The sequence below is a fragment of the Hippocampus comes genome, unplaced genomic scaffold (assembly GCF_001891065.2).
Source record: "Hippocampus comes isolate QL1 unplaced genomic scaffold, H_comes_QL1_v1.1 scaffold151, whole genome shotgun sequence".
NCBI classification, from domain to species: Eukaryota; Metazoa; Chordata; class Actinopteri; order Syngnathiformes; family Syngnathidae; genus Hippocampus; species Hippocampus comes.
Genome location: NW_017805591.1, coordinates 56427 through 121935, shown reverse-complemented (window position 1 = coordinate 121935; position 65509 = coordinate 56427). Strand labels below are relative to the sequence as shown.

At 41.5% G+C, this 65509-nt stretch overlaps 1 protein-coding gene and 1 long non-coding RNA gene across 3 annotated transcripts; one reads left to right on the top strand and one right to left on the bottom strand.

The window, feature by feature from the left end:
* Window positions 1–4913: 4913 nt before the first annotated feature.
* Window positions 4914–8856, top strand: LOC109522031 (uncharacterized). Its single transcript, XR_002169488.1, has 3 exons — window positions 4914–5773; window positions 5865–6008; window positions 8814–8856. It is a non-coding gene; the product is annotated as an uncharacterized LOC109522031 (long non-coding RNA).
* Window positions 8857–14578: 5722 nt separating this feature from the next.
* arhgef18b (rho/rac guanine nucleotide exchange factor (GEF) 18b) lies at window positions 14579–62317 on the bottom strand. Of its 2 annotated transcripts, XM_019880209.1 has the most exons (33): window positions 62192–62317; window positions 60374–60539; window positions 56026–56213; window positions 52575–53083; window positions 51287–51449; window positions 50130–50256; window positions 49422–49476; window positions 47432–47476; window positions 46598–46672; window positions 45431–45539; window positions 43810–43984; window positions 36283–36350; window positions 36031–36076; window positions 35679–35886; window positions 35340–35446; window positions 34601–34741; window positions 34048–34298; window positions 33834–33959; window positions 33629–33746; window positions 33292–33546; window positions 33132–33208; window positions 32697–32875; window positions 32545–32618; window positions 31761–31946; window positions 31523–31666; window positions 31091–31206; window positions 30646–30714; window positions 30453–30500; window positions 29708–29989; window positions 29482–29631; window positions 19641–19992; window positions 17991–18134; window positions 14579–16763 (listed from the first exon to the last, which is right to left on the bottom strand). In XM_019880209.1, exons 1-33 carry the CDS (start codon window positions 62195–62197, stop codon window positions 16432–16434), a joined length of 5091 nt encoding a protein of 1696 aa, XP_019735768.1. In that variant the 5' UTR covers window positions 62198–62317; the 3' UTR covers window positions 14579–16431. The 2 variants fall into 2 exon arrangements, with proteins under 2 accessions (XP_019735768.1, XP_019735769.1); XM_019880210.1 differs by lacking the exon at window positions 47432–47476.
* Between the last annotated feature and the right edge of the window lie 3192 nt (window positions 62318–65509).

Genomic DNA, 65509 nt, shown 5'->3' with positions numbered 1-65509 from the left:
GGGGGGGGCTTAGTGCCCGTGGGACGCATCCACGGATCAATGTGCACCTTCTGGCCAAAGCTGATTGGGTGTCTGATGTCTTCTAACTTCGAGTCAATGGTGGAAGTCTGCTTGGCGGCAAGAGGGTCAAGCACAGTATGGAAATTCGGGTTGATGGTGCCCGGCTGTTCTCTCCGCTCTCTGACGCTGTGGGTGTGTCTGCAGAATGCATAAAACCATGACCCGCTAAACTGTCAACTGTCAATCAAATACCACTGCTGCAACCAAGACAGATGCTACTTTATCTTCGCTACTTTATGCCTACACATAGCTACCTGCACATTTCAACCATGTAAATAAAGTTTAAAGTCTAAGTGAAGTCTCTCGCTTAAAGTCTCCAGTGACTGGAATATATCCATTCGGGTCATCGTAAGACTTTTCCACGCAGTGACAATGAGGCGTTCTAAAAAAGCCATGCCAGAATGAAACTTCGGTTCACACACTGGCTGCCACATCACATTTATTTATTTTTTTTCCTCTCGCTCTTCCGTCTTCCTTTTGTCACACATGCGCACTGATGTCCAACAACAAGGCACTCTAAAGCAGCCACTTCAGCGGACGAGCCAAAGTGAAGATATATTTCCGAGTGTGGGCATAGTTAGCCAGCTAACTGCATGTCGTAAATGCGCCGGATAACTGCTGAAGGTCGAATACAGTGGGGGATGGGTGATGCCTCCCAGTGGGCTCAAGTGCGTCACGGCCCCCCCAAAAATTCTGAAAAACTGAACCGGTGAAAACAGTTTAAGGCTCTAGCTTCACAACCGAGGTCTACATCATTGTCAGTCTTTGCACATGCTGTTCAGAAGTTATCTGCCATATACTGTATGTATGCCATGTCCTTGTATTGTTGGGGTAAGAAGCTATGCGATGTTCAGGTTAGTCCTATTCCGAAGCATCATGCAGCATGTAATGGCCCAAAGAGGATCTTTTGGCGCTGTATGAGGCAAGCACGCATTTAATCATTTCTCCTTCGACAGAGGTGGGGGCAGTGGTGAGAAGTAACTAACATGAGGTCCCTACATTTTTAAAATACTGTAGATATCTGTAATGAAACAACATATCTGTGCTTTTTAGCTAGCACCATATCGAAACTACTTAGACAATATGACCAAAATCTGAACAGTAAAATCAAATGTGCGAGTGTTTTATTCAGAGCTACTGTATGTTGTACGGGATATTGTTCTTTTCAGTGTGCATTTAATCTTAATAAATTGATTTTCTGGATAGTTCCTTACAGTGGAAAAAGGTTAAACACAAGTTTTAAATCAACTACAGCCAATTCTGTGACTGTATCATGACATTTGTGGAACATGGTTTTTTTGTTGTTGTTTTTTATTTTTTGTGTAGGCCTGAAATGGACTTCGAGTGCATTATTAAAACCACATGGCCTGGGCACTTTTTTTGCCAAGAGCACAAGCACAGTATCGACTCAGCTTTACTTGCCTTAGTTTGTTGTGGTTGGTTTTCCATTTCAGGAAATTACAAAAAAAAAAACCACGCCGCACTAAACACATCAGTTGGAACGAGACTTAACAACATGAATTGAGGAGATCATGAGTCTCCAGAGGAGACAAGCTGCAGCAACAGGAGGCTGTGGAGTAAAATTGCCACGCCCAGATCACAAATCACGAATAGGGTTTGGTAGGAGGCCGCAGTATTTTACTAAAGAGTCTCCACGATGCTATACTCGATTGTACAATGATTCGTTTGTGACTAGAAGTTACCGTGAGAAGTCCTTTGATTGATTGACCGGCAACCGGCAGTTTCACACAACAACAGAAATGAAATGGTAAGAGTCCAAATGCCCATCCATCCATTTTCTACTGCTTATCCGGTCTCGGGTTGCAAGGTCAACAGCTTTCAAATTGATGGGAGCTAGAGCATCCATTTTCTACTGCTTATCCGGTCTCGGGTTGCGGGGTCAACAGCTTTCAAATTGATGGGAGCTAGAAATACCACTACATAGAATATCAAATTTTTCACAAGGCCCAATAATGTGTGCAAAGTTTGGTGACTTTTTGTTTATGTTTAGGCACTCAAAAATGTGAATTATTAAAGAGAATAACAATTAATCATTTCTACAGCAACAACGGGGACCTTGCAGCCATCATTGCTGGGTCACTCATTACATCTTGCGTATTTAAAACAACCACATGGCCACCATTATCTTAATGCTAACATACAATGGGCAACTCCCGAGGCACCCAAGCAAATAATTAGCATTTGTGCGGCACTGCAGTTACTCTTCAAGCAACGGATATCTGAACACATGGTGCAACATAACACGTGGAGAGACCATAAAACAATACATACGACAAATACAGAATTTTTATCTTCAGCGAAGAGATGCAGATATAACTGCATGCTGACAAGCCGAGACAGAAGCAGTATACGAGCCCGAGACAAGATCTGAACCTGCAACGTCAGAACCAGGAGGCAGACGTGATAACCACCGAGCCCAGCGTGCTGCTGACGTGGAACAATAATACTCTAAAAGTTCTGTTGAAAAACTGTAGTAACGCAAATCACATCTAACCAATCAATACCAGGTCAGTCAACTTATCATCTACCTGGGCAGAGATTATTTTGAAATATGAAAAAGCTTCATGGCAATCATCGCCTTCCTCATGACGCATTCAAACCAGAGGACTAATGAACTGTACTGCGAGATGCTTGCGAATGCACTGCAGGAGGATGTTTGGGAGCCAACATTTGCTCAAACACCCCCGCTGCCCCCATGCTGAGGTCTCCCAGTGAAGTCATGAGGAGCAAACAGACTGAGACAGACAGACTGTCAGCAGCATGACCAGTGGAGCGAAAGAAGACTTGTCTCGTGTCTGCTGTGTGTGTGTGTGTGCGTGCCACAAAGCCAGAGAGTGTGAAGAAAGGGTCCAATCGTGGGTTGATGTTGAAGTGTATCACTTGAGAATGTTTTTTTCTGCACTTTCGGTTCAAAACATGTCTCTTCGCTAGTCACATTGGAAACCACTCATAAAACCAAAAACGGAAGAGTAAAACCAAATGTAAAACCAAATGTGCATCATTTTATTCATATAGTGACTGTTGTACCGTATAATGTTCCTTCTCATCACACATTTAAGCATCTTAAAAGGATTTTTGTGGATAGTTTCCTACTAGAGTGGAACATCTAAGGATAAAAAAAGCAATCCATTCCAGGATGTGGTTTGACCTTCAATTTTTTGGGGATTTAATATTAGGTTTTTTTTCCATAACAAATATGCCATGACCAAGCACGGAACTCAAGTGAAATGTCAATCTGTTCCACCCCTGCAAATAAATGTTTTTTTCTCCATGATTTGTATCATTAAAATATAGCACCGTATAGAGACTACTGTACGTGTGAGTATAATTACTGGACGTACTGATATTAGTGTTAGGTGTGATTTAAAGAGGCGTGGCCTAATCAGTAAAAACGCTTATTGGCGGCACATCCCCACTTACTCAAGAATCTTTAGGCCTGAAGAAAACCGTCTTTTATTTAATCCAATTGAATGGCCGTCAATTATTTACGGATTTTTGCGATTTGCGAGCCGGCGCTGTCCCAATGCCCAGTGGTGGTCTATTCAGTTTTCCAGTCATACCCACATTGTTACTCACAGCTGGTGTTGTAATCTGAGAAAACACAAAAAAAATCATTTTTATTTATGTTATTGATATTTGTAGTTAAATTCTGTTTTCTTTTTAGCGTCAAGAAATTTTAATGAACAGGTCACTGGATTGATTTTTTAAAAAATTTACCGGTAGCTTGTTTATTCAATTTAAAATGATAAATGACCTGCTCATAACAAGTAACCCCCCACCCCCAACCCCCACAACAATGATAAATGACCTGCTCATAACAAGTAACCCCCCCCCAACCCCCACAACAACTGTTACTTTTATTACTTTTGAGTGTGACAAAACATCAATTTCCTAGCACAGCAGATTCATTCGCCAGCAACTGAAAGCGGGGAGGAGATGAGGGCTCTCTGGTGATTTGTGACTCAAATATGCAAATGCACATCCCAACTATTTTCACTATTTGCCTTCGGATTCAAATCCCACTGAGTGAAATCCCCGGTGTTGGAACAACGTGCAATTTCACGAATGTGGGGCATCCTTTTGTCTTCCCTCCTTGCAAACACAGGTGGGAGGACCGTTGCTGGATGAGAACAGGCAAGCGCACAAAAGCTCCCATCCATAGAAAACAGCTGATGAGCAACAAACGCGAGTCGGTGGGCATTCCCGGCGAGGCCGACATACTTTGATTCATGCGCTTTGTTCAAAAGACTCCATTCCTCTTGCACACAAAAGCCCTTTGTTGTGCTCGCACTTTGCTCGCTTAATCGACACTTCCGCTTATTCTCATTAATAAAACATACAGACATGCTCCCAGCTGGGGTGGAGGAGCGCCATAGTCGGGTTTGATATGTTGCCTGAGGCGTCGCGCGCACTTGCACGCATGCATTTTAATACACGCACACCCATCCTGTCAATCAAAGGGAGCCCGACTTTGCCACATTTGGAGTTAATAAAACGCGTCACAATGAGCTCGAGTGTGACACATGGGGAAAACCCCCTACTGAGACCAAACCGAATTTTCAAGATAACACAGTGTGTGTGTGAGCATGTGTCGTCAGTGTGTGTCATCATGTCCGGCTGACCACCTCAGATGAGATGTGACACAGAGGATGAATAATACAAAAGAGGGATACCCGGACGCGTCCGCAGCATCTGCTCCGGTCGGGGGGGGGGATGGAGGGGGCCGCTTGACATGTACCCCACCCAATCACCTCATTCAAAAACGAATGAAGCAGACACGTGCTGGATGACACACACAAACACACTTTGAGGCAAATGGCGCATACAACTTTTAGGTGTGTACAACCCTTCTGTCAACTTGCAATCAGAATAATGTTTTAAAATGAAAAGAATAAATGAAAAAAAATAATCCTCTATCCCCATTTTCTGACACATTGAGTGTTCGCATCATGAACAAAAACCGCAAGATAACCGCAACTCTCATCAAAGCCCCTAAACTGAACCAAAATGCCACCCAAAACCTGGACCAAAACAAAACCTAACAGTCACGTAACCAAAACCTTAACTCTAACCAAACCTCTCTTAAAGCCTTAGCCGAAGTCAATCCTGGCCAAACCCTCATAAAACATGCCAAACATCAACCGTCAGAAAAGTTCCACTTTGAGGCTCCAGATGCCCTCGTATTCTTGTGGAAGGTTTGCATCCTTCCTGGCCTGAAAACCAGTCGTGGCGGCAACGTGACTAAAACTGCTACACAACGTCCAAAAATGCACGCAGTATTTCCCTTTCATATTTTTACAAGAGCCTGAGCAATAATAATACACGGTCGCAGGCAAAAATGACAAATTTAATGGAGGTCTAAGACCTTCGGCGCAAGGCTTCCTCTGCTTTGGATATTCCAAACAAAAAAGAAAAAGATGAGGGCTCAGCTGAGGCTTGATCTAAACAATGAATGATTTATGTGCTGGAAAGCAGTCTGGGACCGTGGCAGAGGTTTGTTGCTATTTCTGATCTAGCCGCTGCCTCCGTTGTCTGTCTGAGTCTTGACAGACAGACAAAGGAATGATGAAAATGAGAAAAAAAAAAAAAGAAATCGAAAAGTATGAGGTGACAGACATAAAAACAAGACGGGTGTAGAAGGAAGAGGCGGCAGCCGGCGACAACGCACTGGTCTGGCTTCGTGGTGGAACAGGTTTTTTTTTTTTTTTCCTTACACCACAGTGCTTTTCATTGGACTTGGTGACACATAATTGTATTATTCTATTTAATCCACTTCCTCACAGTTGATGACACCTGAAAGCTGCGGAGGACGACAAATGAATCCAAACATGAGTCATCATTCATTTGGTTTTCCCTCTGAGCAGACCGACTAGATGTCATCAATAGCACCGACTCAACACTGCGAGCTCACTAACTACACTTATATAGTATGAATCACAGTTGAAGCGTGAATATAGAAATATAAGTGAATACCACTCTGACAGTGTATCGTGAATTAAAAAGGAACGTAGCACCCAAACTCAGTGTTCTGTTTGGGTAAAGGTGAAATTTTACGCTTAATTTGGCACTGTTGGAGCGTATTTGCACATCGCTCTACCATTTCAGGGAACATATTTCTTGTGATTTATGTGCCTTGTCTCAAAAAGTGATGAAAAAGAGAGCGTATTCAAGAAAATGCTGTGGAAATTTTGATCGTTATGATGGCTTCAAGGTTGATCAAATATTGGGCTGCCTCTTGACTCACTATATTGACATTTCTCTTCTCCTGTGAATTCAGTGTGATGTGTTTCAAAATACATTAAATGTGTTTGAAGATAATTGCTGGGAAAAGCCTGAGAACTGTGTAGTACTCACTTGTGGAATTAGAGCATGAGACATATTTTTGGAAGGCGTGGCTAAAATAGCACCCAGTGCCCCCCTTGGGCATACAGCATGAGTCGCCCTTCCTCCACTACATACCAACTGTAGCATGTAGCTAGCTAGCTAGCTAGCTATGGCTACACTCTGGAAAAAGTAACGTCTTTGGGCGGCACAATTTACACAAATGCACCACAAATTAAAATAGAGGACAGTTTATCGAGGCTGACACGGTGGTCAACTGGTTAGCACGTCCGCTACACAGCGCAGAGATGCAGGGTTTGATTCCCGCCCCGGTCTTCCTGTGTGGAATTTGCATGTTCTCCCCATGCCTGCGTAGGTTATTTCCGGGTCCTCCGGTTTCCTCCCACATTCCAAAAACATGCATGGCAGGTTAATGGAACACTCAAAATTTTCCCCGGGGGTGAGTGTGAGCGCGAATGGTTGTTCGTCTATGTGTGCCCTGCGATTGGCTGGCAACCAGTTCAGGATGTACCCCGCCTCCTGCCCGAAGTCAGCAGGGATAGGCTCCAGCACGCCTGCGACCCTCGTGACGATCGGCGGATTAGAAAATGGACGGATGGACAGTTTATCTAATTCAATTAGAGTTGTTAATTTCTCCATTGCGAGACTAATAAAGGTTTCTTATCTTATCTAACTGAACTCTTAGCAAACATTGACTTGCAGTCTTTTGACTGGTTACTACGACAAGTTCAACAAATTCTACAAAACAAGTGCGGCCTACACAGAAGTCAGTCGGACTTGAATTCAATGAATGGTTCGGCCTCGCCTGTCAGTCACGTTTCGACATGTGGAACATGGGTGGGTGCTATCCCATTCAGATGTAAATCACAGGAAATAAACACTGAAATGTTGCTCTCCTATTCATCCTTTGATGTCAAAACAAAACGTTTTCAGTCTACAAAAGGAGACGAATTGTCCTCCCCGTTCCAGTACATTTGTAAAGGAGTCTCACAGCTGGCCTGGGAACACCTCAGCAATGCCAAAGAAGTCTGGGCATCCCTGCTAAGACGGCTGCCCCATGACTTGGACTGACTGGACCTGGATGAGCGGATGATAATGGATGGGTGGATGGAAAAAATGCATACTGTACTGAAATGAACCGAACCTGATTGTTTGGTGGCAAGGGAGCTTTTAGCGCGCTTTATGTCCTTTGGTCGGGTCCTTCCTACTCCCCCTAATAAAGCAACAAGAGAGTCATTGAGCATTGCCAACCTTGCTCCTAAATCAGAGAGTGCGCTTTCAGCTTCCCCCGCTCCTGTAGAGACACACTACACTGGCTCCTCATCCACCGCGGCACAAAAGAAGGAAGTGCAGAGGAGGCCGTGCACAGTCACCGTTTGTCCGTTTACTGCTCAATTTGGATCTCGATGGTTTTTGGCGTCCGGTTTACACTCCTCTTTTCTCTCCCGCTTTAGCCAAGCCAATGCATAACAAAAAGGCAGCGCCGACGGGTTTCCACGTGAGCGCGCAAAACCCCAGCGAATTTCTGAAGACCCCGAAAGGTTTCACGCTGCAGAGAAAGTGCACCACCTGAGGCGTCACTCTTGCAAAAAGAGAAACGACTCCTCGCCAAGGGCGCTTTGGAGCATACCGAGCAACAAAAGTGCATCTGCTTCACTTTGCAGCGATGCCTCCAACCTCCCGAGAGTCAAACAACAGGTAGGTTGTGAACGTCCCTGTAAGCCTTTTCTACTCTTTTGCTCCACATGTACATGCGCATGCTTTTCTGCCAAAAACTGACACATGGATTCAAGGAAACGCTCTAAAACAACTGTGATAGTGGCAATAATGTGTGTGTGTGTGTGTGTGTGTGTGTGTATGAGAGAATGCCACAGAGACCTCCCACACTGCATGCTCAAACACAGATGGAAAATGCTTCAAATTGCGGACAGCTGCCTTCACCGTCCAACACGGTGGTTGCGCTAATTGTTTTAAAACTTTGACATTAGTCAACAGTTACTTGCGGGAATTGTACTTGATCGCGAGGGAGCTCATTTAGAAATTGGGAAAGAAGACATCTGCAATTTTCTTCTAAAGTGGCGGGTCTTGGGGTAGGGTTGGGTAACCTGATGGATTTTGGTTCAGTGCTGGACAAAGTCTGTAAAGACTAGTGTTGTCACCAAGACATTTTTGAGGGTGTCCGCTTGTATTCTTTTCTGTGACTCCTCCGTTCACTTTCCTCGGAGAACATCCTGTTTGAAATCTCGTAATAGCGATGTACTGAACCGCAATTTTGAGGTGTTGTCTTGGTCTCATGACATCAAAATGTGGACAGAATGATGAAGAGGGCTGTTTACCAATTTGAATTGAACTAGGAAATGTGCTGGTCCATTCTGTTGTGAATTTTGCAGTTCCAGCTCCTTGTTGGCGAACAAGTTGGGCATAAAGCACTGAAACGTGAAACACTCGAACAAATGCAGTTCACCTATAAATGGTATAGTGCACCTAAGGTTCATCCTGGAATTTGACCCAAAAGCTGAATCGACCTGAAAATCAATGAATTTGTCCAGAAAATGTAGTGTGAATTCTGAATTATACCACTTTTGGGGCATTATGCGGTGCCACATTCATCAGCAGCGGCAATCAACACTGTTGTTCCTTGTTGGCTTCTCTCTTGCAGAGCCCGGCTTCTTTTGTTGCCGCAACATGAAAGGTCAACAAAGACCTTCATTCATGCCTAGTTGAACTATGAATCAATGAATCAGACCGCACGATAGCGCGCTGCAATAAATACAGACACATTAACGAGTAACACCGACTGGACCATAAAAAAAAAAAAAAAAAACGGTTAAATGTGATGACGTTGTACAAAAAGGCCTTATCTCTGGCTAAGAACACACAGGCCAGTCAGTTGAGGTTACATAAGGAGTGTCTCCGAAAGTCATTTCTTACTGTTGCTTATCTTTGTGGCATCACCTCCTTGAATGTTAGTGGAGAGGGGGTGGGGGGGAGGTAGGGTGCAGCCTTGTGTGTGTGTGTGTGTGTGTGTGTGTGTGTGTGTGTGTGTGTGTGTGTGTGCGAATGTCAACAGCGCTGAGATAAAACATCCACCCAGAACATTCCTTCATAACCTCCCTTGATCAATTAGTCAAGAATGCTCCGCCTAGGGCAAAAATAAAGAGGAGCGATCCCACACATCCGTCATACGGTAATATGTTTAACTTTTTTCATAAACAACGGAGTGGGTGGAAATTCTCCTCCCATTAAGTGCCCATGGGAATCGACTGTTGACAGAATTTTTATTTATGTATTTTTTGAAGCCATCTTAATGAATCCTTGAACACTGAAATAACATGGTCAGATGTGTGTACAGTGCCGGTGACTGTAGTATTTGGGAAACAAATGTGGGGTCATCAAGTGTGATCTCAGTTCATGGGGTGTTCAAATATCAAATGTTTTGACGAGCCTTTCTAATAAAGGAGGTTTCTCTGCTAAAAAGGGTGCAGACGACATTTCAAGATTTAAAAATGTGTACAATGAAGTAGTTTGCGCAACAATGTAAGAATGCGCGGTCTGTGGCATGAGGAGTTATTTATGACCTTTTTGTGTCGACCAGGGGTGTCAAACTCATTTCAAATTGTATATGGACTCGGTAGATGTTAAGTGGTCCAGGCCATTAACATTAACTCTGCTATAAATATAATATAAATAACCAAAATATCATATCTTTCCTTTGTTTTGGTATAAACAAGCATTGGCGGATTGATACCGTCTGATGTGTTGGGTCTGTCTCAGTGACAGACTGAGACTGCTGTTTTCTTCTCTGATCAAAACAGTGTGCCCCCTAGCGGATAATCAACGACTTGCATTTTATTAAAAATATTCATTCTGTGTCTTTAATGCATTTTTTAATTTTACTTTTAAATTATCCTGCGGGCCAGATCGAAACTCCTTGGGGGCCCGCGGGCCGTAAGTTTGACACCCCTGAGTGTAGACGATATATTGAGCAATCGTGAGTTCACTACAGCGTTAGCATCGGTAAGTGATAAACTACGACGTGGTCCGAATTATGTACAAACTACTGCTGCTGCAGGAACGGAATTCCATTGTAGATTGAGGACCCACAGGACAAAAGAAGCCGCAACAAGGGATGCAATGAGAAGAACTTGAAATAAATTGTAAGTCCAACTAAAGGGTTCAGATCCTCCACTGCGAGCGTTAGCTCTAGCGCACGCAGGTTGTCGTGTGTTGTTATTATCGTTTTAGAGTGTGTTGAAAAACTTGATGTATAAAGTGCATCTGAGAAGTGATTTATTTTCATTATTTATTTATTTTATATTCATTATTGGAATAGAGTAGTTTTTTTTTTTTTAAAAGCTCTTCAGAACTGTAAAGGTTCTCAAACTGGAGTCCGTGTCTGGAAAATTATTGTGTCAATTGTGTATAATTGGGGACTGGAGCTTCGGCAATGATAGATAAAGATTGAATTCAATGTGGTTAACTTCCATTCAACTGTACAAAAGAACTGATGAATATTTAGATTGAAATGTTCAAGTTAACAATTTCATAGCATTTATGGATACACAAGATTATTTTATATTTAACTGGCATTCGGATTATGAAGGGGGTCCTTGGAAAAATGTCCGCTATTTAAGAGCTGCTCTAATCTCATTACACAAGATTGCAATTTGTTAAGATTATTTGGGATCCTATTACATCTAATCACTTTAGATCCTGAAGAAATTCAGAATCCGGCTCTTTTGGTTTTTCAGATCCTAATTCATGCATTCATTTTACAGCCTTGGTGTGCGCTCTGATTACACTTGTATTTGTTTTACAAAGTAGGATAATGTTTATCTTGTTTCACCATAGTGTCAAACTATAGAATACTCTATAAAATATGAGGTTCCCAAATGCTGAGAAACCAAATTGAAACCAAGTGTCAGACAAAAACTAAGACGTGTGTGTGCGTGTGTGTACGTCTGTCTCTGCGGAGCATCTGTTTGTTTAACTTTGCGGCCAGAGGAGGCTCAGACGTGGAATAACTCCCGGCTAACTGTGCGACATTAAATTCCTCAGAATTCCGTAGCGGTTTACTGGGAAGGTTTGATGTGAGGAGGTAAGGCCGCCCTGAGGGTCAAAATAGAGTTCAATACATCTTTATTTATACAGCGCATTCATAACAGCCGCAGCTGGAACAAAGCGCTTGACTTCCGATTGTGTGAGAATGTAGTGACTGAAAATACAACTTCAAGTTGGGCCAGATGCTCGAAGCCAGCGGCATAAAAAAAAAAATACTTGGGTCTCCAAGATCTACCATCACGAGCAACAATAGCATACAGTTGCGTCGTAGGCCTAAAGTAAAAAAAAAAAAAAAAAGTTTTATTCTAAAAAAGATTTAACATTAATGTACGTCACAGAACATTATAGACAGTTTAAACATGATACATCTTGAATATATGAAAATAAAACTACTTAATGATTCAAATAATGTGTTGCACATAAGAAGTTATATGTTAAAAAAAGGTTCAATTTACCTGAAGTTTAAAAAGAGTTCTGTAAGATTAAACGCAAATGTATTGCACTAAAATGTTCGATACACACAGCCAGTGTTCACACTATAATTTGCAACAAAATTAGGTAGTATCATTTTTAGTTCCAATAGAACAAACATGGTTAAATTTATTACTCCTCTCTATCTTAGTTTGAAACCGATTAAAAGCCCTGATATGACTGTGATATTATTTCCCCATTATTCACAGGGGATTGGAACAGAGCCCTGGCGTGAAAACCGAAAATCCCCAAATAAATCACGCCCAGCCAAAAAGGTTTGTCATTTCCAATGGAGAACATAAAATGGTGGCTCAGCACGGCTTTCATGTTAGACAAGGTCACGGTCGAATGAAATCAAGCTCCTCCTCTCACTTCACCATAGCCTCAATTTTATTTTTCCACTTGGATGATGGTTAGAAAAATGTCATTGGCTTTCAACTCATATCTGTCTACACCAGAGGTGGGCAACTCCGGTCCTCGAGGGCCGCTCACCTGCATTGTTTTAGACGTTTCCCTCCTCCAACACAACTGACTCAAATGATCAGCTCATCTGCAAGCTCTGCAGGAGCCTGATAAAGACCCTGATCATTTTAATCAGGTGTGTTGCAGCAGGGAGAGATCGAAAACATGCAGGGTAGCGTCCCTCGAAGTCCGGAGTTGCCCATCCCTGGTCTAAGCCATCACGTGGACTTGAAAGGCTTTGTGTGTTTTGTTATTGAGTGAACTGTTAAGATGGAAGTCGCCTGAGCGTAGAGACACGGAGACTGGACGTCATGGTCCAAACAGCCCAAGAGACACAGCAAGGAATCTGCTGCTTCCCTCCAGGGAGGAAACAGCCTGGAATAATAATCGTTGAGAGCAGACCAGAGGAAAGCCACTAATGATAGCAGACAATACAAAAAAAAAATAACAAAAAAGTCGCTGCAGTGACCTCCTGGCCAGGACACTAACATACACACGTTCAAATAACAACAAAGCACAGACAGACTGGCACTCATGCGTGCGCGCACACACACACACACACACACACACACACACACACACACACACACACACACACACACACACAGAAAAAATACTTGACTGGTTAAAGCGAACCACCAGGACCACACTTGAACTTGGAGGTTTTGTCTGCTGCCGCAGTCTTATCTGTATTAAGAGTGACATTCAGGCAGTGGGCGGTCTGGATTATTTTACACGACATCCAAATAATGATGCAGTGTGACACGTAGCACAATCATGTACAAGTTGCGCAATTTAAGAGATTCGGTCGCATGCGCTGTTGGGGAAAACAAGACCAACACACTCACACAAGCATTTTAGTACTATTTTTTTTTGTTTTGTTTTAATACTAAAACTCGTCTAAGGCAGCAGTCAGTATCCACATGTTTTTTTTAACCTCTAGCAGTGAATCAAATAAAAATGATACAAAAACTCTTGCTGTGCACGAACTAATGCCATCAGACAGCCGTTGGTAAATACAAACTCGCAGTCAGAATAAAAATAAGCCTTATGACAATCGTTTTCATTTTCCCCTTCAAGTATGCTACTCTCCAAAGTGACTAGTGTAAAAGTTGTCAGAGGAAATACAATTTTTCACACATTAGAAAGGTCCAACACGAGAATTTTAAAAAAAAAAAAGGATTAAAAGTGTGTGTTGGTGAGCAACGGTACAGTGATGGAACAAGCTGGCTTCAAAATGACAACAAACATGATGTTTAAACAGATCCGCGTTTAAGACTTGTCACACAACTACAGTAGTTTTTTTCTTGTTCCCGTGGAACCAAAAAACAACAAAAAACGTTATATAACGAATTGCCGGTATTGTATCGAATATATCGGCGATAGCATATGTCGGGAGTCCCAGCGGACTTCTTGTCTACAACAGTTATGAAAAAAACATATTAGCCTTTGGATGATTTGCATAGTTTCATTCACCGTGTCATATGATTCTGTTGTCAGGACAATTTAGAAGAATTTTGGCGACGAGTAGCAATCCGGGTACAACAAGCAGTACCTGGTAGTCTCTAGCCTGGTTTACATGGAGTCTTTTCATTTGATTAGTATGAAACCGAATGACCAAATGGAATTGAAAGACTCAATATAAACCCCTCAACTGGAATACTAAGGCAGAGCCCAAATGGAATTTCATTCGGTTTCACATATTTCTTTTGACACTCTAAACAGATGTCATGTAAAGGGTTCAATCGGAGTGGGCAGGCTGTGAAGGCTCTGTCTTAAGGTAAATGCGTAGTGATGTTGTCATTTATGCACTTCAAAATGGCCGCCACCTACCAAAGCTTGTCTACGATGAGAACGTTTGTTTTAGACTACTTGTAACTTGTTTTTAACCAAGCTGTTACCATAAAGGGGAAGCCAAGTCAAAAATGTTCTTCACAATTTGTTCTCGGCATTGTGAACATTCGGACTCATCCAGGTCATTTCATTCTCGTGCATGAAATCGATCCCAACTGAACCTTTGTGAACTAGTTGTCTTCGAAGATGTTTCGGTTCACGCAACAAGCTGGTTAGGAAAGCACAAGCTTGCTAGAGCGATTCACCTTGACAACAATAAAATGTCATACGACAATTCAGGTAATGATTATTATTATTCTTATTATTATTTTTGCTACCATTTCCTCACAATATGCGGCTGTCCCCAAACCTGTAATTCATGTTTTATTGTCTAATGCCTTGCTTTCTTCCACTGTCTTGCGTCTGTCACTTCAACTCAAAATGCGGCCAGGTTATAAAACATTTTGGGCTTCACGGGATGTTTGATGAGCACAAAAATGAACAGACGCTGCCAGCCCAGTTGTCTTTGCCAGGAGACGTTTGTTTGCCAAACCATCAACAATGCTGATGAGGGCGCTTGATGGTTGCCGACATAAAGAAAAAGAATTCTTGATCAACAGTTTTTACACAATGATTAAACTTCAGGTGAATTCCGTTTTGGCAAATAAAAAAAGGTGTTTAGAAGAATATCAGTTAGGGAGCACAATAACAGCAAGGGAGAGAAATCTACTTGAGCAAGAGGATTTTGCATTAGTGACACATCACGAGTGAGGAATTGGAGGAAAACGGTGGGCAGTGCACCTTGACTTCAATGCTACATAAACACAAAAGAGATTACCGGTAAAACACTTTTTTTTTTAAACAACTTCAACGACCGTGAGTTCTCTGACCGTCTATGCTATGTCAAATAAAGTCTGTACCTAATGTAAAAATGAGAGGAAAAAAAAAGAATATGTACACAAATGGACACAATATACACAGGTGACAAATGTCTGTGAAGGGATTCACGGACATTTCCGCTTAAGTTAATGGATGTCATGAGATGGACATCGACATGTTTCTTCAGTCACATTCAAGACTGACATCAGCTTTCTGCCACAGTATCTGCTCATGACACGTCATCAGTCATCAATCACACACACGCGCGATTGCCGTAGCTGGTACCTTAAAATAAAAGTGCCATGTTCCAACATACATACATCACATGTGAGATATAGATGTGACCCCATTCCGACAGAAAAATGATCAGCAGGCCAAGACATGAACGGGAGACTCCTTCCCTGCGTGACTGCAGCTCAGAAAAGAGGAAGAGCGCAAAGTGGGAGGAAGCGAGGAATGTGTTCAAACAGTTTCGAGCTTGTCCGCAGTAATGACCTTCAGGCTTTGTCCTGCGAGTCTCAGCATGGTGGAATTACAGCACGGGAAAGTATTTTTCCTTGAAGCGGTAGACCAAAAATATCAATCACTGTCACAGCAATAATATCAAACAGGTACATTATGATTTGATGTCAGAATCGTTCTTGTTACACTTCAATTTAACCTTAAAATTGACTGACAGGTGATTAGTCAAGGGTATACCGCCTAAGTGTGCTGAGTTGGGCTCCTTAAACAAAATAAACAGTTTTTTTTTTTTAATGGATGGATGGGGAAGGGAAAGCAGATTTCAAGAAATTATTTCAGAGCGAGTCAAGGTGTGGCGTCTAACATGTGCTGAATAGCTCATTTTTGGGCTTGTCCGAGCTGGAAAACAGCACTTGACTGCAAATAAAATGTTCCATGAAAGCATAATTAAGAACAGAAGTGACTAAACATCCAAATAGTCTGACAACTGTACAAACCATTACAAAAAAATAAAATAAAATGAACCATAAAGGCTCATTCAAGAGTCAGGTATGGAATATTTACACTGTGCAAATGAACCATCAAGCAGACAGCGTTCCATCACTGGGGACTTCCTACAGTCGGGCCTCGGCGCCTCCCTTCTTCGACGCCTCAGCACCTGGCAGTGTCGTCTTCAAATCAGCGGCTGACATCTTTGGATTGGTGTACGTTCATTTCAACAGGCCCAAGGTTGCCACACTTGCGCTGCTCTTGTTTGGGTTTAGAAATGAGCTACAAGTATTAAAAAAAAAAAAAAAGAGACCACCAGGTGGCTGTTCCATAGCAGAGACTCAGTAGAGTTTAGAAGAAGATGACGTCTTCCTTGTTGAGGTCTTCTGTGTTGATGTTGTAGGGCGGCGGCGGCGGCGGGAGCGGCATGCTGTGACTGAGGCCAAGGCCCTGCGCAAGCATGTGGGGGTTCGAGCCAAGGCCTTGTGGCTGCACCTGGGCCGGGAACTGCAGCGATGCGGTGGTGTGCGAGTGGGCCGGGATGGCGGCAGGCTGCACGGAAGACTGCAGAGAGGGCTGAGAGGGTGGCACGGGGGGCTTCTGGATTGTTGCGGGGTGGCTGCCGCTAATCATGTTGGATTGAGAATCTGGTCCAAAAAGGTCCAAAGGACTTTGCTGGTGATCTAATAATAAAGGTTTGATTTGACAAATGTTATGATGAGAGTTAGTTGAAGAGTACTACTCAACTAATCATTGGCATTACGTTTTCCAATCGGGCAACAATGTAGAGACGATTTTCTTTCTCACCCGTCTGCTGCCATTAACAGACTATTAACTCATTCACTCCCAAAGACGTGTTTAGATGTCTTTTCAGACGCCACACATTTAATCCCAGCTCCTCATTTTATATTGACGGTACTTGAAAAGGGTCTGAAAATGGCTTTTTCAGGCCCTTTTCAAGTGTGTGGCGTCTGAAAAGACATCTAAATACGTCTTTGGGGCTGAATGAGTTCGACAGTCTGCGAAGGAGTGGAATGTCCGGCCCACAAGGCAAACACAGTTGTGAAACATCTTCGCGAGGTAAGAGAGCATGAAAACGTACTTAGTCTTGCTAGCTTCAGTTGAACCGATTACCGCTAGACTTAAAATATCCATACGAGCGGGACCACGGACCAACGGCGACGCACGAGGGCCATGGCGCAAGTGAAGCTCCATCTTTGTCGGCAAAATATGTCCGGCAACGCGTGGGCAACGGCCGTGTAATAATGAGAACTTTATTCATTTTAAAACATCCAGCAAGCAACATCACTTGCGTCGTAACACTTGTTGCAGTACGGCAAACGGCCAGCATGCCATTACGTAAAGACCCGAGAAAAAAGAAGACTGGAGGCATGGTCACTTGCACGACATACAAGTCTATCTTCAATTACAATAAAAGTACAAGTGAAACACATTAAATGAAACAGAGAAATGCTTTTTTTCTGGGAAGCCTGGAAACGATGTCCCATCTTACTCATTTGAGAGCTCTTAACTAAACACCACGACTACGTTCAGTGGAATGATGAGTTGCATTATTAATCATTTGTTTCTCTTGCAGTTCGCCCGAATACACAATAGCTTTATGCGAAACTGCTCCGTGGTGAAAAATATCAGTCGATTTCCATCACATTCCAATCAACCACAAGAAATCTTTCGTCGTTCATCCCCTTGTCTTGAAACTATTTTTCATTGTACGGTAATAACTTTCAAGTGTTATAATGTGCGTGCCGGGCTACAATTCATCACTAGAATGTGACACTGATAGATGTTTAGACAGGGAGTGGCTGGGAGAAGAACAAAGATGGGTGGGGTCGGCAATTCATTCGGCTCAGTGTGTTCGTGGGAGTGGGAGTGTGTGCGTGTGCGTGTACCTCTGTGATGATGGAGGGAGGAAGGCAGAGGAGGCGCAGACAGCGGCGCTGGCTGGTGGGGGCTGACAGAGCGCTTGGCTTTGACGGCGCTGTCGTCACGTGCCGACAGCTTCAGGGGGAGAATCTGCTTCATGTCCACCGAGGCTGAGGGCGGAGCGGAGGAGGTGAAGATTAAGAGGGTCGTTTCATTGTGAAATTGGATTCTAACACTAAATTGGAGCAGCTTAAGCTTCTCTCATTATTTGATAAACCACGGGGGCCGACCCAATTCGGAGCGCTAACGTGATTCTAACGAGCCACTTAATTGATAATAGTCTCTGACACAGTTTGGTTATCGCTAACGAAGGGAAGCAGGATTTTTTTTTTTTTTTTTTTACGTAACCAACACAATTCATTAAAAGTGTATAAAAACTATTTTGGCTCTATTTGGGAGTGTGCAACTGAAGTGCATGAAACGGAGGGGTGTATTCTGTAAAGACAGAATGACATAGTAATGGAATACTGTAATGGTAAAGCAGAAAACTGGGTAAAGGCTATAAGCAGATAAATGTCATAAGGGATGTAACATAAGATAATTATGTATAACATAAATGATTACGGAAAAACTGTCCACATTTTATGTGCATCTGAGGTTATTTGGCTTGCTAAGTGATTGTGAACGTGTTTTAATGGGCTCTCATTGAGATGCAACACCCCCCCCCCCCAAAAAAACTTCATCTCAGCATAGCGTCTCGAGTTGTGTGCTGATGTTGGCACTTTTTGTCACTCAATCAAATCTGCCGCTGTCCTAACTCATGCAACGTCATTCTCCAAAATGCTTTTCATTTTTATTCCGCTTTTCATACGTTTCTCCCTACTTTCCACATTCGCTCTATTTGTCCGCAGATCAAATCTGTTCTAATCTTTCAATTGCTAGAACAGCAAACATCATGCACAGACGAGATTTTCAGTAATACCGCGGTGGAGCGTAGCGTCTCTATTTAACTGCAGCTTGTAGAGTCAAAAGCAAATAGGACAACCTTTCATTATGTTCTCATTTCGAGCAACAAACTGTATACGGACACACTGTCAGGACTAACGCTTGGATGAAAAGGTCATGTCGGTCGCCTTTCGCACCAGCATTGTGCCTCCATTTGACAAAAATGACTTCCAATTCTGAGAAGCAAGCCTGTGAAAGAGGATGTTTTAAGCAACGCCTTGACACGCTGGGCGCAGAAACAAAAAGTCTGTGATAAACTCCAACAACTGGAATAAAAACTGCTTGATTAATAAATACTTGAATGGCTCCTCCTTAGTGGCTCCTTTCACAGAGAGCATGCAGGTGTACCCAATGCTGTGGCTGGTGATCAAATACAGTATAAATATTTTATTTTACATGGATAGATGATCTCTTTTTTTTTCATGAGTCAGGTCCTTTAGATATGTGTGCGTTTCAGTTTTCCGGACACTTTTATTACAAGATTAGTGTGTCCCAAAATAAACCTCATATTTCACTGGACTTCTTGGAAACCGAAAGTCTGTGAGAAAAACGTCCTTCCAAAGTGTCTGGCTGACATAAGCAGGTTCCCATGGCAAATTCCCGATCAGGAGATGTCCTGCGGCTCACCTTGCCACATGCTGATTGCATCAAAATGCCACTTGGCTGCTTACCAGTACTGTCGGTACGCTGCGATGCCTTCCCGCTCTTCACTCCCTTGCCTTTGCCGCTGCTGAGGGCGGCCAACTTGGTGGGGATCTGCTGCTGCACTCCCACCAATTTGTGCTGTTGGTTGGTGGTGCTGAAGAGGTGCAGCGGCACTTCCGTTTTCAGCGGCAGGGTGGAGGAGCTGACGTCTCTCCGCAGCGTCACCTCAGGCCGTTCGGGGTAGTCAGCCGGTGCCACCGACATGCTGCCGCGCACCAGGGCCTTCGGGGGCAGAGGTGTGTCGGAGAGGCCGGTAGAGCTGCTGAGGCCAGAGGATAAGAGGAGCTCCCCATTTAGGCTGCCGGACATTGGCGCCACCTGGAAGGGAAAGGAGGGCATGAGGGGTCTTGAATTTACAAACGCTGCTTATGAATTGAGTTGATAAATTAAGTAGAGTTAACAAAGGACAACTTTTTTTTACCCTACACTGGAGACACATCCCGAATTTGAACATGCTGTCGTGTATCACTCCCCTTTGCTAATGCGGCACTATAGTTATAGTAACAGCAGTTGTTTAAGAAAAACACTTCCAGGCCAAAAATACAAAACAGTCAAATGGAAAAACAATAAGTTCGGTGGTAACTTTTATGTCATGTGACGACGTATTCTTAAGCCTCTGCGCAAAGTAGTTCATTGCGTAATGCTTGTAACCTCAAAATTGTTCGCGATTACTGTAAACAGGATAGGATAAAAATCTGACACCAAGATGAATACATGGTTGGAAATGACCAAAAACCGAAGTCACCTGGCCTCATGTTGTTTATGATACTGCATATGTACCATAAAAGATGTTCACCAAAACAATCAGGTTCCAATAATAAAGCAACTCAAATGAATCCATAATTCAAATGACACTGAATGAAAAATATTAATTCAAATTTCTGGATTAATCGTCAAAAATCTGAACGCCTTTTCAGAAGGGTAAATTGTATAGCTTTACATTTACATCGATTTTTTTCAATTGCTGTCGAGTGTCATATTTTGGTCTGCATAGGGTTTTCAACTAGCGCAACCTTTAAAACGCGAATTTGCAAGACAGTAACCGAGAATATACAATCATTTTCATGGTAAACAAATAATAGGACCATAATCACCCTTTTTCTCAAGCTATGCCAACACTTTCATCCCTGTACTGCATCTGTGGTTAAGATCCGTTCGGAACCAGAGGCGCTTTGAAAGCAGGCATGACACACGTGTATTGTAAAGCGTCTGCGTGGCTCGGTGCCATTAGAGAAACACAATCTGGAGAGCAGAAGGCGCATTTATGGGCCGCGGAGAGAATCAAAAACACATGCTGCTCTTTCTGCTGAGCGCACGCTTCCCAAAGTTTGCTGCAGGAGCTTTTGATGTGTTTCCTAAGACGCTCAAGGATGACACACACAAACGGACAATTGCCCAAAATGAGAGAACATCATAGCCGTAATAGTCCCAGTGTACATAGAGGCTGTTTAGACACGCAAGGGAAACATGGAAATGTCTAAAGGAACAAACAGCGCATTGTACACTGAACTACAAGAGAGCGTGAAAGATGAGCTGCACATGGCAACTTTGTCATCTAATCTACATTGACTAATAGGACCTCGCGAACAATATAGAGTACACCCCACCTCCAGGGTTCACAGTCTCCATTTACTATCAGTATTATGTCTTACAGGAGAACATGCAATGAATTTTCCCCATCAATCCGTCCGTTTTTCATTCTCCTCATTTCGGGTCGCAGGTGGAGCCTCTCCCAGCTGACTGGTTTTGGATTGCGGGAGGAAGCCAAGAGTACCCGGAGAAAACCCATGGAAGCACAGGGAGAAACATGCAAAGTACACTCCAGGAAGGCCAGAGATGAGATTCAAATGCCTAACCTCAGAATTATACAGGCAGTGTTTGAAGTAACACTTTGTAAGTTAGCAACTAGTCAGGACCATAAATTTGGGGGACACAATTCTCATCTTCTTAGCTCTAAATCCCACCACAGTGGATTTAAAATCAAACAAACCAAATGCGCTTTAACTACAGACTTTCGGTTTTAATTTGAGAGTATTTACATCCAAATTAGGAGAACAATGCAGAAATGACCATTTGTAGAAGTGCCTCTCACTTTTTAAGGGAGCAAAAGTAATGGGATAATTGACTGCTCAGCTGTTCCGCCGCTGGATGTGTGTTATTCCCTCATTCCCCAAGTTACAAGGACCAGAGAAAAAGTTCTTGAATTCATTTCAAACGTGCTATTTGCATTTGAGCTGGGGCAGTCAGTGACGCAACCGCCATTAGTCGCACAAAGACAAAAACAAACCCATCAGAGAGACAGCAGAATAATTAGTTTTGGCCAAATCTCAGGGCCAGCTCTGTCCTGGGCTGCTCCCTGGACACTGGAGGAGGTGAGCAACAGGAGGATGCTAGCTAAGCTAACAGCTATGATGGACAGACCCTTCCACCCCATCCAGGACACCCTGACAGAACTGGGCAGCTCCTTCAGCCAGAGACTAATACACCCGCGCATATATATTGATCGTGTGACTGCTAACAAGATCAGTAAGTTGATTTTTGTACTATCTGCCAAATGCTTCGGACAGCATTTCACATGATAGACAATAAGTCAAAACATACTGCGGGAAAAAAATACTTTCCAAAGAAGTGGAATGTTCTGCAATGGCCAAGACATTCACCTGACCTGAATTCAATTGAGCATGCATTTCACTTGCCGAACGGGAAATGTTCAAGGAACAAACAGGGAGTGAAGACAGGTGCAGTAGAGGTGTGGCAGAGCATCACCATGGATGAAATCCAATGACAGGTGATGTCTAAGCGTTCCAGACTTCTGGCTGTAATTGACTGCAAAGGTTTTGCAACAGAGTGTTAAAAATACGAAAGTTTGAATTATGATTGTGAATTTGTCCCATTACTTTCGATCCCTTAAAGTGGTACCGGTATTCAGAGCCAAAGTGCTGATGTGGAATTTTCATGGACCTGATTGTAAGTTGTCTGTTAGTTGCTCGCAAACAATATGAAAATGTGAAAACAAATGACACGTTCGGAAGCTTAACTTTGATGACACTCGGAGGATGCAAGTCGCTTTGCATGAACACAGCATATGGCTGATTTCCATAATAGATGACACCAACCCTGAGCTGTGTTCCGTAGATTTTGCGATAAGGCGCTGAGCAGCCAGGAAAAAAAAAAAAAAAGCTGTAGAATTTAAATCTTCATGATCACTGCTGCTTTTCAGCACTATGCTCATGCTAATCAGCACCAAATTGAATGTAGGTGTCTATGGTCATCACCATATTAGTCCTTAGCACGACTATCACCTTTCAGTGGCATAAACAAACAAGCAAGCAAGCAAATAAATAAATAAATAAATAAAACACCCCCGGAATTAATCAGTTACATTCTCACTGGATCTATTAAGTAGAGAACTAATTTTACAAGAAAATCTTTCACAAAAAATTGGGTTGAACTGAATTGAGTTTGAGGGGCATTTCGGCATTTTAGTACAAGCTCCATTTATTTCTGTCATCTATCAATATTGGTACTGCAATCCTTACTTATTTTTTTAATTCACTGGACCACTTCCTATTCAATCAAGAGGAGATTCACGCCCACACTGAATCTAGAGCATGTCCAAGGTTTCTTCCAGTTGGGGGGGATTCATCCGTTCCCCCCACCCCCCCGCTTCAACACTGCAACATATGTTGTTTTTGTGCAAGATCATTACTGGATTAAGTAACGCAACCCGAAATCCTCTGCAATGCTTTGACAACTTTTAAGATTTAACATCGTATAAAATGAAAAGTTGCTGTTTGTGTTGTGATATTAGCAGTAAGGGGCACATTTTGTCCACTTATACACAGAGCCTGATGAACTTTCAAGGCATGTTGCGTGATATAAAAATGTTTTTTTGGATGTTGAGGATATCCATTGCATCCACACCATATTTAATGTTTGGATGAACCACAGACAAACTTTTATTGGTATTAAAATGATGATCCTCAAACTGTCTCCATATGGAAGGTTCAGTCCCTTTGTTGTGGTTGATCTCTTTTGATCTTCAATTTCCTTCCTCTTTATTGATTCCAGTCAGGGTCATTTAAAGCAGATCCGGGAAAATAGAAAAAGATGTTTGTTGAAAGATTCAATGGGATGGAGAGATGGAAAAGAAAAAGAAGAAATTGCTGAGAATCTACTAAACTCGGAAAGCCCCCTTGTACAGTCAAATGCACTTTAACCAAACATGGTTCGCAAAGTAAGTATATCAACCGTCACTAGCTGTAACTCTTTATGTCTAGATATGGCACATTTTACACTAGGTAACAATTCCCAAAGATCATCTTTAGTTTCTTGAATACAGAAACAGAAAGCCCATCAAGTTGACTGGTCTGAAAAGAGGAAGGCCAAATAAATGTCGGACAGTTTTAAATGAGCCATTTTATAGAGCAAATGCTCGTACGCCAAGATGTCGGGCTGACACCGCTGTCAATGTAAACCTTTTTATGCGGTGCAAAGGCCACATTATGATCAATGACGGAGAATACATCCTGGGGAGATAAGGAACACTTGCTGAGTCTTTTACAAGCCGAGGAGGGCAAAGCCAATAGACCGTGACTGTGTCTGGAGACCAGCTCCAACAGCTGAGCATGATGGGAAGGCACAGAGAGGCCCTTCAGTGGGAAAAGTCGGCAAAAGTCCCTTGTTCAACCCCGCTCCCTCCTTCGTCTTTGCCTCCATCAGTCTTCCTCCATGAACACTGGCTCGCCTTAGCACATAGACCTTCCATTGTTCCCTCTACAAGGTGACTGGCATGGAGCGGCAGAGGCGGCAGGTTTCCAGGGCAGGAAACTACGCGGAAGCAGGGGAAACATAAACAGGCCTGACTGACAGCACACAAACAATTAGCACTGGCAGTCTTCCAGAGGGTTCTGCTAATGACAGGCTTGCGCTGGCTAATTATACAGCCGGGTTCCTCTCATCCTGAAAACCGCTCGGATACTCCCAAATCATACAGAGCCCGACGAGCGCCTCGCCTGACACTACACAATGGACTCTCTTGAGGAGGGTGAAGGTGGTTAACATTTAGTAGGTGAGCAGAGGTAATATGATCAACTGAGAGTTGAGCGTTTTCATGCGCCGTGTGAGCAGTGGCTGACTACGTCTGAGAATGAAACCGTGTCCACAATGTAAATATATGTGCAAAACTGAATCGTACGAGTGCTTACGTATGACGTTCATCAACGATGCAGCCCAGAGGGTAAAAAAAATAGAGGCTAATTTGTTTGCTCTCGCATCAATTTCCATACAAGAGCTGTATGGAAATATCTGAATGTAAAATCCATAATTTTTCTTTTTTTTTTTTTTTTTCCTGTGTTGCTGTTCTGTATGAAAGGCCATGACACAGTATGGGGCACTGACATTTTCTGGCTGTGGAGGTAGTAACAGTCATGTAACAGCCATTGTGATGTCCCATCATGCCATGGTGGGACCGGAATTTCTCACACCCAAAACTGACTTCTCCTACTTTGTAGTGTAACGCAATTGTCTCTACCTAACAATTATTTTACACTTCTCCCCTGTGGCTGTCGCTGACACTGTTATCTTCACGCATCTAATCAGATTGCAGGAGTTGCATTGCTGTGTGAAACTGTACACTGTTGAGGCAATATCTTTGAAACTTCTGTAAGAGGTACAGATACATGCCGGAACTTCTGCTACGGCTCTGATCCGCCAATTGTGCCGAATCTCAATGTGGAAGAAGCTTATTATGTTTTATTATTTATATTACTGTTGTTGTAGTTAATATAGTGATATAGTCAACATTTTGGGTCTTTTGTGTAGCTACGAGGGAGGAGCAAATGACTACAAATAGTTCTCATTCTTTTACTTCTCACCACTGCAAAACTAAACTAGACCTGCTTGGATTCAATTATATCTTTAACTATTCATTACGACCACCAAAGTGCTTTGTCAGAATTTGCACACAAACTGCTTCCGGCTGATTGTTGAAGAAAGTAGTCATAGGTATGTAGGTGGAGGTGGTAATATTACTCACGGGGCTTGTTCAGCCTACATGATACACACTCAAGTAACATCACACAACAGCCTGGGGACAACAGGTGCGCAAGGTTGAAATGAGAACTCAAAGTGTAGAAAACAAAGATACAGGTCATTGTTTAACAAGGGACCTTGTAGTATGGTCGTGTTTTAAACAGAAGCTAATTTGACCACTTTACCATTGAAGTTAATTCTACTTAATAGAAAAAAAAGGTGGAACACAGCACTGCAGGAGCACAAATGGTTTGTCCAACTTCTCCAGCAAAATGTCTATTTATTATATTGCTTTTGTGCCCAGAAGACTCCCATTATCCACCAAAGCCTACAACCCCATATCACACATACTACATGTTAAAAGTGTTGGAAAGATGGTTCTGTCCAGGAACGGCAAGCAATCGGTGAATGTAGAGCAGGGGTGCCGAATACATCGATCGTGATCGACCGGTAGCCAGCGAACTGGTCGAAAGTTGATCTTGAGGGGCGTAAGGGGAAAAAAAAAAGATTTGTGTGTCTGTATGTGTGTCATTATATATATTTTGTGTTAGTGCACACTGCACCCTTAGCATCATATCAGTTTCATTTTCAGTATTTAAAAAATAAAATAAAAGCAGGTCACCTTGAACCTATGGTGGCGCATGATCTGCATCACCTGAAATTATTAGCGGTCAGCAGTCTGCAATTGGAGCTTGCGATCAGAGCGGTCGCAATGTATCTTTTTTTTAATTGTTATTATTTTCATTCAAAGTTTGTTTCATGGACAATTCACTAATGTCACTGGCAAAGAAGAGGAATCTGGAGCGCCAGGAGAAGCATTTTAAAACGGTACGCAACAAGTTTCTGCACCTAACACGCTGCAAAAGTGCGTCCCACGCCTCCGCGTCAGGTCTCTACTAAAGTAGGCACTGATTTCTTTTTCACAAACTACTTTATTTTTTTGTTTTGTTCATGTTAGGGGCCATTATGGCTGTTGCTCATCATGGCATGCGTGTATGCGCATGTGCGAATGCTAGCGCGCGTGCGTGCACGTGCAGTAACAGGTCAATCGCGGGAGGTTGGTTGCTTGAAAAGTACATCTTTGGTCAAAAAAGGTTGGCCACTCCTGATGTAGAGATTACTGGGCTAACATATTGTACTGGCCTGACATGGCGCTTATTATTAATGATTGTTCTCTGTGTTTTTTGCAGGACTGAACGGTGATCATGATGGATTTGAACCTTTTGAAAAAGGCAAGCAAATACTTTTCACGAGGCCATTTGGTTGTTGTTGTGCATGTACCCTTGGGTTACAAAGTATTTCAACTGCACGGTTATATGAGCTGCCATGTAAAGTTTTCAGGCTCACGCGGCGTCGTAACAGTGATATTGTGCAATCTATTCGTGCTGAGTATGAGTCAATGGAAGAATTCAAGGCCTTCCTAATCAAAAGGGCCAACCCTGATCAGATGAGATAACACATGAAAGTTCCTCTGAAGTCCTCACATGCTGCGACTCGCTCCATCCTCCCTCTCACTCCAACATACGTTCAACTTCAGAGGGATACAATCACACAGAGGTGTGTCTTTTTTTTTTTTCTTAAACGAGGTCTAATTATAGCACTACGGCTTGCTGATGACTCCTAATGTTTGTGGTAGGCATTAAAGGGCTGCTGATATCAGGCTGGCCTGGAGCCTGGAACGCAAGCCAGGGTCGCAGCCGATGAAAAGGCTGTTTAATGTGTTTTTGATGAAACAAGGGTGTGTCGGGAGGGGGGGAGACAAACCACTTCCAAATTTCCCATTAACGCAGCCAAGAAAGTCCCACGGCACAGCCAACAATATACAGTAAACCCTGATCTGCGTGTGTACAAAACAGAACAAACGGGCAGAATGAAAACAAATAGCACGGGGATGATGTCAGTGGGCGCCAAGTGCTGACACGGCCATGTATCGCTCTGGCTTCAGGTCTCATCTTGCAGTACAATCTCACAAACAAACAAATAGCACTTTTGTGTGCATGGCTGTTACAGTCAAAAGTCGAGGCTTGTAATTACAAGGTTGCTGACTCATCACAGGTCCATCCAATCCAGGACAACTATCCAATCCACTCCTTCTCACGATCACATGCCATACTTTTCTTGGGAAGAGGTTTTTCAAGTGCAACCCTTCATCGTAATGGGATTAAAAAGAGTGATCGTTAAGTGTTGTTCAAAGTACAGGAACGTTGACATTGAATCACTTTTTTTTCGAGCTCCTCGCCAGAGCTGTTGGCACCGGGCATGAAATACAGCAAAGTGGTCATAGCTTTCCATGAAACTCACAACGTCTCACATTGTTGTGCAAGAAGGGAAAGAGGGATGGAAGCATGGAAACATCGAGACGATGGAGAAAGATGTCAGGAAGAAGAATGGAAAGAGATCTGCGCTAAATAGGTAGATTACCATCTTTACTGATGAGGTGGTTAGAAAAGTGTGGGTGTGTGTGTGATTACACACACGAAGATGCGGGAAGAGAAAAAACAACTTTTACACAAAAACTAGCAGGATTTTTTGTGGAATTTCCTTCAAGACTTTGATTTTTAATAAGTCTGTATATGTTAACGCAAGAAGAATTTACAATTATTAGAGACAATGACTTAAGTGTACGAGCACGTAACTATCGCCATCAACCTGCTGGTGTCCAGCGCATTATGTTTTCCTTCATCGTTACCATCATTGCCAGACGAATAAGCGCAACTGATTTAAGAATAAGAATCAGAAAACCTTTATTCATCTCACAATGGAGAAATTCCCAATTTACAGCAGCAAGGTTATGAAAATAGGAGCTGCTGTTATGCCACAACAGTTAAATTTAGACATCAAAATAAATGGTGTTCTGCAACTTGATTCGTGGCAATTCAAATTTTTAATCTGAGATGAACGGCTTTGTAATGTCACAAATGTACTGGCAGATCAAATATACGATGTCATATTCCATGAGCTTTCCCAACAAAAATTGTTTCCAGGTACCAAGCGGGACCCAGCTCACTGCCACAAAGCCTTACTGCCGCAGTATAAATAGTTTTACAAAAATATTAACCATATTTATCATTTGTAGCTGTGACTAAAAATTAAGGCGTGTTGATCAATTGCTGAGATGCACAAGCGCAATCAATGAATGGGGCAATCCTTGCCAACGGCTCCTCAAAAAGTCACACTCCTATATTTCTCGCCCACTTCCTCTTTTTGTATAACTGTAAGGGCCAGGGCAATCCATTTCTCCCTGGACAATCTCACAACATTGTTTGTGGTTCATAAATAAAATAATGTAGTACTGTGGCTGTCTCCACATCTAATATGAACACCAGGGGTCACAGTTTTTCCAACGCATTCGTATGTGTGTGAGGGTCAATTGGGTGCGAGTCATCCAATTTCATTTGTTTGTGATTGTCTAGTCCAGTCACATGCGGTGGATCTTAGGCTCTAGCTTTACCATAAATGTGGTTGTTAAAGGTAAAGTTGAATGTTCTATTGCATTTACTATTACAAGCAGTTAACCATTATTTCCCACTTGTGTGACAGTTAAAAATGTTAAAAAGGGGGATCTTTGAAGAGCACGCAATGTGACATTACGCATATGTAATTGAAATTTGGACTTCAGTGTTTTCAAGGTTTTCAACGTTGTGCTAATAACAGTGTTTGATAAAGGTTTCGTGATTTCGACAGTATGACTTTGATCAATTCTCAACATTTTATTTCTAAATTCAGCCACTGCTAACAAGTCAAAGCTAGTCTTTAATGAAGGCCTGTTTGCACCTCAATGGTTTTCCTCTTGATCTTCTTCTGGTGTTCTAGGCGTTCCTTCTCTTTCTCGACTGCGCGAGTGGACTCCCTGAGTCTCTCCAGGTCTTGTTGGTACGTCTCCCTTTGCCTCTCCAACTCCACCCTCTCTTCTGCCAGTCGCTCCTGTATCCAATTTTTTTATGGTTAGTGTCCAAGACACAACACCATTCCAACTGTCAGGTAGGTCCGACCACTTTACCTCCAGCCGCCTGCATTCCTCCTCCCTTTGCCGCAGCCTTGCCTCTGTGGCCTCCACTTGTTGGCGGTGCTTCCCTCGCTCCTTCTCCCAGCGCTGCTGTTCCTGGCGATGCTGAGACTGCAGTTTGTGGAAGCTGGCGAGCTCCTCTCTCTGCAGGGCCAGCGTGCGCTGCTTCTCCTGCTCTAGCAGCACGTTCCCGCGGTGGCGCCCAGGCAGAGAGGCGCGCTCTGTCAGCGAGACACGCTGCAGCTCAATGTGGCTGTCCTGCTGAGATATGATGGCCTGACCATGCAGAGAGAAGACAATTGATACTTTCCTCCCATAAAACACTCACAACAGAAATGCTACAACCATTCAGAGCCTAGAATGTTATGAACATTATATTCACTGTGCTCTAAGGAACAAGTGTTGCGTGTAAGTTTGCCTTCACAAGATGATAAGGACACTATCAGAGAAGAATTAGTTTAACAATAGGTTTAATAGAGTGGGTGTAAGGTGTAGATGTGAAGAACTGAACGGCATTACACAGAGGTGTTTCTGATATGCTGCGAAGCAGTTCTACACACTATTAAGTGCAATTACAAAATTAAACATGGATCAATTTCAGTGTCTGAGTATTGGATTTCATTTGATTCTTCATGCGTTTCGCCGGTGTATACACCATTTCATTAGTAGATATCTGACTCTGTAAAGGCAGTGTGCAAATATAAACAAATCATTGTGAGCCACCGAGGCATCGTGTTACCTGAAGACTGTAGAGCCTTTGAGAAAGCATTAATAGTTTGTCAAAGAACTGGAATGGAAAAAAAGAGAAGAACATTAAAATCAGACATGTACAATCACAATAACATAGCACAGGTGCATTTACAGTCGTATATCTTTCCAATCCTACAATGCTAAATGTGAGCAACTAACAGATTCAAAGAAGAGGCACAGACCTCTGCCTCGGGGAATGAGTTGGACCAGATCCTGTTCCATTTCGTTGGTGTGCAGCAGCTCTCATCAACCTGGTCAACATTAGCCAGAAAACACAGGTTAGTTTTTTTCCTTTTGTGCTACAACCAAACAGTGGAGCTTAAATTCTTCTGAAACGAATCTAGTGGCAATCCCAAGAATTGACTTGGGTGCACAGTGACAACTGCCATCTGTTTTATACAACTGGTCATCCTCAAAGACTATTTATTTATGTGAACATGCAATGTTTACATGTGTATCAATTACATGTTTTGCCAATGATGGCTTTTGTTTATGCGTCTGTGATGAGAAATCTTTGACGCCTGTTTGTTCATAAAGGAAATAAATCAGCGCAAGTTTGTCGCCCTGTGTGATTTTGGGTTGTGCTTGAAGTCAAAGCGTATGTGACTTTTTGTGCGTCAGACCAACCGTCTGCTCCAGAGTTTGGCTGCCACAGAGATCTTTGAGCTGAGGGTCAGAGCTGGCCCGCTGGCTCCGGTCTCTGTTTCTGGATTCGCCAGAAAAGTTCTTCTTCATGTTGCCATCTGGCAGAGCAACACCCAGCCACAGACACAAACAATGACACAAAAATAACAGTGAGACCAAAAGGACCAGAAAACAGATCAATTAACTACCACAAAATGAGCATCAAGATGACAAAGGAATACGTGTCATACTACAATTGTGAATATTTTGTTTCTTAACTTGGCCAGAAATATTTTCAAAACAGCAAAAGTGTGTCTTTTAGGGAGAAAATAACATGTTATGAATAATTCACAAGTTATTCATTGCACAAAGTGCACAACAGTACAACCCATTAGGTAGGAGGTTTCCTCAGGACATTAAGTATACTAGACTCACTCTTAGTGAGGATGGTGGGGCTGCTGTCATAGCCACCAAAAGTGTCTGCTCTCCTGGGCAGGAGTCCAGAGCTGCTCCCTTCATTTTGATGTGATAAGACTTCACGCCGCACTCCAGACTGGAGCAAATTCTGAAGGTTTTCCACTGAAAAAAAAAAAAAACCCGTTCAGTGAATGGAGTTTAAAAGTGTCCGTGTCATTGATTCAATGTCATGTTATCTCCGGCAACCCTGTCCTACCCTCAGTGATGGCTCCTTTAAGCAAGGCTTCCCCCTGCTGGAGATCTGAGGCATCACCCCGTAAAAGAAGCTTGGAGCGGGAAGCTGTGTCCTCCAGACCTGCCACAGACTCTGCCATGTCTGCAAAAAGTTGCAGCTTCTCAGAGAGCGCCTGGACAATCACTGCATCCTTCTGGCTCAGACGTTCTACAGTGGGAAATAGACATCATTATGACAATTGTCCATTACTGCGACACATGATTCTCTTGCAAATTGTACTTTCTGCGAGACAGCTCATCATTTGGCATTTTACTATACATTTCTATTGTCTTTCATATAGCCTGTACGAAAAAATACATATAAAATATAAAAAATAAACTTCTGGACACTCGCTCATTGTTTGGTAAAACTACATTTCATTGTCCAGGCCTGTTTAAGGCATTACTGTGGACCCTAATTATTCGCAAAGGTTAAGGAGAGTCGCAGTGATGCTCAGCCAAAAAGGTTTGCATCGGGCCAGAGATAACAAGCATTTTTTTTTTCATATGACCAGACAAAATGAAGCTAGTCCCCTCACTTCAACATAGTTCCTTGGCATTTGGATGCCACAAAATGATGCCAAAGCAAGATTTATTTATTTATTTTTTTTAATATTTGACACGCACTAGCCTCCTGACCACAAAAACTAATATACGATATATGACAACCCCCCTCCCCCCCCCAAAAAAAAAAACGAAGCAGCAATTTCATGAATGCCGAACTGTGAATTTGCTAGGACTCATAGGAGTTAATTAAATGTCAGTACCTTGAAATTCTTTGAACCTGGAAGCTCGAGCTTCTTCCTCTTCACTGAACAGCCTCTCCTCTGTATGAGGACAGCTAACATCGATAGGACAGAAGCCATCAATTACTGTACTATGACAATTCCTTTTCAACAACGTATTGTATCACAGCTACCTCTCAACAGCTTGCCGGATTTGGGTCATCCAAGTGTTTCTTTCTTCTTTAGAGGTCGTGTGGATCTCGTACATCTCCGGCTCATTGGAGGACGCGCAGATCAGAAACATGGCTCTCTCAGCATGTGCCACCTCCCTAACAATCAGCTTCTGAAGATAGATGACTGATGGCTTGTTGTCCTACAGGGGTAAAAATAAGACACAAGAATGAATCAGGCTACAGCGGTCTTCACCTCAATCTCCTAGAAGGCTTTTACAATGGTCACAACGGAGAGAAATGCTACAAATATGCTTAACTGATATTGTGAGGGAAATTAAAGGAATGCATTAACCTCACACGTGTTACACTTTCCTAAAAGGGCCCTAAATGATCATGCAACTTAATTATGTATGTACTGGTAGTTGAGGTGCATAAAGAAAACGATGAATTCCTCACCACTGCTGCAAATACATATCGCTGATCCTTCTCTTGTAGCAGGAGTAACACATCAGAAAGGAGAACTGCAAGAATATCTGTGAGGACCAAATAACACCAAGATAATTTCTTCAAAAGTGAGTTGAGAAATAAACATCCGTTTATTTTGCCGCAACCCTACCTTTGAGTCTGCCAGAGGCAGCTTTCCAGTTGACGGTGCCCTCGTGCAGGAGACGTCTGCGACCCTGCGCTAAGTCTTCTCGGCGAAACACTCGGCCATCTTCGATTTTGCCCAGGGCCTTTGGCTCCATCTTGTTGTGGATGTCACGAAGGCGACATGTCTTCTCGTGCAGATTAACCAATGAGTCCACTTGAACAATAGTGTCTTTAATCAAGGCTAGCGCACGGTTCAGCTCTGTGTGCTCATCGGTACCCTCTAAGGGGAATAACAAAGATTCAAATAAACACGGGAGTTTTTTCTTCAATAAATGTACAGTACAAAATGAACGTAACAAGACCTTCGGTGCTGTGTAGGATGCGCTCGACAAGAGCTGGGTACTTGGTAATGCGCTGTGTTACCAACAGCATACACTCAGGCACTCCTAACCTTCGCACAATGGACAGGTTGTTGATTTTCTGCAAGGACAAAAGACAAGACTCAAACTACAAAGTTGAACAAAGACGAGTCGGTGTAAAGATCACAGGCTTGCTTGGTTCTCTCACCCGTATGATGCTGTGGAATCTTTTGTTTGTTTGCATCTGCTCTTTGTAGTAGCTGACAGCCTCAGTGTGGTGACTGCAGAAATCACCATAGCTCTCCTTCATCTTCTCGCCGACATCACCTGAAAACTGCATAGATACGTCCGAAAATAAAAATACAACCCCCCCAAAAAAAACAAACAAAAAAATTTCAGACTTGTACATGCCCTTTCCTTACCTGCGCAATTAGTATGTCTGCTATTCTGTCCACCGTGTAGTTGCCCTCGGTGGGCATAACAGTGCTTTCTCGCCTGCGTTCTTTAAGAGAGGACAAGAAATGCATGTGGAGCTCCAGGAGGTTTTCCAAGCGCGGGAAAAGACATTCCACTCTGCTTGAATCCATCTGGAGGTTCTCCTTCAACTCTCTCACGTACACATGAAGCATTATCTTCAGTGTCCTCACGTGGTGCATTTCCGTCTGCATCAGTTCTGTTGTACATAAGGTGACATATTACAATCTCAGTCCAAGTTTTCTGTTTGTTTTTAAATGTTATCAGACTTTGACGTGCGCCAATACAACAGTTTGTATTGTTTACAGACAGGCCAAATCACAGGGACAAACATGACAATGAAAAATATTGATTTGCAAAACTGGTACTAGTCTAAATTGAGTTTCAAGTTTAGAGTATATCCAGAAGCCTACATTGTTATTGCTATGGTCTAATAGTAATATGTTTTGTTTGGTTTAAAAGGCAACGTTAAACAAAGAGCATCTATACAAATGCACGAACCATATGTGGCATCCTGCCTCTTCATGGCCTCTTTAGAGTGTCTCTTAACAAACTGCTGGTCAACGGCCAAACTCCAAGACTCTGCTTCCAGGTCCTGAGCATCACACTCTAGATCAGCTCGCACTGCAGCATAGTGAGCATCTGAGAAAAGGAGCAAACCAAGTTACAGATTTTCGACTGTATAATAGTGAATGTCACCTCAACTATGCTGGCATCTGGCGATTACAGAGGTGAGATGAATTTGCAAGCAGTTGCAAGATGAATAATAATCCAAAAGAGAGAGAAAAATAAAACACTCAAATAAGATACGTTTGGATTACTCTGAGGAAAAAAATATTACGAGAAGCACACCAAAGCTGTTGAGCCAGACCACAGCGATATTTGGCCACCCAAAAATCGCAGCAACCGTTCGGGTTTTAATGTGATGCAGTTTTATGAATTTTTACTGATGAGTTTCATGCCGCCAGCAGATTTACAGATCGCCTCACCACCACATCTGAAAAGTGAAATTACTAATAATGTCACAGTCGACCAATGAAACTGTCCGAGTCCACCCTCATACTGACTATTCCCATCGGCGTAGTTTTGTGAGTATGGTGTGGAAGCCACCATTGGCTTCATAAAACAGACCCGTCCCTACATTTGAGAAGCAACAACAAAAACTCTGCTTTGAAAAAGGTGGATGAACAACAAAACAATTCCACAAATTAAAATCAATCAACCAATCAAGTCAATTTACCTTCCACGATTATAGACTCGGTAGTGGAGGGAACGAGGGAAATGGTGTCTTCATTGCAGCGCTTGAAGCGAAGAGCGTCGGTTTCATCCATCTCTCCGGGGAGAGATCTGGTGTAAAAAAAAAAATAATTAATTAATTTAAAAAAGTATATTTTATGTATATGTGTGTGTGTGTGTGTGTATGTACGCTTTTAAACACTTGTGAGCCAGTAATAAAGCAAATGCTGTAAATTAGCGTGGGAACACTTCATCTTCAATTAATGCTCAAGTCCTTCATGTGAGAGGCAATCAAAAGCAAACAAGACAAAATGAATAAGTGATGCAAGACTGGGGCACTGACCCTGAGCTGCTGTGGTGGCGTGGGCTGTGGCCGAGGTATAAAGCAGGAGCTCCTGGAGTGGTGATGTTATTTGTTGCAGTCGGTTGGTTACTTGGTCCCCGAGGAATGATGGTCATGCCAGGGGGGCCGTCAAATATTGCGTGGCCATTCAAGGTTTGTGATGAGGCTGCCCCTGACTGTTCCTGGTCTCTGTGGCGGTCTTTTAGTGCTGAGGGCAACACACAATTGAGACAACGGGGAGAACGGTGGAGTAAGAAGAGAAAGCCTAAAGTCGTCTGTCATTCTCTATCTATTCCACAACCCATCAGGAAGAGGCACACCGAGCTTTGAAAATACATTGAATTATACTTACCAAGACTGGGGGATCCAGATGGGCCTGTCCTCGATAAAGAATCTCTCTGAGAATAGAAAGACACACTATGCTATTTTTAAGGCCATTTGATCAAACACTTATCAGCTATTAAAAAGATTACTTTGGGGATTTGTTTTTTTTTTTCTCAAGAAAGCACACAAGCGTTCCTGTACAAAGACCATTCAAGATTATAAGTGCGACCGTGACAGTGTGTGTCAGCACTGTTTCTCCACGTTCCAGTGGAGTGTTTACCTTGTTCTTGGTGCTGGTGCACTCACCCAGCAGAGACTTACAGCTCCTGTGAACATTCACAGCACAATCTGAAAAATAGGATCCAATAGTGTATATTAGTTTAGACTTTATTGTATAGTACTGTTTTATCATCAGATGAAGGAAATCCAAAGTTATTTTACAGTTATATTTAATTGAAATTAAAACACTTGAAATTCATAAATGTTTTTTTTCCTGAAATTGGAATCATGTATACTGTTAAAATCCAACCGAGATGAGTGCAGTTTTTAAAAATTTTCATCCATACAAACATAACAGGAAAAGTAGACAAATAAAACACACAGGCTACAACAAGACAAAGCAATAGTGCTACTTGGCAGGGCCATTGGAAGTGGCGACGTGTTGAATAAAAGCTAAGATATCCGCCCTTTTTGTATTGCACGTGCCTTCATTAGGTTCATGGGTCACAGTCCAGCTGACTTCAGGTGAGTGTACAACCTGTCACAGGCTGTTGTAGTGTACCACTCACAGGAAGCGTGTTAACATCATGAAATGAGTCACTATCACTCGCAAGAAAGCATCTTAAAGTACACAATCAACCCGTGAACAGCTGCAATCTAACCACCATGTCTTCTAGAATACCTATTTTTCCATTCAAATTCAGTTTGACATATTCAATATTGCAGACAGGAAGCGGTTCATAATTCAAACAAGCAAAAGCTGCAAACCCCATCCACCCCCATTGGCAAAGGGGAAGGTGGGAAATCAACACTGTCCGTGACAGTCTCGTTTACATCATTCAGGGCACATCCAGTAGAGGAAAAAAGCCTGAGGCAGAAGCGTCACATTGTTTAAATGCGGTTGCATTGCTGTGTCAAAGGCAGCATCCCTGTCAACAGCACAATGTAATACAGTACTAGCAACTTCCACCAAGAGATCATCAGAAAGACTTCTGTACAATGTGTAGCTCATTTCTCTTCTGTGTACCACAAATTACAAAGGAAAGCATGCAGTGACAGCAGCAAATACTGGACCATGTTCATTGACATTTTTAGCTTCAGACCACACATAGTCCTTCTAGTTTGTCCAAATCCACCCACTGAAGTCCCGTCCACTCTTCTAATACCTTATGAACTTTCTGGCGAAGCGAAATGAAAAGTCAACAGAAGGTGGCTTCAGAATAAGCCTCAGAAACAGAGAAATTACCCTTGTTTAAAAAAAATAATAATAATAATTTTTAAACCGTAAATTGGTTCAGCATTACTCAACCGGCACACTTCCAGAAGCGCCAAAAATAAAAATCATTAATACAGTTCAGTAGAAACAGCAAGACTAATATGAACAGCAGAATTTAGACTGTACTGCTTTGCATCAGATTCAGACGTCAGAGATTTTCTTTTTATAAATATATGTATATTTTTTTGTAATCCAAAAGCAGCTGGATTCAAAGTATTTATCAATCTTACGAAGGTGAAGGTCTATAAAAAAATTTGTAATAAAAAAACAAAACAACAACAAAAAAAAAACGTTTTTCAGTCCACTGTAGCAAGCAGCCTTACCTTAAAAAGGGCTCAAACACCGATGAGGCTCATGAGTCTATAATAGCAAAGGCTAGTCTTTTTTTTTTTGGGTGGGGGCGGGGGGGTGGCGGGGGAATTTGAAAAAGAGAAGACCTTGACAGGTAAGCAGATCTTCACAAAATATTGAGACATTCATTTAAGCGTCATCAGTGAAGAGCCCAAGCGCAAGCTAAATCCTTTCAGGAAACAGAGACGATGGCACACAAACTGTAATGACAAGAATTCTTCATGGTAGAGGTAAACGATTAGCTAAAGATAAGCCAGGACAGGGTGTTTTTCTATTTGCTGATATCACAGCTCTTATCAGCACTCAGACCACCTCAAAGTCTGGCAATCACATGCTTCGAGATGCCTCCCGTAGGAAGCAGAGCTGGCAAAGAACAAACATTTAAAAACTAACTCGGTCACTTTAGAATATAAGAAACAAAGCAGACATCACATGGCTGACTGCTCCATCCACAAAGTAGTATCAAATTACAAGACTAGAATACATTTGTAATATTATAAATACAGTGCCATGAATATTGAGCAGTTTGTTCCACTTTCAGTCACAAATCAGCTGTTGTCGCAGACCTTAAAAGCAACAAGCTCAACTAATTCAAAGCCCTTACATTACACTGTTTTACAAACTGAGAAAGACAAGGGAAAAAAGGTTTCACAATGTGTTATCTTTACTGGCAAATGTGGGCTCGGCAATACTCAAGATAATGGATTGGTTCTTCAGAAAAAAATTTAGCACGATGATCAGGACACCTGAAAGATTCGGCTTTCTTTCATATGTTCAGGTGAACATTTTTTTGTCTCTACGTGGATTGAATAAAATAAATGTAAAGGAAGGAGATCACGAATAGATTCAAGCCGAGAGCTACAACCAAAAAATATCCTTCTGTCCTGGCGTCGGCATATGTATCTTTATTATACATACACACTATAATACCAGAGTGATGTTATGATATTAATCTGTTTTAATATCTAGGCAAGAGAACATAGTATTTCCCTTTCTATTATGTCCTATGGGAAGCAGAAAGTACGCCTCAGATGGTTGATTTATGTACCATCACTAAATGCATGGTTCTGACAAATTAGATCATCATCCACTCATAGGTAAAACAACTGCGAATAAAAATGCCCCCCCCCCCCATTTCATTTCAGCGTGGGGCACTGGAGGAGTGTAAGGGCATCACCTGCTCCGTCTGAGGAATGTTAAGAATTTTGACACATCAGAAAACACGTCAAAAATTATGTGGTCCAATAATCCCCAATTACATTTTCAATCTGAAATTTCTTCCTACAGTGGCACAACATGGACCAGGCAAAGATGGAGACAAGTTACGGAAGAACGTAAAGCGAATGTTACGTTTATCCTCCATCTCCGTGATTCACAAATAGTGAGTCGAAAAGGAACAGGTGGGTGTGTGTGGGTGGGTGTGTTAGGGGGGATTACGCAATTTATTTAACTGAATAGATCTATTAAAATAATTACAATTATTGTTTCATTACTACAAATAATAACTTATCTTTATTCAGCTATCTCTGCCAGCGAAGTACAGTTATCGTGACGGAGAATAAATAAATGCTCTTTCAATACCGCCGCCAATCATGAATCATAATTTAATAGATCACATACAGACACTGTCACATTTTTGTAAACCCAATAAACAATGTCAGCCATTGCATCAAATCCTCTGACAAAGCAAATATCTCATACATATTTAATACAATAATAATCTCTGAGCTAACGTTAACAATCACCTGTTGAGCCTCGAGGCTACCACCAACAGCGGCTAACAAAACTGGCAATAGCGAACACGAACGTACACCAAAGCGACGTTGAGGGTTGAATTTGAAAAAGCAGCAACATCACCGTGTTTATGAGGATGTGGAGAATGTGAGCTATTTCAAGTGAACTACACTTGCTTTACAATGGGAAGCAGTTTTGGCGAAGTTATCTCGCAAGCAACGAGAGGCTATTGTTAGCTAGCCATACTGCCCAATAGACGACTCACTGTTGTTTCCATTGAGTAAGTAAATACACGCTAGTTCGTCCAGTCCATAGAAACACACTGAAGACACAAAGGAAGCAATATATCGCACTACGATAAGTGGCTAACTAATGTGCTTGAAAAAAATCCACTGAAGGAACCAACGAGAATGATCCACCTGACCCCGCTACAGGAGCTGCTTCTTACCGTTATTAACACCAAGTCTCCGCTCCGGTTCGGATGGTAACGACTGAAACAACAACAGCGGCAGCGGCGGCTCGGTTGGATAATCACATCATTGACATGGATGGATGAACGGCACAGATTATCCTGTTTTTGTTTTTGTTTTGTTTTGTTATGGTCCACTTTAGTTAGCCGCTTTCTCCAGTGGGAACAATCTGTGTCATACAAACGGCGCATTCCACAGGCTCAATCCCCACACCACCACTTGGATCCAGTTAAAGGGGCACTGCACTTGGTTGTTTTCTCACAAGTACCAAAGCCAAAAACAATAATTGCAATTACATCTGCAAATAGGGTTAGGCAATTGATTGATCTGATAGATTTGTTAACCTCTTAAAGCCATGGTATACAGTATATATATACATATTTTTAACTTAATCCGGCTTCCATAGTTTCCATTTATCTGCTGAGGCATGGTCGTTGCAGCCATCATGGGACTTAGAACTCTTGATATGTCCCAACTTTTTTTGGGGGGTCTGCAGGAAGCATGGAAGGGCCATTTTAAAATGATTTATTATTATCTTGTATCCCTCTAGACCAGGGGTGTCAAACTCATTTTTGTCGTGGGCCACATTTTAGTTACGGTTTCCCTTGGAGGGCCGTTATGACTGAACCCATACAAAAAAGTCAATAGTAACGGTTTATTCAACTATTATTTAAGTTACTGTAATGAGGGGTTTGGTAACAAGAAAATGCTGACAATATGTCTCTTATTTATTACATATGAGAATTTTAAATGTTGGTAGAGATTTTAGCAAGCATCGTGGAAGTTGACATGCTTGATTTGCTTTCGCGGGCCACAAAAAATGATGTGGCGGGCCAGATCTGGCCCCTGGGCCTTGAGTTTGACAACTGTGCTCTAGACAATATTCACCGAGGACCGAATTAATGCTAAATTATCAGAACACTGTTCCTGACGGCAATCTATTGTTGATCAGTTCTTATGGTCCTGGTCTCATGATTTCAAATTGTGAAAAACAATGTTCATAATGTTCATAAAAGAAGTATCAGTGTTTCCAACTCTGCAATTTGGTCACTGTATTTAGCCTGAGTCAAATCCGAAATTCAATTTCTGTGGGAAAGTATTAGATTTGTGATATTAAGGCCAAAACACCCAGCCCTATCTAACAGAGAAGCCACTATCAAAGAAGAAGACTGTAGCCCATATATTATAAGAAAGTTACTGGTTTGTGTCAAACAAAGAAAGCTTGAATCATGCAGTATCTGGCGCCGTGCACTACATTACACGACACATACCAGAACACGTTTGTTGAATAAGCACACAATTAAAACAATCATACATTACACGCCCATGCTTCCAGACTGCATTATTTATAGATGTTAGTATTATTGTCTTACCCTAATTAAGAGAAGGGAGAGAATTAGTTAGAGCCACTTTTGTTGATACTTTTAAAATAGACTAAAAATAAACTGCACTCACCAGCGACTTCATTAATTGCTGTTCAGTATATTGAGGTTGAATATAAAATCTGCTTTGACAAAGTGGATAAACTCACAGCTTTGTTTGACGTTACCTTCATTTCCCCTCAGGAGAAAAAAAATACTGATCAACAGCTAATTTTAATAAGAGATGGCTTTATGGTTTGCAAATGTATTTTTGATGCGGATTTAAAAATAATGGTTCTTTCTTTTTTGTAGCACATCAGCTTTTGGCGGCTATTTTAATTTTTTTGTCCTGAAGTTTGACCGATAAAAGCTTGCTCAATATGGATTTTACAGATGACGTTTCGGGAAAAAAAATCCACCACATACACCTCACTGTAAGTCAGTGGGCGTGACTAGCACGCAACAACGTCCTTCATCGACCCTGGACAGAGTTATGATTGAGCCCGATGACCTCTGCCAAGCAGCAAACAGAAACCTGAAGTTACCAGGAAAGAGAATCTGACCAACCGTGTTGATGTGGGTTGCTAATAACAACGACGCAAAACAGACTTAGATCATAGTTCCACAGCTTTCATCAAGGGCATGTACGCCCTCTATTAGTTACACACTTCTTTCAATCGACATTGCGACTAATCAGCCGCAAGAATGACAGCAGCAAGGAAGTACATAATGGTCGTCCGCTTATTGTGACTGATTGAACACAACACAGGCCTACTTTAGCTCACACAACGCCCCAGAGAAATATGAACAATCTGGAAGTATAAAGTGAATGCGCGCGGTAGGATTTGGGTAAACAGCTGTCGGAATACGGTGCTGATGGATGAGGCGACCCGCCCGAGCAGAAAGAAGGGTTGTGCAATGCAAAGCAGTGAAACAAAATACAGATGCAGCATTGCAGATGATGTTCTTGGAAACACTTTTCAAATCGGGGAGGAAAGACACTAAGCAGCAACAGTGGGTTTGTTTCCAGAACATTAGGCAAAGCCAACCTAAGTATGACGGGAGAGGAATGATCTGTAATCACCTGCCCCGAGATCAATGCCAAATAATATGACTCAATGGTTTACGTTGTTTTTACTGCACTTTCAGGAGTGTCAACTCTGAGAATTCTGCCTTTCCAAAGCGTATAATGCTCCATTTTGATTGACACTCTCAGAGATGTATTCCTTTTACAATGTGGTCCTTATTGTGGTGGTCCTTAAAAATTAGTTAAGATAAATGAGGGGTAAATAAGGGAAAGGAAATAAGCTATTAATATGATGCGGTGCAAATTTACACCACTGTAACGCACACTTATAATTGAAGAAATTATGCTTCGAATATGTCCCACATATGGATTTTCACATGTAATCTAGTACATCGCTAGATTAAATCACAATTGAGTGTAATTTTTCCCCAAACAAAAATCCTCGATGAACAATAAACTGATAGACTATATCGTTGAAGGTGTATTGCTTGAGTGTGCTGCTAATGATAACTCGAATCCGCTTTATCCTCGCAAGGGTCGCGGGGGGTGCTGGAGCCTACCCCAGCCGTCTTCGGGCAGTAGGCAGGGGACACCCTGAACCGGTTGCCAACCAATCACAGGGCACACAGAGACGAACAACTATCCGCGCTCACACTCACACCTACGGACAATTTGGAGTGTTCAATCAGCCTGCCATGCATGTTTTTGGAATGTGGGAGCAAACCGGAGTACTGTAGCCGGAGAAAACCCACGTGGGCACGGGGAGAACAAGCAAACTCCACACAGGGAGGCCACAGCTAGAATCAAACCCGGTACCTCTGCACTGTGAGGTCAACTCGCTAACCCCTGGACCACCGGGTCACCCAACTCTAATCTTGTTTGTTTTGATACTGAGTAATTTCTTGGAGCAAAAAAAAACAAAAAACAAACACATGGTAAGAAATTATCACTTACTGTATTAAATCACAATCGTGGAAAAAAAAAAGGTTGTTTTTAAAAATCATTCAACCCACTTTGTATTTTCTGCTAAAAACAAAAAGGCAGACAATTTGGGCATACTGTACAGGTATGTGTTTTTCATTGGTCGGAAATGAAAACAAAGGTGTCGCTCCACCAATTGTAGAAAGAACCTCTTCAACCTCAGAAATGAATTTTTGACATTGGCTCTTGTAATGAAGGTCAAGCTTGTGTAGGTTCTTGTTTGCTTGTTTCTTCACTCCGGTGTTTTGGTGAGCAGGTGCACAAGCAGTAGAATGGTTATAAAAAGCCACACGTTTGCATGTGAGCCGAGCACCTGTGCTCACGTGGGCGTGTGCGTGAGAGAGACGAGCGTGAAGGGCGTGCGTGCGCGCACCTGCTGTGTACTCACTCATGCATTGCAGGCTGTGTTTCTTTTGCAGTGTCTTGCCGCACAGAGAGCAGGTGGCGCAGCTGGAAAAAGTGCCGAGCGCTAAAACATGCCCATTGTTGTGGCTGAACTCTGTCTCCGTAGGATCCCTCTCCTTCTCCTTACCCCTCTGCTGCTCTTTCTCTCGGTTCTTACCCTGCAGGGACACAATGGTGGTTGATTAGCGTCATTCAAAGTGTGTCACAGGCGTGATGTGCAACAAAGCTTACATAAGGAGATTAGTGCACTATACATGTGCAGCGCCAGGTAACTGTTTGCACTTGACAATTATGTCCATGTAATGCTATTAATGCCTATTGTTGTCTCATGTGTCAAATGGTTAAAGTGCTTTTTAGTCTGAATCATTTGTTGAAATTATTTTTTACACATTTGCAAACAAAGAAGGGGATTTTTTTTTTTTTTACTTTTTCATTTCTGATACTTTGGGATACTTAAAGGGGAAGTCAACGCCCAAGTTCTCTTTACCATAAAATATTCTATGCGCCCGACTAATCTAAACACGGCATTCTGATTAATATTGTGTTCGTGGAATATGATTTAAGCAGCAAAATCCACCCGTTTTTACCCATGTCAGAGGGCAGCCATTTTGCAATTGAAAATGACATCAAAGCTGCTCACGGCTCAGGGAACAACCAATCAGGGGTCACCTCTTTTCTGAAACTAAGGCATGATTGGTTGGTACCTGAGCCCCAAGCAACAGTGATGTCATTTTCAGTCGACAGCAAGTGGACAAATGGCCGCCCCCTTAGATGGAAAAAAAAACGGTTGGATTTTACCGCTTAACTCATATTCCGCTAACACAATATTAATCAGAATGCTGTTTTTAGACTAGAAGAGCTGCACGGAACCTATTAGTCTAAAGAAAATTATTGGGTTGACTTCCCCTTTAAACACACATCAGGTCAAACTAATGGAGGAACATGATTGGTTTTAATGAGAAACAAATGTAACAGGAAAGTTAAAAAAAAAAAAAAGTAACATATTTATTTGTCAGTATTTTCAACTCATCCTCATTGAGCCATGATCTGTGAAAGGTAAAGCACTGAATGTTGACTGAAGTGGTTAGTAATGTTAATCATGGTTTCCATCTTTTCCTGTTATGTTGTGGGTCAAACTGACCAATTTTAATTGTCACATACAGTACAAAGTAAGATGAACATGATTCATTTCCGTTAACAAACAATGTGAGCGCTCTTTTTTTGGTTTGACACTTTTAGATGGTTAAACATGGCGCGGGTCAAACCGACCCATCATCGTGATTACTGTTCCTGAGAAAACAATGTTATCGGACATTTTTTACAAACGTTTATTTATGGAAAAAAAAATGTCAATTTCATATATAGCCATGATATGTGAAAGGTAATGAGTTAGTCATAGAGTTATAATCATAAGATATAAACAATTTTCATACGTTTTCCAGTTATGATGCGGGTCAAACTGACCCATTTTTAAAGTTAAAACCAGTTGTTCATCTTTCTGAAACTTTTGTATGAATACATATGCCACATATTAAATTGACCCATTAACATTATTGCTGTTTGTGGGAAATGGTTAAATCGGTTGCGTCACATTACTTGCCTACCTTATCTTTATTGAAGGAGCCGGTCATCCTGTTCCTCAATGAGCTGAGAGTCCTCTTTACCTTGGTGCCTTTTTCTACCTTCTCACTTCGATCCTCCTCTTCCTCATTCCTAGTAGATGAAAAAGAGAACGTAAACTTACCTCATCATACTAAGTTAAAAAAAAAGTTTGTGTGTGTGTGTGTGTGTGTGTGTGTGTGTGTGTGTGTGTGTGTGTGAGAGGGAGAGAGAGAGAGAGAGAGAGAGAGAGAGAGAGAGAGAGAGAGCGAGAGAGCAACAATAACAGTTACAGTTTGACAAATACATCACATAACAGAAGAGAGGAAAAAAAAATAAACCAGATAATAATGCTTGGTTAGAGTGTTATTTTCATCTGTGGAGAATAGACTGACCTGGTTACAAAGCCACTGAATAGAGTCTTTGCTCATCATCTGCAGTCTACTGTTGTTCAAAAAGCAGTAATAAACGTGGCCAGTGGTCAAAAAGCCATTCGGTCGTTCCTTCTCTCAGTAGTTACTGCATAGTGTTTGTAAAGTGGTAAGAAACATGACCTCTTAGTTTCTCTTGAGTCAAAGCTATGGCTGCCTGCACCCAGGGATGGGAATCAAGAAAAACATTCAACAATACCACTGATGACTTCACCTTTCTTGATTTCCAACCGGTCACAAACCTTTTTTGAAAACGAGAGCTACTTCACAGGTCTCGATTAATGGGATGGGCTACTGGTTCTGATACACACTTCTGAAATTGCAATGTTGCTCAAATGACCTGTGATTGTGTGCTTCGTCATAATTATAGCAATTTCATTCATCTATATATATATATATATATATATATATATATTTGCTACATGCACACACACTTTTGCACCCAGTGAGATATTGGTTTTCGAGGGTAAAAAAACCCAAAACAAAAACATTTTAATTATTTCCCCTGCTGCAATTATCACCGGCTGCGGCAGAGGTCACTGTTATGAATGCAGGCACGTTTTCAGCGTGTGTAACTCGGATGCAAATACTGAATACTGGGCTTTGTGTACTAAATAAGTTCTACTACTACGTCCACAATAAAGGTTAATTAATTTAAAACTGTAGAATAGAACGGGCACCTAAACAATTGCACCCAGCTCCTTGTCAGTCTTATTCAGCAACATGAAGAAGGGAACTTACTCATTGGAGAGGAACTCGTACCACGTGACATTTTCAGAATCTTTGTCATTGGCTTTGTTGTTCCTCTGTTTGGCTCTGTGGAACATAATAGCAATATTTTATCATGAGGAGCCTTCTGCTGAGCATCTTAGTTAGGGACAGCAAATGAAAACATGCAAAATATTGTGAGTGTTGTGAGAAAAGACTGTCAGTCTGTTTTCATCAGAATCAAGTCAATCACGTGTACAAACATATACAAGGCGTTTGAATTGATATGGTGTAGATAGAGAAATGTAGACACACTGTAGCAATCAAAACATCAACTTCATAATGTGAAATGAACATAAAAGAATACAATGTACAAGCAGAAATAGAGTGCATGTACGAATGCCATCGAGATTGCTGTGTCACTCAACTCATTTCATAAAATAACGCATTTCCTCAAATCGTGGCTCTTTCCCCAATGAGACACAGTGTTCATGTTTCGCTGAAGAGCAATACTGAATGCTTTCCTAAAAAAGATGCTCTTTCACACGTAACAGATTCCCGGGACAAAAGCAATAGATGCCTTCCATAAAAAATAAATAAATAAATAAAATCTACAATGAAGCAGGGCCATGGTAGGTGAACCGCAATATAGCAAAGGAACAGTGTTATAGATGATTTACCCATCTGCAGTTGAGTAAATACTCCCTTTAGCCACGACATGAGAAAATAAGATATTTTTGGAGTGTTCCCTTGCAAGGACCATATAACCTGGTGACATGCACGCACACACACACACACGCACAGTGCCTGAGACCGGTCACACATTGCTCCTTGCTCCTCGTTTTGAGCAGCCGCCTGTTTACTTACCCGTGGTACAACTTTAGCTCCTGCAGAACTTTCTGTACCATCAGCCTAAGACAAACAAGACACTGGGGCTGAGTTGGAGCAAAGCAAAGGAAAGGAAAGTAACTGACACATTCACACAAGTGCGCATCTACTCGAGACACACGCACACATACACACACACACACACACACGCACGCACGCCATCTAAGGGGATGGTGGGAGAGAGGACAGTAGTGGGAGGAGGTGGTTGCAGACACATGACATGGAGCAGAGATGTCAGCAGGGAATGGGGAAAGCCCCTCTGTGATGTGTTCTGTGGGAGGAGATGTCTGTTTGTATGAGAACATAACAAGCCGCAGATGCAGTACACCGTGTGCGCACCAGCACACAAGCATGACACAAGCGCACAGACATAACCGTTGTGTACCTTTCGGGCTACGACTCTCAAAGACGGCTGGTGACTTGAGTGAAATGGGGGAAAGGAGGGGGGGGTAGTTCTCTGGGGCGTTTGGCCTTTTTGTATTTTATACAGAGGTGTTGATTCAGTTGAGAAATATACAAAGAAACACGTCTGATGAATCCAGATACTTATTGGTGTCTTGCAGTTTGTGTGACTTCCTGTTCCTCTGGGAGGCGCCACTATCGGGCAATTATTCAGTTGGCCAATGGGGCAGTTTTAACTCTTGAAATGCAAGGTCATTTATTGTCAGTTAATTTTTTATCTCTGTACTTTAACTCATTTTGATGTTGTTTACAAAACATTTCCTTTTAAAACTAGCATGGTTAGAACTGATTAAATGTATTTAATTACGTGGTAGGATCTAACTAAGTACAGTACGTGGTCTTTCAGTATGGTATTCTTTTGGGTGGTAGTTTTCATTTCTTGTTTTTTTTTAGAGGGTGTCGTTGGAATACAATTTTAATCAATCAATCAGTCAGTCACCTTTTTTGAAGGCATGTATAGTTCATGACTTTTAATAGTTCAATCTCTTGTCAGTTGAAAATCCATTCGACCCTTGTGAGGACAAGCGGTTCATATTATGGATGTGATTGATGAGTAGTTGTACTTAACTAAAACATTTTAATCTGATTAATTTGTGAAGTTCAAATAGTGATATTCAATAGTTTATTCAGGAGTATCTGCGCTTGAATTTGCATTGAATTAATTTATTCATTCATTCACTTTAAACACCAATTATACTGTGCAGGGTCTCGGGGGTGAGCTGGAGTCTATCCCAGCTGACTTTGGGTGGAAGGCGCAGCACACCCTGAACTGGTCGCCAGTCAGTCGCCGGGCACACGGAGACAAAGAGCCATTCACACCCACATCCGCACCATCACTGAGTAGGAACCGATCCCACGGTGCTGGCACGCGAGTCAGGCGAGTGTACCACTACACCAACAGCGACTAGTGTTATTATTGTCATCATCATTCTGATCATCATTATTCTTCACTATTATTATTATTATGACTATGATGATGATGATGATAATGATTATTATTATTATGAAGAAAAAGAAGAACAAGGAAACCTGATGTACTGACGAAAAAACAATTAGCTGACGACTTGTCCATGTGAAGTCTTTTTGGGATAAGCTCCAGCTCAAACGTGACCCTAATGATAATAAGCGCTATGAGAAATTGATGGATGGATGGATGGATGTGTAGTGACTTCTACATATATAATTCACCACTAACTGCAAATGTGTGAATGCAATGTTTTTTCATATATAAACGACACACTCTCTCAGTGTGTGAACGTGAGAAATTGTCGCCCTCCTTGAGTTTTTACAATTTCCACAGATGGCATGTAGAATGAACAATGGGAGTCTTTTTTTGACAGTGCACAGTATCAGTTCCCCTAATGGGATCGAACTAGAAAACCAAAAGAGTTATCTTTTCAAGCATCGTTCAGCCTGATCAGATGGAGTCACATAGTCATGTACTGTAATACTCTGACCTCACTCGAGAGGGTTTAAGCACACTTCACTGATGACAGTGTCGACTTACATATGACTTTGCCCCTCATTGGAGTGCAGGTGTTCCTCAGGGTCAAACTCCTCTGCTACACCAGACAAGGAAAGAATGTTAACATGATGAAAGTGACTTTTTACTGTTTTCAACATGAGGGGTTTGCAAACGTTAAGGGTCAAAATTTTCACAGACACACGATTTCAGGTGGAAGGTGGCCTCCAAGTGCTCAGTTCAGAGCGGCCAATTTTACATTTTCCACAAGTGGAGATCTGCCTGCAGTTCTTTATAATGGTACATTCCGCACGTAGATCTCCTGCAGGGACTCCAGCGAGTCTGTTTATGTTTAGGCCATATGGACTGTGTTTGTCTCCACATCTGAGTTTAAAAGAAATGAGAGGATTCAGTTCCATTGGCCAGGAAGCAAATTGGCTGTGTTCACTCCCACAACAGCGCAAACACCTACAAGTGTGTCTACGAAAATACCAAAAGAAAAAAAAATCCACCCATGCGCACAGTTAGATTGCGCGTTTCACTCAACTTGTGCTGGGATATAGTTGCAGTATTATGACATTAAAATTAAATGAAGGAAGAAAGTCCAATGTCAACAATTGAACTGCAAAAGCTCAACTTAAAAAGAGGACTGTATTAAAAAAATATAAGCTAAGCGATGGCTTGAAGGACCGCTGTGTTGTCCGGAGCCCAGTTTGCCAAGCCCTGCTCTACACGTGTTACAGTCAAACCCACCTCCTGCTGCCCTCGCAGCCTGTTTGGATGTCTGCACAATACGAGAGATGTGTGCTGCACGTGAACATTCATCCGTGGCAAGGATCTCCGAGCGGGAATACACTTGCTTGCCGGGAACGCCATCAGTCTGAAATGTTTGCAAACATAACCAGCGATAGATCAGAATTGTGCATTCAGGGTTTATAGAGGTTGTCGCAAGGGTTGCCAATACAGCACAATGAGTTTAAATGTTTTGATTTGAGTCTGGATTAAAAAAAAAACAAAAAAAAAAACAATTGCTGTGAACTGCTCCTGAGCCCATTAACCTCACTTACGTCATAAAAAGTGCAACCAAGTACACTTTCATTTCTTAATTTTATGTTGGTCACAATTAAAGAGCCATAAGACCAATAAGACCACATACATTCTCAGGATTAGTTGCATTGAAAATAAAATGTGTTTGCATGAAACTGACAGACTATTGGGGAAAGTTTGAGATTTTATATTTGTCAGTATTCAGTGCATCATACAAAACAAGCTTTCAATACCTGTTTAAAAAAATTTTTCATTCTATTTTCTGCCGTGTAATTGAAAAAATATATGCATGCATATCCTGCATTATAGAGTATGAACAAATGTAACAGGAAAGTTACCAACAGGTGGCACTGTAGGGCTCTCCCTGCAGCTGCACACCTGTTGGTCATTAGGTAATTAGTGGCTTTAAAAGGACTCCCAGCCCGAACAATCATTGTCGGGTCATTGTTGCTTTGTGCTACTGTCATGTTTGTTTGTTGCTGTTTGCGGTCATGTTTGTTTCAGTCAGGTTTTGGTCATTGTTATGTTTTGTCTTCGGTTATGAGTTTTGTTTGATACTTTGGACTTTGTTTGTTTTGGATTTAGTTTTCTGAGTTTTAATACAATCTTTCAAGTACACCCTGCTCCTCCCTCCTGCCTGCTTTTTTGGGGTCCACCACCACCTCGCAAACGTGACAATGACAATGTATTACCGGTAGTTCCAAGTGTTCGCTCCATAGTGCATACGATTAATATTAAGTGAAGGGATGTGACGTAATGAAGAGTCCTTTTTTTTCATTACACTGTCAATAAAGTATCACTGTATTTTGAGTGTCGTGTTAAAAGTTAGCTGCATCCACGTGACACAATTTCAGCCACTGTACCTTAGCGGTGGGAGAGGAGACCCTTTCCTTGGGACCGTCTGTTTCCTCCAGTGAACAGGCAATGCAACTGTCAGTCTTCTGCTGGGTGGACTGGAAGGGATCATTGTGCTCTTCTTCATCCTCATCTCCATCGCTGTCCACGGCAATGGTGTCGAGACTCAGTCTGACAAGCATCGACACAAGCAGGAGTAAATATTGTCATTCAAACCAGTATCCTCTTCTCTTCTAACTCATCAAACAACCACTCACACACACGTTCACACCTCTGGACAAAGTGAATTTCATGGAAAAAAATTAACTTTGGTTCGGACCTGAATAAAGTCTGAATACATGTTTGCTTGACTCACTTTTGTTACCACACAAAATAATATGGCCCTTTTCATCAGAGACTGCCGTCGTGTAAAAAGCCTACACGCCTCTGTTCAGGGAAGTTTAAAAAAAAACCCTCATAACTGTGCTGTAGTGAGAATAAATTACTTATATTCAAACAAATGTTAAATGGGAGTCAGCACACAATTGTCACCATTTAAAGTGCCAGTGGTTAAATCCAAATCAAGCTCTGATGTTCTACTTTTTAATTTTTCCATCAGGAGAAATGCCTTAACTAACAAACAAAAAAAAAACATCCACAAACCGGCTACGGTCTTGTTTTTTTTTTTTTAGTTACAGGTTTGTGTCATTTCAAACATGAGAACCGACGGAGCACTGACCTCTGCTGAGACTTACAAATCTGGATTCTGGACTCACGGGAAAAATTTATATAATACATATGTTGGCCCCTTTGGCCCAGTAAGGCAGCGTGGTGCACTCGTGGTTTGCATGTCGGCCTCACAGTTTAAATTTTCAGGATTCGGATCTCAGCTGAGGCCTTCATGTGTGGGGTTTGCGTGTTCCTTCTGTGCTTGTGTGGATTATCTCTTTGTACGATGACTTCCCCTCGCATTCCAAAAACCTGAAAGCCATCCATTTTCTCGTGCTTCTGACTCAAACATGAAGTGGTCGCCGGCCAATTGCAGTGCAGCAAAAATGTGCAAGACTCTAAACTGACCATATGTGTAAATGTCAGTATGAATGGTCATTTGTCTACATATGTCTTGTGATTGGCTGACGACCAGTCCAGGGTGTAGCCCACCTCTCACGACATCATCTGACTGATAGATACCCATCATAAAAAAAGTCTTAATTAATATTCTGAAAACATTAGACATGATTTTGAAAAGAATATGGGACACACTGAGTGATGGAGAATACAGTGATAAGTATAGATAAGAAATGATGAGAGCAGTACCTCCTTCCCAGGTTGATGGGCGCAAGGGGGACACCCCAGCTGTGTCTTCGCGAGGTCGACATGGATCTCACTAAATTAGGAAAACTGTCGACGTCAACATCTCCATTTAAACGCACTGTGTTTCCATGGTTACATGATTCTCTTTCGGTGGGACTTGCTTCCATTGATCCCAACAGTCCGTCCAGATCAATGGTCACGCTCAGACCAACTCCCAGGTCGAAGGAGTCGTGGCTGTCAATCACACAGCTCGGCAAGAGTTTGGGGCTCAGCTGGGTAACCACAAGAGGGCCGGGCGCTTCTTCGGATGATGCTCGCTCAGTCAGATGGGGCGCTATGGTCTGGGGGGCCAGCTCGGGACTGCTGGTTTTCAACGGACCGTCGAGATTCATGTCCAGGTCTCTGAAGTAGTCCGAGTCTCCAAAGGAAGAGCTAAGACCTTGCAGGTCATCCGTGCTGCTGCTCACCTCCACACCTTTCACCTCAGACTCGCTCACTACAGACGATTCATCCTGCAAGGGAAAAGGACAACTGGTGGCAAAAGCACTCACACTTTGTTCTAAAGCACAGGTGTCAAACTCAAGGCCCAGGGGCCAGATCCGGCCCGCCACGTCATTCATTTTATGTGGCCCGGGGATGCAAATCAAGCATGTCAACTTGCATGACGCTTGCTAAAACCTCGACCAAAATTTAACATTTTCATATGTAATAAATAAGAGACATATTGTAAGCATTTTCTTGTCACGAAAGCCCTCATTATAGTAACTTAAACAATAGTTGAATAAACCGTTATTATTGACGTCTTTTATTTGGTCATAATGGCCCTCCGAGGAAAACGGTAACTCTAATGTGGCCCACGAGAAAAATGAGTTTGACACCCCGTTCTAAAGTATAGAAGTAGAGCTACTTGTGGAAGACTTTGGTAAAAAAAACAAAAATTGTACTGATACAACTCCTGTACTACAGTCACAAAAAAGTACAAATTCCGAAATGTACAAAATTGTAGACCTATTTTGATAACATGGCAAAAAAAAAAAAAATGCTTTTACAGAGTGCTCGTACTAGTTCAATGAGCTAGTTCGCGTTGGCTCGACTTTTATGCTATCAAAACACGTTCCCATAGCTTGCTAAGCTATAGTAGGGAATAAAAGGTATTGATATCTGTTTTAAAATGTAGAGTATACAGTAAAAATGCATTAGAAAAATAAATACTCATGGAAAGATACTTGAAGTCCGTTGTAAGTACGGTAGTGTAGCTACAACACCACTAAATTGATTCCCACCACCCTTATAATTGGAGATGTTTATTTATTTATGTATCTCTTTATGTATTTATGACTGCATACTGTACCCTTTTCAAACGATCTAGAAAAAAGTGTTTTAAAAAAACAAAAAACGTACTTTGTTGAAACAAGTTTTAAACAACAAACATTATAGCACCACCCTTGCCTCAAAAATGGTTTGTTCTGCCCAATCCCTCCCACAGCTTCCTGACAGGGCTTTGAGCGCAAGATATCAAAAAGCAATGCACTACCTTCCAGTGATAAACAGTTGTAAAGTACTGGACCTGGCTCAAACCAGGACACAGTTTATGTGTGACATTTCTTAACGACTATTCATCACGAACACTGTGGTAATAGTGCTTTGTTGACAACACTATTATCATTACCCTTCCTCATTTTTGTTGCATTGAATCAAAGGTCACCGTTTATGCTGTTTGGTGACAGGTCAGACACATTCCAGGTGGCCGGAAACAGCACCGTTGTCTCATGTTTGAAGTGGAATGAGAGAAGCTTGCACTTGTGTCACAAGCATGTGTTGTTATTAAAACAAAAGGTATCACTGACAAGCTACCGGTTACTAACCAGATGACTATTAATTAGCATTAAAACTTTTATTAGCACACAGAGAAAGGGAGGAGCAAAGAAAGGATTCTATGTTTTAAATGTTTCCCGTTGTTGTGTTTTACATGTTATGCATTACATTTCACATTAAAGTACAAGGTCAATTTTTGGTACTTTTAGTACTCACTGGTTTTCCGGTTTACTTCAGAAAAAATTAATACCGCTAATGTGTATGTATGTACAAGGTACTAAGGTATCAAATTTCAACGATAGTAGGGTAACTGTATGTTTGTTTTATAAATTGACTTGATGGTTTTGTCACAGACTGGAAAAAAAAAAGGTGTGATGCTTCTCTTTCTTCAATGCGGCGATGGAATTGCATTGAAATGTTGAAAAAAAGAGTACCATTTCTCTTGGCCGGGAGCTCAACACTCCTAAACCTCTCATCCTAGAACCGCTCCGGATTTGTCCTTCATTGTTTCTCATCAAGGAAGCCCCAAGACCTGATTCATTGTCTGCAGTATCAGGCACACAATTTACATTTACAGTGTTGTCAAACTGCACTGCATCATTGTGACAGCTTTTTCTAACATTTCGGTTTTAGCTGCACTTCCCCGTATGATGCACTGCACTTCTACACCACTGCAAACTATTGTAATAAACATCAATCCATCCTCCGTTTTCGATAGCACTCGTTCTTATTAGGGTGACGGTTGCGTTGGAACCTCTCCCAGCTGACTACAGGCAAGAGGCAGGGCACACCCTGGACTGGTTGAGTGCGAGGTTAAGTTTTAATTCGTTATTGTTCTTAAAGTGGAATATAGAAAAAAACAATGTAACTGTGTACAGTAATGCAAAGTAACTGAAACTGTATTTCACATTTATGAAACTAAATCAGACTGACTGTGATAGTGAAAATGTCCTTTGTCTTTGTCAAGTCATTTCATACGTGACTTTTTGCAGATCCATAATGTGTGCACATTAACTTGTATATATATATATATATACATACATACACACACAGAGAGAGAGAGATAGCTCGCTCTAGCTAGCTAGCTAGCTAGCTAGCTAGATCGATATACAGTAACCCTAAAACAAATAAAAACTGAGCTTAAACAGATAGTTTTGAAAAAATAGAAACTAATTAAAACTAACAAACCCTCTCTGAAAACTAATCAAAACTAATTGAATTGATAAAAAACTCGAGTTAAAACTAAATAAAAACTAGAATGAAAAATCCCAGTTTGTTCAGCAGTGTAAGTGGTGTCATCCAAATACAATGCAGGCAAACTATTTGTTATGATGAGGCATCGCCTCTTTTAGCAAAGTGGAATGTTGATATAATTGATGAATCTGTCGATTATTTTGAATCGATAAACCAGATAAAAAAACAAAACATGTTTTAATGTTCATCCCTTTATACAACAAGAGGACATTATTTCAAATTGACAGCGCTGAAAATGCACAAACCTAAATTCTGAGATTTGAGTCTTGGCTCAGGCTTCTCCCCGTTTTCAAAAGGTTGCATTTCAGATTGAGTCAAGACTATGTTCCCTGCAATTAAATGCCGACCAGTCCATAACATATCCTCTGTATTAAATATCAAATACCTGATCCTCGTTGGTGCCCTCCGAAAAGACAACCTCAGTGACGGAGGGAGGCGATGGAGAGGGCGAGGACATTGTCCCCGCAGGAGCGGGAAGTGCAACATGTGGTCCACTCCACGGTCCACTCGCTTGTTTACTAGCACGTCGACTTGTTTGTCCAATTGGTCCGCTGTGTGGCTTGCACTCAGAGGCTGAAAAATAATGAATGAAAAAGTTCAATGTGTAGGTAGGATCACCTCGTTGCCTGTCAATCATAAGTGACCATAATTCAATTTGTATTGTTTTGACAGAACTCAAGTATTGGATCTCATTAGCCTGTGGTGCGTGTTTCAAAAGTGCGCTAACCTTTTCATATTTCAATCGAAATGTCTGAAAACTCTGTTTGGGCGTCATGTCAAGGTTTCCATGGCGATTTAAGCCACACCATCAGCGGAGGGGAAAGCCACAGTTATGACAGCTTACGTAAGTCGTATTTCATAAGAGCGTTTCCCGTGAAGCCAAGCTTGAGACTAAGCCAGCCTGGCTCCACACGTCTTCACTCTTTTTTTTTTCTACTTGAATTCAGCTGACCAGCTTGTTTACCTTCTCCCCAAAAGGTCATATGATGTACTTATTAGTGTGGAAAAGTCAGAAACATTCCCATATAAAACACAATACCTGACACTCCAAAATACATCTGCAAGTACAATGCAATACAATACAACACATCTTTATTTAGATAACACTTTCATAACAGCTGCAGCTGTAACAAAGCGCTTTACAGAATAGTGAATATAAAATAACAATTTATGGGATTATAACACAACACTTAACATAAGACATGGACATGCAATCTTAACCACTTTCCCCTCATACGCTTTGTGGTTTGTCCTTTCACCAGTGGATCAGGGACGTCCTGCTCAAAATGTGCACACGTCTGATCCAAGTTAACTTTGAAAGGAAACAAGAATCTGTCACTTCCACTGACGAAAAAAGTGATGGGTTCGCTTCTCCTGCACCAATGTAAATCCGCTTCAATTCCAAGCGCTCAACTCTCAGGTCCAAATATATATCCGCACTGTACGCCGACACTCCTCTCTCCACATCTTTCTGTAATTGTTCCGCATAACATAAAAAGGGAGCTTGTGTAGCACTCACGGCACTCACACATGTTGAGAAACGCCTTATTCGATGAGACTTCAGCTCAGTGAGCCACAAGTGTTTAGATTTTACCTTGGCTTTTTGGACGGCACTGGCCACATGAGGGTACCACACTGCACCAACTGAAACTTTTTTTTTTTTTTTCAAACAAGCTACAAGTAATTCAGTAGTAAATAATTAAATAACAAAATAATGAAATGAAGAATATATTACTTAATTTAAGCAGAAGTATCTGCAAAGAATGGGAATATTTCCTCAAACAAGTAAAGATAGCCAGCCTAAAAAAAAAAAAAACCCCACCAGCATTGTGTTACAACTTGTGTGTTTATATCTAAACAGATGTCGTATTGCATTCACAAAAACTGCCCGGTAAGAACAAATATCTTGGCAGAAAATGACCAAGCATATTTTGCTTTAATTGAACATATTTTAATTGATTCATATTTTTTTTCCAATGTTGTGACATCAGGATAAAATGATGAGAACCACAGAAAACCGGCTGACTAATCCATTTAAGGCTGCTTCAGAAAATGTAGTTTGCACTGCACTTTGTGGACTTTAATATTAACTTCGTCATCAGTCCTTTTGTTTTTCCCCTGTGTGCATTTATTATTGTACTGTAACTTCATCAGAGCAGCTTTCATGTTGTAAAATCAAATGCAGACAGGCCCGGGCAGCAAGACACAATAAACCGCAAACATGGCAGCCAGAGAGACGCCAGGTAAACCCAGCGTCAGACACGCTGACATACTGGACCGTACATTGACTGTATTTTCTATAAGACTGCATCACAAGCATTTATAAACATGGCAGCTTGCAAAACGCCTTTTATGGTCGCTCATGTGTAACGGATAATACATCACACCACCATCAAACGCGTGCGTGCGTACGTGCGAGCGTGCGTGTGACCGTGTGTGCGTATGTGTGTGTGTGTGTGGGGGGGGGGGGTGGTCTTGTTATTGTCAGCTTAGTCTCCACTTCACTGCAAGTGATCTGCTGCTGGATTCAATGTCATCAAGAGTAAATCACTTTTACAAAATCTCCTGAGACAACACATTGAATGTTGGATTCTGTCACCTCCTTTTTTACAAGTTTATCTAGTTCACGGTTTATCTTTTGTAGACATAATCATATTTGTTCTAATTTACAAATCGTATTAGATGTCGGGGAGACCGAGGCTTGACTTCACACTTTTTACATGCTTGAAAAGTTCTTGGAATCAATCCATCAGATATAAACAAAATGTGTACCTGATGAAAGACCAAAGTCTCAGGGAAATATTTTATATTCATGTCATTTTCATATTTTGCGTCAGTACCGGACAATCCCCATTTTTTGCCCCACCACAGGGTAAGTTGTCTCACAATATGGTGCCGGATGGTGCTGGATTTTACAACTAATAAAACAAGGCCAAAATTATTTGCTTTTTTTCCTTTGTTTTACCTGAAAATGAACATTGAAGTCCGGAACAGAAAATGTTCATTATTGAGCTTGGAAATATTCATTGAATTGAACACAACCCTTAATCATATAAAGTACCGGTCGGTCCTCAACCCCCGGGCTGCGAACTGGTACCGGTCCGTCGGTCATTTGGTATCGGGCCGCACAGAAAGAATAAATAACTCACATTACTTCCGTTTTATTCATTTCGGAATCTGAAAGCTGGAGGATTAAATCGCAAGTGAATGATTAAGAACAAAAACAGTACCTATACTGCATTCCAGGTATAGTAAAAACCTACTGTAAGAAATGAATAAATAATTCAAATCACAACAACAAACAATGGTAAAAGCAACCACAAAAAAAAAAAAAAAAAGAGCAAAAGAACAAAAAGGAAACGGGCAGCTGAACGTTCATCGGTGTGCCGAGCAGCATGACAATCACAAGAGGAACTTTTGATGGTCGTCATGTGATTAAAACATGATCACATAATGGCTACCTCCGCCAAAATGTTTTCTTGAAATGTCATTTTACTCGGCGTTTTCGTTATAACCACATGACGGCAAACGTTTTCATCCCGATTCAACTTGTTGGGTACTCATCAGTTATCATTACAGCAGCCATTGCTGAGTGCCTGATCTTATTTATATTGTGGTTGCCATTCAAATGATATTTTAAACGTAAAAACCAAACATTAAAAAAAAAAAAATACATTTTCGAATAACTGCGGAGAAAAGTTTATATCTCAGCAGGTCCTGACCAAACTCATCCATGCATTTGCAATTAATTCAAAATGCTGCAGCTCGAGTCCTAACTCAAACCATATAAATGGATCATATGATCCCAGTCATTACACTGGCTTGCAACTTTTAGTACCTAACGCTCATTGAATGTAAACGACCGAGAACTCTGAGAACATCAGAGACCGCTCTACTCTCTATCCCGAGAGTCTGAACTAAATATGGAGAAGCAGCATTCAGCTTCTATGCCCCGCATATGTGCAACAAACTCCCAGAAGAGTGTTGATCAGGCAAGACACTTGAGTTTCTTTAAATCAAGGTTAAAAACCCATTTGTTCACGTTTGCTTTTAATTAGATGATCTTCAATGATGGTTGAACCAATGGATCAGCGTTGAAGCAGAAATCAACGTCGTTGCAATATTTTTAGGTCTTTGTTTCTTTTTTTCCTTGTTTGAATGCCTTTGGGTTTTTTTTATGTCTTTGTAAAGCACTTTGGGTCACTTTGCTGTTGAATTGTGCAGTACAAATAAATTTGCCTTGCCTTGCCTTCCTTGCCTTTGTGGGCCACATACAATGATGTGGCGGGCCAGATATGGCCCTTGGGCCTTTGATTTGCCACCTGTGATATAATGGGTAATGTCATAGTGGCTGACATTTCAAATTGTGGTTTTGTGTGTGTGTGTGTGTGTGTGTGTGTGTGTGTGTGTGTGTGTAAGCTACAACCTGAAAACTCGTGTGAGCAAACTCGTGTGAGCTCTCAAAACAGCTTTGATGTTCTACCTCGTGCTTGGATGCACATCTAACACTTCCTGTTTGTTTCTGCTCCGCCATATTGCCCCAATGCTAACATATTGCGCACAACTGCCGCCCATTCAACAATGACACGAGATTAGGCCTTGCTTGTCCTCAAATAAATGTGTTTCCATGCAAAATTGATGCTAATTGATTGGACTAAGTTCACCCAACATCGAGTCTTGCAAGGTCCCAAAAAGTCAGTCGAAAAGAAAATGCCGCCAAGTTGGACACATACCTCTCTTGAAGGACCACCTTTTCATCCAGAGCTTGGAGAAGGAGGGCCAGGAGTTGTTGAGTGGAGCGTCCGCCATGCGAGCAGCGCTGTGGAGGTCAGCTGGAACTGTGGCACGCTGCTGCTGTTGCTGCTGCTGCTGCTGCTGCTGCTGCTGTGGTACCGGCAGCTGAGGAAGAGGAGGGGGGAGGCAGAAGAAAAGGAGGAGTGAACGTCAGGGGAGGAGAGCAGGAGGGGGTTTGCTGCTGCTCTCAGGGATTACCTCAAACTAATAACATCCAATAAAAGAGGCTGGATTAAAAAAAAAAAAAAAAAAAAAAAACATTTTAAGAGTGGCAGAGCCAGCAAGGCCTTTTCTGCTGGCCTAAACATTATTGGAAGCAGTTACCATTTATGATCACCTAATTCTAATATTTCTTCCATGAATTTGCATCAATACACGGTTTATTCTCTTCATTTGCGAGTGTTTCTCCCGGATGCATTGCTTCTGGTCTGGTGTGGCGGTTGGATTTTTCATCTAATCAAACTTCAGCCTTTGTGTGTTACCAAGTCAATCCGATCGGCGCAAGAACGACTACGTTTATTTTGCACTCGACAGATTCTCCATATTAATTTAAAAAAAATACAAATAAAAATAATACTAAAACTGATAATAACTACACTAAAATGAAGCATTTTCTAAAACATACACACACCAATAAAAACAAATGTGCTCTAAAAAAATCATTAAAAGTAACTACATTTAATTAAAAAAAAAAAAAAACTCATCAATGACATAAAAATTAACCAAAATGAAAAATCCCCCCCCCCCCAAAAACGGTTATAAACCTGATTCACACCAATGGACAATTTACAGTCTTCAGTGAACCTAACATGCACCATCACAAGGAGAACGTGCAAACTCCCTTTTTTGTGTGTGTTCAACATTAAATATAGTGGTTTACCTTTTACGGGCTTGCTACGCTATATTGTGGATTTTTGTGCAATTTTGCATGCTTTTTTGATTAAAAAAATTTTTTTTTTAAATCTTACAACCCAGATTGTGTCCGAATTGACTTCCTGTATTGACCTCCATCTCATTTATAATGAACACGTGGGCCTGCTATGCTACTGTCTTTTATTGTTGGCCTTTATGGTGATCCCGAATATTTTTGAGGTGGTACTTGGTATATAAAAAGTTTGAGAACCACTGCTGTCCACCAATGGATGATGAAGAACATAAACCACTTGACTTGAAACCACAATCGTGCTTAAAGAATGTAGCAATAACTCATGTGCTTACTTTTTGACCAATGCCTTTTGGGCAGCCCAATTACAATCAAGCTCTCAATCTACAATTTGCCTGATGTGTGCTTCTTCAATGAAGATTCAAAATTGCTTCGGATCAAGAGGGAAAACAAAAGAAAACATATCATTCCCGCTTGAGAGATTACGCAGTTTTCGTAAAATGACACATGAACTGAAAAAAGGAAGTGTGCCTTATGAAAGGCTGTGGACCAGTCAAACATTATATTCTCAATTTATTCTGTAATGAGAAAAAAAAAACAACCAGCGTACGTACGTTTTAAACAAAGCTGTGTCTATCGAAGACAACTTTAAGCTGGTAACTAAATGGTCGCCACCTTTCTTGTGTAATACGCAGGATGAGTGTCAAATTGAGTAGTGTGCACATGGAGTGGAAAAACTCCGGGCACTTTCCCACAGTGAGGGCAGGCACAAAAACATTCTCACATCCAAGACTCCTCACCGCTTTAACATAGATAACACATAAAAGAACATCGTGGTCACACACTTTTTTAGCATCCGTCAAAGTGTACTTACTTCCATTTGAAAGGAGGTGCGAGGGTGTTCTGTTCCGACTTTGTCCTCACACTGATTGACGATGATGACTGGCAGCCAGAGATTGAGTCAGGGCAGTTTCCTCTTTGGGTCGTTCTGCACAAAGACACAACAAACTGTTTTCATCCACTGGTGGATTTCCTCATGTGTGACACACACACACACACACACACACACACACACACACACACACACACACACACACACACACACACACACAACTTGCAGCTTTGTGCACGTCCGCTTGTACATTGAGCAACATGGTTATGATGGCATATTGATTGATTGATTGACTACATAGTGTACATGCTAAACTACAGTTCACAACTCTCTGATGTACTTTTTAACTTCAAAAAGTTTTTTGGGGCCCCACTCATTCCTTTAATCTGGCCCACCAAGCATTTTACTTTATCAAGAGGCCGATAATAGGTATAAAATAATTTAGCTCCATGTTGCCTAAAATATGTTCATTCAACTGTATTTACAGTATTATTTTCTAGTGACTTGTTGTAAATGACTAAATAAGATCCGAGTAAACAATATAAAACACTTTCTGCAGTTTTCTTTTGAATTCATGTGTTGACTATAATTACGGTAAGAAAATTCTAACTATTTGACAAAAACAATTTTTTTTGTCTATAAGTTATGCAGCCCATTTTAAAAATCAAATATGACCATCAAACAGAAATGTTTGCCCAGCCTTGGGCTAAATACAAAGATCGTTTCAGTTAAATGGGATCAAATGTACACAATGATGACAAGAATTCATAAGGCTTTCCAAGCTATTGTATGCCTAGTGGACATCGGAACCCCATACAGGTGAAACTGAACTTTGACGTCAACAGAAGAATATCAAAAAGTCAACATGAGGATGAAACCCATTTATTCGTGAAGTCCCCATCAGTCCTTTTGATCATTAGGGTGTCAAGGAGATTGATAACGTACCTGTCAAAGAAGGGTGCCTCTGGGAACAGACTCTGGCAAAAAAGAGCTGTTTTTTTTCCTTCATTGCCCTTTCTTCCTTTAACTCTGAAGGCAGTCTTGCCTTGGGGAATGCCAAGTCCAAATCTTGACCAGTTGGTGCAGTCAAGACAAAGATCTGCAATCCAGTTGGGTTTGGATGACCTGGTACAGACTGGGATTCAAACAGTAAATGCGACCGTTTGCTCGTCACAGCAGAATGTTCCGGTTTAGGCAGACTCAGACATCCTTTTGTCAAGAGCAGCAAGGACTGGCAGTAAAATTCTCTCCGTTTCCGAGGATGACTCCTTATCTTGTCATTCAAAAAGAACAGAACCAAATGGAATAAATAACTGCAAACAACATTTCAAGCCAAAATTTTCCCGGCAAAAAGTACAGGACACTTAACTTTCCCTCTTCCTATAAAATGTGCTTGCACAGAGGTAAGCCATTTTCCTCTATAAAAGGTCCCACCCCTTCACATTTGGTCCCAGCGTAAAGCCCTAAATATCCTCTGTAGACCACAAAACTGTATGCATGTATATATTTTTTGCTGAATCAACGTATGTATTTATATTACGCAGCTGTCAACATTGCCATCTGAATACTACAAGTAAATAAATTCTGCCATATTAAAGTATCAAATTATATCAGGGACGGGTAACTGGCAGCTTGCATCTGCATGCCGGTGAGTGGCCCTTTGATTGATAGTAAGGATAATAAATAAAAATAAAAAAAATAAAGTAAAAAAATAAAAAAAAACGTTGGGGGTATTATTCATTTTTTTCCCAATGCATTTCAATGCCCATCCATTGTACACTGATTTTGGCAATGGGCGGGCCAGCCGGTCCATATTCCCCGCCAAGAGCGTGATTCCACTGTATAGTTTTAAGTTGTAATGTCGCTACTTAGCACTAGATTTTTTTTTTAAATGCTAAAAATTAGTTCTTACATTTAATGTCAGTTTGCTGTTAAGCAGTTTCGTGGTTATTTTTGTGATTGTTCAAGCCCTTTGTTGTTCAAGACTGGATTGTTTTATGCATGCATTGAAAAAGTATGATGAAAAATGAAATACATTAAAAGCCCATATTTTGCATGTATGCCCATATTTCACCCATATTAAAATTTGTATTTCTGTTGTCAAGGTGATTGTATATACAGTATATATATATATATATGTGTGTGTGTGTATGTGTGCGTGTGTGTGTATTATAGACATAACTAGACATGCTGACTTGTTCAAAACGCATTTCTGAGAATCTATTCAATAAACTGAGGATGAACATGAGACCATGACAACTGCATGAAATAAAATTCAAATGTAAATAACCTAAAAAAAAAAAAAATCCAACAAAAAATGTATACACCTCACATCACTGCCTCCGCTAAGAAGTGAGAGAAAAGACATTCTCCAATAATTTTATTAATAATTTTAATATAAACAGTTAATTGTTGAATAATTTACACACAGCAAGATTTGTATTTTCATATCATTGCAACATTTTCTGTACATGTCACTACTTGGCTCTCCTTTTGAAAACATAGAAAAAATAAATTGTCAAGCGTTTCATTTAGTCATGGCACATTTTTTGTCTTTTGATCCTGTACAATATACATCATGTAATTCTGTGTGTGCGTGTGTGTGTGTATATGTGTTGCGTGTGTGTGAATGTGTTGATATATGTGATGCATAATGATAATGGCACATTTGGATCCAGTGTGAGGGAGGAAGCGATCTCTCTGGGTTTGGACTACACACGCACAGACACACACACACACACTCTGACTGCTGCAGACTCACAACAGGAATGTGTACGCAACATATCCCCCCCAAAACGAACACATCAGCATGAACAAAGATGAACAGAGGTAACCTGCACGACAACGACACAACACGGTGGCCACTCCAAGCGACAATACGTATGTGCACTGAGGAGACAACACTTTCAAACTAAAGCACTGCTGTGTGAAACTGGAGCAGACCACTGGACAGACACCCATCTGTCCATAACAAATGCGACAAATCTGAATTAAAATCATCAAGAGTACTTTTTTTTCCAAAAATTAATTCATCGCTTTAAGAAACCGTCGCAATCCGACTTTACAACTTGGGGGAAAGGGTTAAAAAAAAAAAAAAAGGTGGTTGAACCATCTTCATAGCTTATTTCATCACTCGTCTTCCTCCCTTTCCAAATTTTGTGCAGTGGTCTCGTCCAGTTTACACATTATTTAGCCCCCGCCCAAAAAAAAACACCCAAACTAAACACGCCTTGGTGATGCATTTGGGCTCGCATTGGGGGAACCGACACAAACTAAACACGCCTCAGTGATGCGCTTGGC

Bases quoted from the DNA above. Each gene is read 5' to 3' on its own strand.
- arhgef18b (XM_019880209.1), bottom strand. The intron at 53,084-56,025 runs GTATTTGATATT...TTTCCCTTGCAG, and splicing joins AGGGCACCAACGAGGATCAG to GATGAATCGTCTGTAGTGAG. The intron at 47,477-49,421 runs GTAAGTCGACAC...TGTTTGTCTTAG, and splicing joins AATGAGGGGCAAAGTCATAT to GCTGATGGTACAGAAAGTTC.